This window comes from Lissotriton helveticus, chromosome 7 (assembly GCF_964261635.1).
Source record: "Lissotriton helveticus chromosome 7, aLisHel1.1, whole genome shotgun sequence".
In the NCBI taxonomy this organism is placed as follows: Eukaryota; Metazoa; Chordata; class Amphibia; order Caudata; family Salamandridae; genus Lissotriton; species Lissotriton helveticus.
The window spans coordinates 359,112,523-359,184,611 of record NC_136068.1 but is presented as its reverse complement, the minus strand read 5'-3'; positions in this window follow the sequence as shown (position 1 = coordinate 359,184,611).

Genomic DNA, 72,089 nt, shown 5'->3' with positions numbered 1-72,089 from the left:
CTTTCTGCAACTATTGAAAGTCATTTATATTTTTCCATAAGTTTATTCCTATGTCTTCTCATTTGTTAGAAATTATATTTTGCATAGCAGTGTGTCATTTCCTGATATGGTCTAGAACTTCGTTGCCTAGATTGTTCAAAGGCCCCTTCACCTTAAGTGAAGCGTGTTATTCATTATAAGCTCTCCTATAGTCACCCACACTTAGGGTATCCCTGTTTAGATAATACTGACTTGCATAGTATCTTTTTTCGTTACATTTGTATTAGTACCTTGATGATTACTCTGTCATTATTTCTTTATGCATATATAATTTACGTTATCTTGGTTATTGATTGCCTTGTTTTATTGTACCTCATGCAAGAAAATAATGAACTTTAGATAAACATTTTAAAACTTCCAGTTGTCCGTGGTCATTTAAACAGTATTTGAATGTTATTGGTTGGGTTTGTATTTTGCTGCCTTTCTTTTACAGCTAGCTCCCTGATTCATTGTGGTCATTAGGCACCCGCATCGGTGAATGGTAAGTCGGGTGCACCGAAAATTGGTAGCAGGGAACACACACACACCAACTTGGTAGAGCTCGTGAAGTCACCCGATCGATGTATATGGTGATTTGAAAAGTATATGGGCCCTGAAGCCGGAAACGGCGAAACTATTGGTCGGGTGGCCTTGCGCGCTCTATCATAACCACTGGCAGGGGGGTGTCCAAAGGGACTGGAGCTGGACTTTGAGCCTATGACAGCTGAATGGCTGCCTTCACTGTGGAGGACAAAGACTGGACAGTCCTGTGTAGCCCACCCACGTCTAAATGAATGCCCTTCATGAAGGCAACTACCTGTGCCAACTTCTTGTCATGGTCTAGGAAGGCATTAAGGAGAGTTGTCTGACCTACACACAGCCGGCTCAAAAGGTCCACAGCCTCAACACTGAGGGAAGCAGGGGAGACAGGGGCAGGGGCAGCGGTGCCTGGTGGGAAGGTCACTCTTCCCTTCTTACTGGTGCGAGCACATGCACACTAGTGGAAATTGTTGGGAGGGTGGGCACTGAACGCTGTGTGGTGGAAGAGGAGGCAGAGTTCCTGATCCCTGTGCCCGCCAACATAGATGTGTCACCACTGGCGTCAGATGACGTTGAGTTTGGTGTCTCTGGCTGTGATTCCTCAAGCAGACTCCTGTCCCCCGCTGAGGCACTGGTCACATCAGTGTCAGTGTGCTTGTGTGTAGCAGTCGTGCTTGATGCCTTACCACTGGTGTCCATTCCCTGTCCTTCTGTGCCCACAGTAGATGCTGCAAGAGACAGAAATGTAGGGTAAGTTCATTGGTATTAACACAAACATCATACACAAGCAAAACACTAAACAAGATGTTGATATCCCCATGTTGCACACCACCCTGTGCAGTAACATTGTGCAACCTCAATTCCAAACTCAAATTTTGTGTTATCATGCAAACTTGGCATAAGTGAGCCGTGTGATGACCACACAGCCAAATAGCCTGCCCATGGCTCCGTGTAACCAGACATACAGATCCCTCTGAGCATACTTAGGGCCATGAGGGGGAAAGATGTATCTCCCAACATGTTGCCACAGTCGCATCTGGAGGCAGCAGAAAGGGACAACACAGATACAGACTCCAAAATATCAGTCCACAATGGCCATGAGCTCATGCCATCCACCATGTCGTACTTTGGGGCACAGCTACAGTTGCATATTGGTGGCAGATGTGTAGTCCTCACAATTCTGACATCAGGCAATGCACATATTGATGTAAGCACACTCAGATGAGGCAACATGCAGACAATGCCAGAAGGCCACAACTCAGAATGCAATGTCAATGGCCATTACTTGACATGAGAAAGTACAGGTAGGGAAAATGCATGACAGCTGCACCTAACACAGGGGCCACTTACAAGCCATTGCATCACACTAGCAACATCACAGAGGTGAGCACTGGCTCAGGATTGGAACACATGCAGTCACTCACAAGCAAAGTCACCCTTCCCAGAATACTCACCCCCAATTTGCTGCTGATGGTCCTCCAAATGTGCTTCCAGCTCAGGCTGTGTCACAGCTAAGATGCAGGCCATTAGTGGCGTCATACTCCTGCGTGCCAACCTTCTAGTCCGAGAAAGCAGCCCCAGCGTCATCTTTGCTGCGTTTCTCACTCTTGTGACAGTGAGTGCGCCGTCGGTTGGAAACACCCAGAGCGCGTACCTTGTGTCCAATGGCCCTCCACACAGCCTTTCGCTGGTGGACTTTGAGCTGCAGGCATGGGAGAAAAGAGGGGGAAAAATCAGTGACACAGGGTTATGTACCACTATCTCTCAGTACAGGAGCATGATCCTAACTCAGCACTACTTCACAGATATGTCTAGTAGAGACAAGACAGAAAATAATCACAAGCTACGTGGCACGTAGCTTGTGATTATTTTCTATTTTGAGTTCACAAGGGGTGACAGCCCTTGTCAATCGCAGCACCCATAGAAAAAGTTTATTTACAAGGACTTAAAGTGACTAACAGGAGTGCACCCCATAAATAAATATTTTTTAGTAGAGACAATACAGCATTTTACATAGTACATAAGCATGGGAGAATCATACAAAAGTGCATGCAGGTATGAGGGTGGACACAGTACCTGCCCATCTCATACACATGCAGGATGCCAGCACAAAAAGCTATGTGTAGGGGGCCCACATCTGCTATCCAGTTTGTGGGTGAGCAAGACATACATTACATTGAAAATTATGTTTCAGGGCAGACTCACTGTGTCCAACACTGCACAGCCCTCAATGTCCCTGCCCTATGAATGGCTCACTGTGTCATGGAGGTCATATTTAGGGACATGATCTTACAATCTCACACCCTTTTCACAAGGTCTGTCGTGTGCAATCTACAGGGCTGAGATATCCCTTTGATGGATAGTCTAGCAGACAACCCATATGTTTCACTCTGTACATTCAGTGATGTGTCCTTGTCAGATTGGGCAGTGACTGTGCAGGCCATGTGGGCTCACACTGGGATCCAATGTGGGGCATCAGAAATGTCACATGCAGGGACATTATTAGAGCGTAAACAGTGCCTACACATGCAAATCAGTACATATGCTGATGAAAATGGAAGGGGCTCTGTACAAAAGTACAACAATCTGCTGTGTCATAGGTGAATTACCACCAAGAGTGTTACCCTCTGGCATTTAAGTCCTGTGCATAGTGCTGACCTATACATAGTGGCAATATTGAGTCAGACACATTTCCATCAGTACCCTCTGGATGTAAAGCCTTGGTAATTTCACAGTTGAGCCTGTGAAGAACATCATGGACCCATACATCCATTCACACATGCAATTTCTCTCCTGACTCTTGCTTAACCAACTTGCTGTGTCACTGTATGGCTGAAAAACAATGATTGTTATGTTAAGTTAGTGGGTTTTATAAAGCGTGACAGCCGCCCAGCAAAGAGGCATCCCAGCGCTGAACAGCAATGAAATGACCAAGATCAGAGAAGGCTCAGGAAGACCTATGGAGTGGGGAAGAGAAAGGCTTTTATGACTTTCCTGAATTCGAGGTAATTGTTAAGCCCCCGAATATGGGCTGGCAACTCTGTTCCGGGAAGAACTACCTCTGGCACAAACCCTCCTGATTCGGGGGACCACCACCAGGAGCAGAACTGGCTGGGAAGAATATAGGGTAGAAGCAAGTTGGTCAAAATATTCGGAGATGCTAGTTTCAGGACTTTAAAGACTATACAAAGAGCCTAAACTCAATCTGCCTAGCCACAGGCAGCCAGTGGAGACGGCGAATGGCGCTTGTCACTGAGCAGGCTCTACGCAGACCAAGGAGAGATCTTGCAGCCGCATTCTGAACTCTCTGTTGCCTATGTAGTTCTGTCTTGTTCGCTCCCAGATACAGTGAGCTGGCACAATAAAGTCTCCACATAATCAGGGCCTGGATGATGATCTGCCTGGTAGGGGCATCAAAGAAGCCCCGGATGGGTTTGGGGCCTCGCAACAATCCAAAGCCGGTTCCTGCCACCTTTTCAGTTTGAGTCTGGAAGTTAAGATAGGCATCCATCCAGACCCCTAAGTTCTTCTCTGCCTGCTTGGGGGTGGGGGCAGTGCCTATGCTCTTGGGCCACCAGAGCTCATTCCATAGGCCATGGTCCTTTCCCACCAACAACACCTCCGACGTGTTAGCATTCAGTTGGAGACAGTTGGCGGTCATCCACTTGGTGACTGCCGCAAGATCACCTTGGAATTTAAAAGCATCTTGCTTGGAGTCGCATGTCACATGTCCCTCCCATTCTGATGTGCAGCCAGGGAAACGTGTAAAATAGGCCACACCCTCTTTCCCCTGGAGTCAACATGCTAGGCAGTGTATGACACAACCCCACACTCTCAGGCACATACTTCAGCAGATCAACTTCATGCGTGCACTCCCTGCTCTCTCACTTCCACTATGAAACACTTACCATGACATCTAGAGCACCATATAGCCTCCCATACTGTGTGAGCATCTCGTCCACCAGGACCTCCAGCTCCTTGGTGGTGAAGGGACGGGCCCTGATCTTCTCAGTCCTCGCCATAACTGGGTCCAGAAGACAGGAGCAGCAGCAGTTGGTGGTGAGGGGTGTCAGGCAGCAGTGACTGGAGACAGGAGCAGCAGCAGTTGGTGTCAAGGTGTGTCAGGCAGCAGTGTCTACCGCGGTCGTGCATCTTTCAATTGTATCCAATGACCGGCCCAGCGGTGGCAGAGCACGCCTACCGCAATTTTCAAAATTGCATTTGGCTACCGCGATTGCGGTTCCCTTTGGCTGTAAGGGCGTGGGCATTGGCAGTGACAAACCGCAGGGCCCAGGCGGACGCTACCACGGAATGGCTGCTATCCAGAGGAGCCAGTGACGATGATTTGGGTTGCGGAGCATGTCAACTGCCATTTGACTATAAATATATATGTATCACTACCGTGAGTGTGGCTTTGATATTGGCAGTGACACACTGCAGGGGCCAGGTGGTCGCTATAGCGAAATGCCTTCTATCCATTGGAGCCAGTGACCCTGATTTGAGTGGCAGAGCATGCTAACCGCCATTTGACTATAAATATATATGTATCACTACCGTGAGTGTGGCTTTGGCATTGGCAGTGACACATCGCAGGGGCCAGGTGGTTGCTACCGCGATATGGCTGCTATTCATTGGAGAAAGTGACCGTGATTTGGGTGGTGGAGCATGCCGACCGCCAATTGACTATAAATATATATGTATCACTACCGCGAGTGTAGGTTTGGCAATGGTGGTGACTCACCGCAGGAGCCAGGTGGTTGCTACCGGGATATGGCTGCTATATATTGGTGCCTATGACTGTGATTTGGGTGGCGGAGCACGTTAACAGCACCTATGGACACATCATGCTGTGTCAATAGCAATGGCTAGTTCTCAACAATGTACAGTAGACACGTGATTCATGGCACAAGATAGTGCACACAATGCCAATGTAACATTTAGCACACTGCTGACTACACCTGCCATGTTGGTGTATATGATTGCAAACATTGGCTTGTATTCCCTAACATGTCGCTTGTGATCTTGCTGGGCATGTACACAGAACAGTGTTGTGATGGACTCTCCAATGGGTACACATGTCAGTGTGTGATTTGGCTGAGCAACTCACAGTGATAAATGTGACTACACAATGTGCATATTTCATTGTCTACTTTGCTTGGCTCATACACATACCTGATCTTAATACACAGACTGTTATCATTGTGTTGTTGATGTGTGCCCTGTTCTACTTACATAGGAAGGTGTGGCAGGTAGAGCAGCTGGGCTGGAGACAGTAGTGTTGCTGTTTCACACATATGCGGTATGAACTACTGTCAGTACTGGTTATTCAAGATGTGGCAATATACCTTTGGACATTCACATAGTCAGATGTTATTTTGGAGGAACTCACTGTGTGAACAGTGTACAAGTGTATGACTAGTGTAGCTGATGGTGTCCCTACATGTAAGTTGTGCTGTAGGCTAAGGTTTGCTACCAGTCATTGTTGGCACTGTGTCAGTCAAAACGTAAGATGTTGGACACATCACCTGGTGCATTGCAATGACATATGCCCCATTTCATCTCGCCTAGGAGGCGACAAAATGTGCATCGTCCCTTCACAGTGCCGACGGACATGGAGGATGAGGACGTCGTGTGGTGGAGCATACTTTTGGTCTCCTGAAGTCACGATTTTGCTGTCTGGACAAGACCGGAGGTGCACTGATGTACTCGCCCAAAAAGGTGTGTCAGATTGTAGTTGCATGCTGCATGCTCCACAACCTGGCCTTGCGCAAGGAGATCCCCCTGCTCCTGGACGATGATGAGCAGCCAAGGCCCCTACCTGCAAACCAACCCATGTCCAGTGACGAGGATAGCGGAGAGGAGGAAGGTGTTGACCTGCGTCAACAGCTCATCAACCGCTACTTCTCTTGAAGGTGAGCGTAAAAGTACAACAAGGCCATTGTCTGCTGATGTTGTTGTTGGGGAAAAGGTGTAGGTGAGCTTTGTGACTGCTGCCTGTTGTTGACTCTATGAATGGCTGCTAATGTTTTGGGGACAGGGTAGTTTAGCACAGACACATGATGTCTATGTCAATACTGTTGCTCATTCTAATGTGTGCAGATTGGAGTACCTTGATGACAAGTGTTGTGTGATAGCAGTAATGCCACCGCCTGACTAGTGAATACTGTTCTATTGTGTTTTCCTAGGTCCCTCAAGCCTCTCCTTGCCTACAAACAATCCGTGCTCCTGGTACATTGTAATCATGGTGAACATTGCATATCCTGTGATAAACACGGAGCAGACATAACAACATAAGTGTGTAAGGAGTGTTTATTTACAATGGGTACATGTGACAGGGGAGTGAATATTTACGAAAAGGTAAATAGTGAAGCAATGAGTTGTCAGTGATGGAAGATGAGACAATCGAGTAGTCACCACATTGATGTGGTGACCCAGTCCAACATACGGATGCCATTAACATGGCAGTGTGGGGAAGGACAGTCAACAAAGTCAATGGCAAGGTAAAGAGGGGTGCCTTCACGGCTGGCTCCTTGACTGGCGTTTGGCAGGTGCTTTGCCACGGGATCCTCCCTTGGATTTCTTTGGCGGCCCCTTGGTCGTTTGGCAGGAGGGGCCTCTGCTGCTGGGCCAGTGGGGTCTGAAGATTCCTCCCTCTCCGTAGCTGCAGGGGAGGATGTGGAACTGTCATCCTGCGGGCCATCGGATGAAGGTGGAGGTGTTGTTTGTGCCACAGGCCTGTCCCTCAGAACCGCCACTAGCTGGCCCAAGAGGTCTACGATTTGGCCCATGTGGGTGTCGATGGACCTCAGCAGCAGGTGGAGCTCACGTGAATCTTCCTGAGCCTGACCCGTTTGTCCCCGGGCCCGCTCATAGGCCCCAAAGACTATGGTGATGTTGTCCATGGCCCCAGTGTCCGGTTGGCTTTGACTACCTCTTACCCTCCCTCCTGCCCTGCTGTCACAGACCTGTTGCCTCACCACTGTAGGCACCGGCCTACTCTCTCTGCCCTCCTCAGTTGGTGGGGTGGGGTGTTCATCCTCTGGGGCAGGGAGAGTGTTGCAGGCAGCACTGGTGGTGGTGGAGGCTACACAGGTCATTCCAGCAGGGGTCAGCGTAGTTGTTGTTGTTGCTGATGTGGTTGCGGGGGCTACAATGGGGTCATGGGACCTGTTTCGCCCTGGCATGCCAGATGGGCCAGCTTCAAGCTCCTCATCCTCGAAATCCAAGGAGTCATCATCAGAGAGTCCATGTTCCGGGGGTGGAGACTGGCTCTGCAAGTTGGTGTTGTCATCCTCTGCAGTCAGTTCTTGGTCACCTGTGGGACAGAGGGGAAATGGTCATTCACATGCACCCCTCAAGCTTGGTGCTCGATGTATCTTATTTACAGGTTATGCAACACACAGTTTCCTAGTTCTCACATTGTATGTCTGCACTGTACTGTGCATCATGACCTGATTTAGAGGTACATACATTAATTTTTCAAGGTGTGACATGTCAATGGACACTATGCCCCACGTGCAGATTTTGTGATTACGAGGACATGTTGTCATCTAACAACTAGCGGCACTACCACTTTATGTGAAGCATCTTTGCTGATTACTCTACCTGGCAGGCATTACATCTGCGCATGAACTAGCCATAGTTATCTCATGCATACCTTTATCATGTCCTGTGCTTTGATTTATATGTGCTAAGACCATGCTTGCTTTGTTTTCATATGGTCCTTCAAGCTCTGCCCCCATGGAACTTACAGATGGCCTGATTTTCTTCTACATGGGATTTGGTGAGTCACACTTTTGTTTCTGTGACAGTTACATACGCTTAGCTGTCTGCACACTGTAATTTGATATTGTTTCTGTGTACATTTTGGTGGGATGTGAGGGCTGGTGTTGACATATGGCTCCATGCTTTTCTAGAGGAATGGTGGAGTGCATGCACTCTCTACTTATCTGTTCTGTTGTCACATTGGGGTGGACTTTCTGATACATCTCTCTGGGTGTGGTGGAGTGCTTCATCCTGCTCAGGGGTGGGTTAGGGATACCTGGTGGGAGTTGTAGTGCAGGCCTCCCACCCCCAAACAGCCCTGTCTGTTAAGATGGCTACCTACCTGTAAGTTTGGTTGGTGAGATACAATGGCTGCCACATGCTTTAAGAAGGATGTGGGAGTGCTCCATCCTGCTCAGGGGTGAGACAGGGGTGCCTAGTGGGAGTTGTTGTGCAGGCGTCCAACCCCCAAACAGCCCTCCCTGTGAAGATAGCTACCTACCTACCTGTACGTTTGGTTGGTGAGATACAATGGCTGCCACATGCTTTGGGCTGGGTGGGGGAGTGCTCCAACCTGCTCAGGGGTGGGACAGGGGTGCCTGGTGGGAGTTGTAGTGCAGGCCTCCCACCCCCAAACAACCCTCCCTATGAAGATGGCTACCTACCTTAAAGTTTTGTTGTTGTAATGCAATGCCTGCCACATGCTTCCTGGGGAGGGGGGTGCTACATCCTGCTCAGGGGTGGGACAGGGTGCCTGGTGGGAGTTGTTGTGCAGGCCTCTCACCCCGAAACACCCCTCCCTGGGAAGATGACTTTCTACCTGTTAGGTGAAGGCGAACAATGCAATGGCTGCCACATGCTTCTGGGTGGGGGAGTGTTTCATCTTGCTGAGCTGTGGGACAAGGGGGCCTGGTGTGAGTTGTAGTGCTGGCTTCCTGTACACATACAACCCTGGGAATGTAGCTGGCTACCTTTGGGGGAATCAGATGGGGTGAATGTTACATCTGTGAGACCTGTGAGGTGTAGCTTTGTATGTTTTTCAAGACAGTACATGGCAGTGTAATGGTATACATTTGTTAGTACTTGTCAGCCTGCACTCCCCCGGCTATTCCTGTGAGTGAGACTCTCTGGAAGCAATATGGCAAGCACCTTCTCCTCCCATGCAGTGAATGTTCTTTGTGGAATGGGAGGGCCACCGCCAGTCATCTGAGCCAGCTGACGGTTCTTGTTGTTCCTCTCTTTCACCTTGCTCTTGAGGTCATGCCATCGCTTCACAATCTCCTTCTTGCTCCACAGGGTGGTCCCTACTGCATTGACCTTGTTGACTATCCTTTCCCACATTTTTGCTCTTGTGACTAATGGTGTCTGTTGGACCAGGGTACCAAACAATTGTGGTGCTACTCTTATTATCTCCTTTACCATGACTGACAACTCACTCTCTGTGAATTTGGGCATTTTCTTTTGTGCCATGGTGTGTGATGTGCAAATGGTTGGAGGTGCAGTTGTGAGGGTGGTGGGGGTGGTGTAGGTGGTGGTGTGTGTGTGTTGTTGTGCTGGTGAGATGTGTGGTATGTTGCCTATCCAATGTGCTACAGGTTTTGTTTCCTTCAGTGCTGAAGTAGTCCAAAGGATTCTGGTCAGGGAAGGGGCTGGTTTTATACTCACCTATGTGGGTGTGTCAAAATGGAGTATTGCTGTCAGGTGTGTTGTGTGGGTTGTCCTGGGATTTGTATTTTTGAAGTTGCCATAGGGGTGTGTCATTGGGGTGTGTTTGGTGTTTTTAGGGGCAGAGCTAATTTGATGAGTGTACTTGGTGGCCTTGTTGTGTGTTTTTTTTGTCGACTGCCATATTTGTCACGGAGCTTCCGCGGAGGTGGCTCTGCAACAGCCCCTCCACCGGCTCTTCCATTCATCACTGTTAGCGTTTGCGGCGGTCGGAAACAGTGGATCGTCCCGCTGTCACCTCAATGGAATCGTAATTTTACTGGCGGTCACTCCGCTGGCCTTGCTGTGGTTTTGTGTGGTCCGATGCAAATCCGACTGCCGTGGTCGGATTTTCACCTGCTTCGCCCGCTACCAGTGGTCTTTCGTGGCATCCTTCCGTGGTCGTTGGAATTTTTGGGCGGTTGATCCTAATTGGACCGCCGGTTTTGCCACAGTACCAGCGGACATTTGATTTCAACTACCATGGCAGTGAGGTGGTTTTCCGACCGCCATCCCAATAGACCCCTAAGTTTGGGTTATATGATTATCTAGTTATGTGCTTGAATGTATGTAATGCCCCGGCAGCCTTTCAATTCTTCATAAATGAAGTCCTGAGGGAAATGTTGGATATATAAGCCATTGTATATATTGATGATATTCTATTTACTCCTCCTCTGTGGTAGAGCATGAAGAACATATTTGGGCTGTGCTTGAGAAACGTAGGGATGATCACCTTTATGTGAAACTAGATAAATGTGATTTAACACCTCTCAAGTCACCTTTTTAGAGTTCATATTATCTCCAGATCGGGTGAGCAGCCATAACATGCTGGCAGTTTCCTCGATCAGTGAAATAAGTACAATGCTTTTTAGGATTTGCCAACTTCTACAGGCATTTTACTGAGCACTTCGCAGCCTGCCTTCGCAATAACTAAATTCTTTAAAAAATGAGTACAAATCTTTTGGACCTCTGCAGCTGAGGAAGCATTTACAAAATAGAATTACCTCTTTAATCCTGCCCCCGTTTTGAAACACCCAGCCCCTTTCAACCCTTTATTGTTGAAGCTGATGCATCACAAATGGCTATTAGGGGGATACTTTCCCAAGTAGATACAACCACAGGATGTTTACATCCTATACCTTTTTATTCACACAAACTGAACACTATTGAATACATCTATTCTGTGAGAGACAAAGAACTTCTTGCAATAAAAAGAGCTTTTGAAGAGTGATGCCAGTATTAGGAGCATTACCCACTGTCACAGTGCTTATAAATCATTGGAATTTACAGTTTCGAAATCAGCCAGATCCTTGTCTATGAGACGACTATGATGGACCCAATACTTCAGTGACTTTACTTCAGAATAGAATTTCCAGCTGGGGAAAAACATGGGAAAGCTGATGACTTGTCCCAGCGAAGATATGAGATTGGAGAAACGTCATGTAAACATCCTCCTATAATAGCCAGGGAACGTATTATAGGGGCTATTTGTTCTAAAGAAATCTATATACAGGAGTTATTACAAGCTCAGAATTCCATGGAAGTAGATGAGTTGGAACTAAAACAAAAAGGTGTTAGAGTGCAAAACCTACTTTACATTCAAGGGGGTTTGGTTATTCCCACAATGGCCTTCCAACAACGAGCTTTAGAATGGTGTTGTGCTTATCTGCACACAGGACATCAAGGATACAAAAAGACACTAGAGTTACTAATACAACAGTTTTGGTGGCCCAATATGGCAACAGACACTAAGCAATACATTCTGAAATGCCATGTATGCGCACAAAGCAAAATTTCACATCAGACTTCTGCCGGTTCATTGACTCCCATGACCACTCCCCCTGGTCTATGGCATTCCATTCCCATGGATTTCATAGTGGAAGTGCCAACAATGACACAAGGATTTACAGTCATATTATTGGTGGTGGACGTGCTGACAAATTGTCCCACTTCATCCCTATGAAAGCACTCCCTACATCTAATGTATTTGTACAATAAATAGCAGTGGCGTCACTAGGGTTGGTGTCACCCAGTGCGGTGTCACCCCCTCATGACTTACCCCATGGACCTCCTCTGTGACAGAGCCAAGGCCGCCTCGTCCGGCACGCCTTCCAGGTGGTCATCCTGGCTCCTGCAGACCTCCAGTTTGTCCACGTCCTTGGTCAGGGTGTCCCTTCTGGATCCGCCGGCCTCTGGTCGCGCTGGTTGTTCTCCCACCGCTTTCTCCCCCGTAGCGTCCGCTACTGCGTCCTCCTTCGTGTTGTCCTTCTCTGCTCTCCTGCTTTCACCTCCTTGCATCCGAGTTCCCATCTGCAGTTCGGGGTCATCGGAATATAAAGTCCCTCCTCCCCCCTGCACCGGAAGTATTACACCCGCAACAGAGGAAGAGACCAGGAAGCACGACTCCTTGGTGCCCCGGGGCTCCAGCCACAAGCCCCTTAGGCTTTTTCCTTACAGTACTCCCCTACCAGTCTTGGCCGAGCGGGCCAAGAGTCCACCGTAAGGAATGACCCAGAAGGTAATACTGAAAGGACTGGAGGGCCCATATAATGGCAGAGGCGAGGCTGCAAAGTTTGGCCAGCAGCCAACACAGCGTAACCAGATCATAGCTGCCAAGGTTTCAGAATGCTATGTGTGACATTTTTATAATTTCAGGGTAGTTATGAGTGACATTTCAACAACTATGAGTAACACTTTCTAGCGAGCAAAATCTAGCAGTGAAGACAAGGGAAACATATATATCAGAAATTGCACCCATATGAGCAATGGAAAACTCAAAGGAGATCCTAAAACTGCAACAAAGGCCCAGAAATTGAAGGGCGCTAAGAGGAGACTTTTCCTTGCAATCCAGCTGCACAGACTAATGACACCAACTCAATTTACTAATCTGAAAGTAATCTAAGCTTTATGGGCAAAACAATATTTCATAGAGTAAACAGCTTCAGTTACAGTCCACTGCTGAACTCAGTCCAAGATCTTTATTAACGGTTCTTGCACACTCGCATTTTGTTAATACTCCACAGTCTTGCAGGGGACTAACTCATAGGGTCTTGAGGGTCACACAGACTCTGAGAATGCACCTCAATAATAAATATATTTGTAGTTAAAGTGAACGTTTAAAGGCTCAGGAGTCCCACCCTTAAAAACAGATTTGCATGTAGATACTAAAATAAGCTACTAACTGGGAGAAAATATCACTGGCCCAAACTGTAATGTTGACACCATATAGAATAAAATAGTGTTTTTTCAGTACAGACTCCATCTGTGAGAATATTAAAAGGAACTACACAAAGTTTGCATAACTTGTTCATTTGTCTTGAAAAAACGAATTAGCCAGACTTCACAATTCATGTTACTTCCGGAGAAGTGTTGTTAACAGATTAGTGCTTCCAAAAGAGGTGCACGTTCAGCAGATTGATTCACACAAAAATTAACTTGTAATGTGCTCCTTTTATCAGCACAGGAAACTTTCATTTTACTAGTAGCAACACTTGTTTTACATTTTGGTGCGTACCCCTCCACGAACAAAATGCAAGCACCTGACTCGATCACGCAATTGTTTCTGATAATATGAACAGCACTGTACTTACCAAACAGCACGTTCCGTGATGAAACACTGCCTTGGATCGGGGATGTGTTAACAGCACACCCATACGGCATGAATCTTCCCATGCCTAGTGACCCGTACGTGGAAGGAGGAGGCCGGGCAAGCACTGGCTCCAAACAGGGACAGCCACAGGCCCGGCGCGCACAAGATGAGAGCTGGAGGAATGGCGCTGCTTTGACGCATGCGTGCGTGATAAGGAGAAACCCCCGCCTGTGCCTCTGACCAATCAGACCATGCATGGCCACAGGCACTCAAGGCGAGACTCCAGGTTTCACAAGGGGCAATCACACAGACCGTTCTTAACTATAATGATTGCCAGCAGGAATTATTTAAAGTAAACTAATGCGTGACAGTCTGCATCGGTGAATACAATAATTAGAGCTTCACATGGCATCTGCGCTGGTCGCCGCTCATTGGTGTCACCCCATGTGCTGGTGTCACCCAGTGCGGTCCGCACCCCCGCACCCCCCTAGTGACGCCACTGATAAATAGTAAGGTTACAGGGGCTCCATTTTGTGATGGTGTCTGATTGGGGACCCAGTTTATTTCCATATTTTGGAAGGGGCTAGGCACTCTATTGCAAATAGACAATCGTTTCTTGTCTGGTCATCATCTGCAAACTGACGATCAGACTGAGAGAGTTAGCCAATGCCTTCAGCAGTATTTAAGGTGTCAGTTACTACATTCCTCATTAGACTGTGACACGTTTTTATGGGCTGCTAAATTCGATTTTAACAATGGCATACATTCCTCTATTGATTTCTCACCTTTCTATTGTAACTATGGATTCCATCCTCGCTTTTTGCTTTCACATCCTTCTGTTTCTACCCCTACTCCTGCTGCTCTGGAGCTGGTTAACCACATACATCATATACAGAAGACGGGGTTGATGAATCTAGAAAAAGCCAAGCCAGTGTATAAAGAGAATGCAGATCTCCATTGTCGCTCTTATCCTGAATATGTAATAGGAGACATGGTTTGGTTGTCCACTCATTACATCGCTGTGAAGGGGACTCATAACTTTAATCCACCCTTCATTGGCCTCTTTAGGATTATCAAGATAGTCAATTCTGTGGCCCTGAAATTAGAGCTCTCTTCTACCTTGAAAGTACATCTGTTTTCTTTCATGTATCCCTTCTAAAGGTTGTGGTACCAGGGACACAGTTGCCCACACAACCTACCCCTGTGATAGTGGGTGATGAGCCTGAATATGAAGTGAGGACCATTGTGGTTTCCAGGAGGGTGAGGCATAGAGTGCAGAACTTGATTATTTGGAAAAGTTATGATCATGAAGATCGTACCTGGGAACCTGCTGGCCATGTACACGCCCCTCGTCTGCTGCGTCTCTTTCACAGCATCATCCTTGGAAGCCCAAACTGGTGAGGAAAAATCTTAGTGAGGTGTACTGTCATGAATGCTCCACCTCCGCTGCAGGCTGCAGCAGGGGTGGAGCGTTGCAGGCTTAAAAGAGCCATAGAGCTACGGTTGAGCGCTTCACTCTCTAGTGATGTATGCTGCTCTTCCACGTCTGGGCAACTAACATTATCAGTTTCAGGTTGCTCCTGATTGCCGCAACTGCGTTTGGTCAGCGGTCTGTTGGATGCCTCTCTCTGGCTCATGCTGTCGTCCTCTTCTTCGTCAATCTGCATACTTCATTCCAGAAAGGAACTAAGAGAAGAGAAAAATCATCTAAAGCATCTGAAAGGCATTTGTATGGGGGTAATGCGCTTTGCGCTGGCATGCTAAACAAAATGCATACTATACTTATCTGATTGTTGTCCCTATTCTTTATTTTCACCGTGAGTAAAGCTGTAAAAGAAGAAACAGCACATTAAATGTTTCCTGAACTAAAGGAGATATGGTAATAGCCTGCACATGTTTTATTTTCTGTTCTTTTAAGTAAAAGGGACCTATATTCACTGTTCTATACTCACAGTTGACTAATGGATATATGAATGTTTGGGCTATATTTAACTCATTGCTAGTTCTCAATAGCAGTTGAGTGTTTTTGTTCCACGTAATTAAAATTGCATAGTTGCTCTGTAAATGGGAGAGTACAGAACCTGTCTCTATTCTATATATATATTTTTCATCTAGATTGCGACTAAGTTCCTGTATAGATTAGAATTGATTTATGGTGGAAGAGGGGAGTTAAACAGGGAGAGAAAGCTTTTACATCACAGATACAATTGCATAGAACTGTAGAGTCATATACTAAACTTCTACATACATTAATTCTCCTTCTCTGCTGTTTACATACAGGGAACACACACAAATGGGTTGAATCTTACCTGCTTTACTGGTTACTTCAAGGAACACTTCTTCATTTGTCTTCCCTTATTTTCCCTCTTCCCCCATTACATCAGTTTTGCTTTGACAAGGTTGGGCATGCTTGGTGAGTAGGAGAAGTTGGGACCTTTTTAGAAGCTTGCTTATTGTTCCTGTAGAAACAACAGGTGAGATTTAACACAGGGCATACAAAACATCTTTTATATTGTCACTGTTTTTTATAACCATGTACCCTACCCTTTGGGGCACCAAGAACTACTTTCAATTCTAAAGTCGATTTTGGATAAAGTCTGATTTTAAAACCAGCCTGCAAGGCAGGCCTGGCTTTAAAATGACAGTAGACAACAGAGCAGCGCAATCTTGAGTACATTAAGTACATGCCTCAACGTATACTAGGGACATACAGGTAGGTTTTCTTGGCCAATTAGAATTATACCAATTACCATATACCTTTAAAGGAAACAGCACTGGCTCTGGTCCTGGTTAGCACAGTCCAGGGCACTTTTAGAGTCAGTAACCATCAGTATCAGTCAAAAAATGGGGGAGATCAGGGACAAAAAAGGAATACTTTCCTACACTGCCCCAATTTTTGAATACAGACAATTTTTTTACCTATTGATTTCACTAATTGGTTCCCAGCCTGATTTTCCGTCCGAGTCTGACCTTGTTAGGCACAGTTATAATCGTAGTGTGAGGGGCCACAATGACGAAAAAGTGCTCTGGAGGTAAGACAGCCACAAAAGGAAGGCAGGCACATATCAAGTGCTATCAGAATGTGTGCAGCAGCCATGGCGTGTCTTTGCAGTGGAAAAAGTAGTATTAGTGGAGGATTCAAAGTTAGGTGGCAGGAGTCTTACAAAATGGAGTCTTAAAGAGTGCAGGGGTGTGAGTTCTACATTATTTGAGTGCAGCAATAAACGTTTTGCGATAGATTCTGTTGCTTTCAGAAACCTGGGGTTTGCATGTGAATTCATCCTCACTATGTGTGACCACAGGCCCCTGAGATGGTTAGAGTTTGAGTTAGGTATGCAGATGTATTGAGGAGGGCACTTTTGAATGTCAGCCAGGTTGTTTTAAAGATGCATCGGCTTCAATGGGAAGTCACTGGAGTGAGATGTAGACCAATGTAATGTGATGAAAATAGAGGGGCCTGATTTTCAGATGCATTGTGGAATGCACTGCAGCATTAAGGGGGCTAAGACTACTTTTTGGGACACCCAGAAGTAGAGTTTCTATAGTCAATCAATCAATCAGGACACTTGTAAAGCGCACTACATACCCGTGAGGGTCTCAAGGCGCTGAGGGGGGGGATGCTGCTATTGATCGAAGAGCCAGGTCTTGAGTAGTCTTCTGAAGGCCAGTAGGTCTTGGGTCCGCCGTAGGTTGGTGGGGAGGGCGTTCCAGGTCTTGGCGGCGAGGTGGGAGAGGGATCAGCCTCGGCTGTTGTTCTTCGGATGAGGGGGACAGCGGTGAGGGCAAGGTCTGCAGAGCGAAGCTTGCGGGTGGGTGTGTAGAAGCTGAGTCGTCTGTTGAGGTATGCTGAGCCGGTGTCGTGTAGGGCTTTGTGTGCATGAATGAGGACCTTGAAGGTTATCCTCTTCTTGACTGGGAGCCAGTGTAGGTCTCTCAGGTGGGGGGTGATGTGGCTGCGGCAGGGGATGTCGAGGATCAGACGTGCCGAGGCGTTTTGGATGCTTTGCAGCCGTCTTAGGAGTTTGGCCGATGCTCCTGTGTAGAGGCCGTTACCGTAGTCCAGCCTTCTGGTGACGAGGGCCTGGGTGACTGTTCTTCTTGTTTCAGTGGGGATCCATTTGAAGATCCTGCGTAGCATTCGAAGGGTGTTGAATCATGAGGAGGAGATGGCGTTGACCTGCTTAGTCATGGTGAGGGTGGAGTCGAGGATGACCCCCAGGTTGCGTGCGTGGTCTGTGGGAGTCAGAGCGGTTCCCAGTGCGGTCAGCCACCAGGAGTCATCCCAGGCCGATGGGGTGGACCCAAGGATGAGGACCTCCGTCTTATCTGAGTTCAGCTTCAGGCGACTGATCCTCATCCAGTCAGCGACGGCCTTCATTCCTTCATGGAGGTTAGTTTTGGCTGTGTGAGGATCTTTGGTGAGGGAGATGATCAGCTGGGTGTCGTCGGCGTAGGAGATGATGTTGAGGTCGTGTTGATGGGCGACATGGGCGAGGGGTGCCATGTAGATGTTGAACAGCGTCGGGCTGAGGGACGAGCCCTGGGGTACGCCCCAGATGATCTTGGTGGCATTGGAGTGGAAGGGGGGGAGGTGGACGCTCTGGGTTCTGCCGGAGAGGAAGGATGTGGTCCAATCCAGGGCCTTCCCTCGGATTCCAGCGTTGTGTAGGCATGTGCGTAGGGTGCGGTGGGAGACTGTGTCGAAGGCGGCTGATAGGTCCAGGAGGATGAGGGCTGCTGTTTCTCCGTTGTCTAGCAGGGTCCTGATGCCATCCGTGGCGGCGATGAGGGCGGTTTGGGTGCTGTGGTTGCTGCGGAAACCGGACTGGGATGGGTCCAGGATGTTGTTGTCTTCGAGGTAGCAGGTCAGCTGTTTGTTGACTATTTGCTCGGTGACCTTGGCCGGATATTGGAGCAGGGAGAAGTTCTTGAGGTCCTTGGGGTCCGCCTTTGGGTTCTTGAGTAAGGCTTTGATCTCGGCGTGCTTCCAGCTTTCCGGGAAGGTTGCTGTCTCGAAGGAGATGTTGATGGCCTTGCTGAGATGGGGTGTGATGGATGCGCTGGCTTTGTTGAAGATGTGGTGGGGGCATGGGTCTAGTGGTGAGCCGAAGCGGATGGTCTTCATGATATCGCTGGTGTCCTTGACGTTGACGCTTGTCCAGGAGAGTAGATGGTTGGTGCGTGTGGTGGTGGTGAGGGCGGTGGTAGTTGGGTGGTCGTGGCGTTGAAGCTGTCGTGGATGTTGGTGATCTTGCGGTGGAAGAAGGTAGCCAGAGAGTCACATAGGGCTTGTGACGGTGGGATGTTGTTGGCTTTGGAGCTGGGGTTGGAGTGTTCCTTCACTATGCTGAAGAGCTCCTTGCTATTGTGTGCGTTGTTGTCTAGGTGGTCCTTGAATAAGGCCCTCTTGGCGGCTCTAATGAGTTGGTGATGTCTGCGGGTGGCGTTCTTGTGGGCGATGTAGCTGTCCGGTGATCGTAGCCAGTTGTGCTCCAGTTTTCAGGATGTTCTTTTGGAGGCCTGGAGGTCTTTGGTGAACCAGGTGGCTTTCTTGCTGGTGTGGCTGTTGGAGGGTGTCTTGAGTGTGGCAAGGGTGTTGGCGCAGTCGTTAATCTATTGTCTGAGGTTGTGGACTGCGGTGTCGCGGTCGGTGGTGTCGGCGGGTGGGTTCTGAGCCAGGGCGGTGGTGAGCTGGTCATCGGTGACTTTGCTCCAGCATCGTCGAGGCAGTAGTTGGGTGTGGTGGTGCTTGGTGAGCTTCCTGAAGGTGAAGTGGATGCAGTAGTGGTCGGTCCAGTGGGGTTTGGTGGTGTGGTTGAAGGAGACGTGGGGGTTTGTGGGGAAGATGGGGTCAAGCGTGTGGCCGGCGATGTGGTGTTGTCACGAGCTGTCTGAATCCGAGGTTGGCGAGGTTGTCGAGCAGGGTGGTGGAGTTGGTGTCGTTGTTGTTTTCGAGATGAAAGTTCAGGTCTCCTAGGAAGATGTAGTCTGTGGATGCGAGGGTGTGCGTGCTGATGAAGTCTGTGATGGAGTCGCTGAACTGTGGTCAGGGTCCGGGGGGTCTGTAGATGAGGGTTCCTCTGAGGGTGGTGTTTGGATCGGTGTGGATCTGAAAATGCATGTGTTCGGCGGTGTTGAGGGTGTCGTCGGTGTTGGTCGATACTTTGAGGGTGTTCATGTGGACGATGGCGATTCCTCCTCCTGTTCCGTTGGTGCGGTCCCTGCGCGTGATCTTGTATCTTTCCGGGATGGCGATGGCGATGTCGGGTGTGGAGGCAAGGTTCAGCCAGGTCTCTGTCAGGAAGGCGACGTCAGGGGAGGTAGAGTCAAGGAGGTCCCAGAGCTCGACGGCGTGTTTGCGGGTGGAGCGGTTGTTGAGGAGGATGCATCTGAGGTAGTTGGGTTCCTTGGTGAGCGTTGTGGCTGGCCAAATGCTGGAGAAGTTGCAGTTCCAGCAGGTGAAGAGTCCTTGGGTGTGCTTTGGGTTTGCCCGGTAGCAGGTGTGTTCTCAACCGGGGTTGAGTGCTTGGAGGGTGCTGGTGTCGTAGTACAGACAGGTGTCATGGTGTTTCCGGGGGCCAGGGGTTCTGGCATTGGGTGCGGTCCAGGCGCGGACGGGCGCAGACGGGCTTGCCTTTGGCGTGCCCGCTGCGTGCGACCGCGTAGCGGCCGACATGTGTAGGGGAGGGACGATCGGCTGAGAGCCGGGAGCGGGGTGGGACGGGGATGGGAGGGGGCAGGAACGGCAGGGAAGTAGGCAGGGAGTGCAGGCGGATAGTAACAGCGAAAACACAGGCCGAATCAAATAAAAATAGCAGAGCAGACTGAGAGGAGAATAGGATAAGAAAAATAAATTAAATTAAAATGCAACTGGCACGGGCGGGAGCGGGCTGAGGGGAGACTCAAACCCTGAGGCAGATGGTTGTCTGGCAGAAGGCAAGCAGATCGCCGTAGCGCTATGGGGAGAGTGACGACCTTGGATCAAGGTCTGTGGTCCAGCCTAGAAAGGGTAAATGCTTGGGCAAACAGTTTGAAGCCTTGTTTGCGACTGGCATGTTTGATGGTTTACAGCAGTAGAGATTGGTGCTGAACTGTCATGCTCTTAATGTCAAGGTAGAAACTGAGTGATTTGGCTTTGTCAAATATAGTAGTGAAAATGTTAATAGTGATAAGGGACTGTAATGTCCTGTTTTTTCATATTTCTTCTATTTATATCTCTATTCTATCTCTCCCTTCTATTCTAGAATTCACCTTGAATTCATTCTCCTACTGTTCTTTCACTGCACTAGCCTGCTCTGCTGTGGGTCCGTTATTCTTTTTTTTAGACTTTAATAAAGTCTCTTTACTTAGAAGATTATTTGACTTCTGGCAATCCTTCCTCGGTACATATTTTGGTACCAGGAGTGGGGTAGAAGATATCGTCTCTTCTCACTCGCATTCTTCATTGTACTGCGAGGATTTCTGCCCAGCTGACGTTTGAAGCTCCCTGCCTGGATCGGCTCTTCAAACGCGTTTCTTTTGGAGACGTTGTTGACACATTCCTGAGCTTCTGACTAGCTGCCCAGATACTTTTTCTTTTTGGACCCACAGCGCACTTTCCTGCTAGCTGACAGTTTTCTTCAAAGCAGGTCTGTTTGGAACATTTATTTTATCGTGTCTGCAGCGCTCATTGTAATTGCGCTTTATACTTTCAAAGAAAAAAGAAAGGAATTCGCTGCAGGGGCGTAGCTAGAGCTTGTGGCGCCCGGGGCTATCCCTCAGATTGCCGCCCCTTGGGGGGGGGGGTGCTGGGGAAAAAGGACGGTGAGCACTTGAAAGATGTCCGAGAGACAAGTAGTATTGCTGCTAATAGTTACCTCGATCATGCAAGTTACATGCACATACATGACACGGTCAAAGGCTACACAGTTGAATACACCGGTGACTGGCATTACAAAAGGCAGACTAGGCAGAACAGCCAGGGCGAGTAACCACAAAACCCCACGCAGCATAATTGAAAAAGGCAGGGGAATAAAAGCACACAGGTAAAGATGATCAAGATATGCAAACCAACAGGCCCGCTCCAGCAAACGTTACGTTACAAGTCAGGAAGGCCAACCTCCCCATCCTTAAGCATGACAAAGAAGCACAACATTAGCACCAGGTAATCCGACTCGATCATCGAAACAAACATTTGATTACTTCATCGACGCACTGGAATAAATGACAGAAAGATAATCAAATATCTATAATACCTAGCAGTAGATGGGGTCAAAGGGGAATTCAAGAAGTTCCCAAAGGAGGAAGTAGCCACATACCAGATGACAAATGACGCACTCAGTTCGATCTGACAACCAATATGCACTATGAAAGGTACACTTATAGCAAAGCAAGCAAGACAACAGTCAGCCCAGGACAAATGATGCATGAATTCGCAAAGAGGATGGAAACCAATGCTAAGACACGCACCTGGTTCTCAAAATTCTAAATCTGCAGCTCTCTGAGCTCCGACCATTAAGCTACATCTCCTCCCAATGTATAAGGCTGTTAATCTTACCTCGTTTTCCCATTACTTGGATGTGTGTGACACTGTGGCATCCAGTGTCAACCGATCTGCCCATTTCAAGTCTGTTCAAGACTCCCACACACCAGTGGCATAAAGCAAAATGACCCCCGCCCCCACCCTGCAAAGTGGGCCCCGAAATCTCCAATATCTCACATATCTACATAGGCTTTTGACTAAATGGTTGCCCAACGCGCCGCTGTACCACACTCTTGAATTGTACATTTGCGTTCCCATAGCTATTCGTCTGATGTTCAACATTCCTGGCTTTAAACATCACACTGTCGCATATCTGTAATAATCTGAGGCCAGCAATTGGGAACAGAAAAGATGATTCACTCAAACGGATTGTGCTTAACAGAAACCAAATTTTAAAAACTCGCACTTTGATATAAACAACAGTAAAAGAAGAGGAAAGAAACTAGCAGGAGCCTGAATTCTAAATGAATACGAAGCTAGAAGGTGTGCTTTTGCTTTCCAATGTTGTACAAGCAATAGCTGAAGAACTTACAGTCTGTAGCGATGGCCAGGAAGAGCAAGAGGACAGTCTGCTCGGAGTTATTTATTTATGCGTTTTTATAAAGAGCGGACTTTACCCAAAGGCGTCAGAGCGCTTCACAATAGGAACAGTAATGATACATGAGGAGAAAATTACAAAAGCAGACGTTAAGTTACATGAGGTAAAAGTGATAATTGTGAGCAAAGCAAACAAAATACGTGAGGTAGCAAACAGTGCATTACAGGAGGAAAAAGTGACAAGTGTGGAGGTTACAAGAGAAAACAAAGTACAATTAGAGGTATTAGTGTGCCATTCTTACTGAAGTCTCGACGTTTTTCTCTACTTCAGCTTCCGCTGTGAGGTGCTCCTCTCCCTATTCCCGCTCGAGGAGTTCTCGCCTACCCAGCTTGGAAGCCGCCAGCGGTCAGCAATAAATAATCTTGAACTCTGCGTGAGGCTGGGGGGGGGGGACCAACGGTCGGAGCGAGCGCCACTAACGCGGCAGGCGGGACTTAGGCCGCGTTGCACTGCAGCCTGCACTCCTGACCTGCGGTAACTAAACTGCAGCAGCAGACAGGCACAGCCACACAGTGCAAACGCGGGACTTACAATTAAATTAGCAAAACTAAGTCCCGCGTTTGTGTGCACTGTGCATGCAGCCGCGGCAGCCTGCAGTTGCAGAAGCTGAAGCAGGTCACCCGGTCAGTGAGTTTGTCACGTCACAGAACTGCGGCCGCAACGGGCCTCAGTGCCGGCCCGCGCGGCCGCTGCCGCCTCAGAAATGGTGCCGCCTGGGACGGACCGCCCCCCCGCACCCCCCTAGCTACGCGGGTGATTCGCTGCAATTTTGTTTCACAACTAAGGATTTTTAACTTTGTGAACAACCTAATAATAACGGAAACGGTCTTATCAACACAGGCAAACTTCTACTGTCAGGCATTTTTCAAATGTGTCTTGTGAACACTTCTTCAGCGCGTGGGATTGTCTCCTTGTTGTTCCTGTATCCCAGCAACTGCAGCGCACCATATCACAGCACATTATTGGCATTATTTGCAAGTTCCTTTCACTCGTGTTCCAGATTCAACCAGCTTGATGGACAGCTTGTGTTCTTTTGGAATCTTTTAATGCATGATTATTAGAAAGAACTTCATTGAAGAGCACATTCCATAGAGTGTTTGATACGCAATTGAGTGGCAGCTTTCCTTGTATTCTTTTGGAACTTTTCATGTTCATTCCAGAATTATTGCAAGACTCTGATGTGGAATTTTATTTCTGTCTTCAAAAAAAGGGAGTTACCTTTACTTCAAGAATGTGCCTGATGACATCATAATCCTTACTACAAAAGACATTATTTTCTTCATTCCACATATCTGCCTGACTCTCAACATTCTTCATATTGTTCCTTCATTCTGTTTTTTCTGGAACTTCATGATTATATTTTGTGACATCATAAATTTATTCTAGTTTTACTATTTTTTACCATGTCCTCTTCAGAAAGTGCTCTACACCCTCCACCGTTCTTACAGAAACCAGGCAAGCCTGAAATTGTTTGGAAGCAATGTATCAACATTTTTGAGAACTATCTTGTTGCTATTGATGGAGTGGATTTTTCAGCTCAAAGGAAAAATGCTCTGCTTTACAATCATTTGGGTGTTGCGGCACAGAATTAAAAAATTTTTTTACCACCTTTTACTAGACCTTCTGGCGATAGCACATGGAATTTATATATTGAATCCAAAGCCAAACTTAAAAAACTATTTTCTGATGAGCCAAATGTCATGTTGGAAAGACATAGCATCTTTAAGAGAAAACAAGGGAGTGATGAATCTGTTGAAGAGTATATTGGCGCTCTCCGGGTTCTTGCTTCAACTTGTGAATTTGATAATTATACTGACACTTCTATAAGAGATCAGTTTGTTTTTAATTGTGTTTAAAAAAAATGCAAGAACGACTATTGACTTGTTGCAATCCCTCTCTTTCGGAGGTTATTGACATTGGGAAAAGCATTGAGCGATCAATAATTTCATCTCAAGCTTTAGCTGGGCATGAAGGCCATTCACCTATTTCATATATTTCTGAGAATGCTGAGTTTTCTATTTCAGCTATTAAGGTTAATAAGGATTCTAAACGTGCCTTTTACTTTAGGGGTGGTTCCAAAAATCACATTGCCAATTTTCCTTCATGTCCTGCCTTAGGTAAAAAATGTGATAAATGCAAAAGGTCAGGTCATTTCCAGGAATTTTGTAAATCTCATCGTTTTTTTCAAAATGCTAATCAAAATGTTAGAATACATAGTGTTGAAATGCAGTCTCCTTCACAGTCTTCTCCCAACCCAATTTCTGCTCATTCTGTTCCTGAGTGCACCAACAAGTTTTCCAATATGCTTTTGTCTATAGATGAACCATCCGATTGTGAAAAACCATTATGTCAAGTCCTCATCAACGACTAACCCTTGCAGGTTATGGCTGATTCGGGTGCTCCCATTACTGTATTGGCTGACACCACCTTTTTCAGTGTTTGGGGTCATTCAATACCCTTGCAAGCTCCTGATTTTTCTCCAATAGCTTTTGGAGAAAAGGACATTGATCTTCTTGGTTTCTTCATTGGGTCCCTTGAAATTCTTGGTAGATCCACTAAAACCAAGATTTATATTGCACTCAAAGGCAGAGATTTGGTTGGTTGGAGAGACTTGGTCAAACTAGGTATTTATTTGAAACCTGGTCACAAAAATTCAATTGTTCTAGGAGACCTTCCTATTCTGACTATTGACAATGATTCTTATCCTATTGGTTTACTTGAAAAATAATTTTCTTCTGTCTTTAGTGATAAGATTGGTACTATAAAAGGTTTTGAACATGTTATCAGGCTAAAATCTAATGCTACACCAGTCACTCACAAAGTCAGACCTGTTCCGATCAGTGTCAGGAATGATCTTAAAAAGCAATTAGAGAAACTCACTGTAGATGGTGTCATCACTCCAACTGATTCCTCTCAGTGGGTATCTCCCATTGTTCTTGCAAAGAAAAAAATGGAGATCTTCGACTTTGTGTGGACCTCAGGTCTCTTAACCGTAACATCATTGTTGACTGTCATCCCCTTCCACATATACAACAAATGCTTGCCAACATTGGTCATGCTAAATAATTTTCTAGCATCGATCTCCGTTCTGCATATCACAAGATATTTCTTAATAGTGATTCTCAAGAACTCACCACATTTGTTACTCCTTTTGGAACTTACACATTTTTGAGGCTGCCATTTGGCTTAGCTTCGGCAGCCTCGGTTTTTCAAAAAGTCATGGATGTTCTTTTTAGAGATATCGGAAATGTTCAGGCATATCAAGATGACATTCTTGTTTTCATAGAGTCAAAGGAAGAGCATTTGAACACTTTACATAGGGTTTTTTCTATTTTAAATTCAAGAGGAGTTACGGTTCAACCTGAGAAATGTACATTTTTAGTTGGGCAAATTGATTATCTAGGTCATACCATCACACCAGAAGGTATTAAACCAAAATTTTGCAATGTTGAGGCTATTCTTAAAGCTCCTCCTCCTTCTGATAAAGATACTCTCAGATCTTTTTTAGGTCTTTGAGAGTACTATGCTCGTTTTGTACCTGAGTATTCCACCTGTGTCCAACCTTTGAGAACTCTGCTCAAAAAATGTACTAGTTTTGTTTGGTCCAATGATGCTAGAACTGCTTTTAAAATATCAAAGAGTTGGTGGTCAATGCCCCTGCACTCAGTCCATTTGTTCATGGTCCTCATTGTACAGTTACTGTTGATGCCAGTTTAAATGGTCTTGGTGCAGTTTTCAGACAACAAAATTTGGGTAAAGATCACACAATTTCTTTTGCATCGAGATCTTTGTCTAATGCAGAGTCCAAATACTCGACAATTGAAAGAGAGGCTTTAGCCTGTGTTTGGGCTGTCTCTAAATTCAAAACTTATCTTTGGGGTAATTCCTTTACTTTATACACGGACCATAAGCCTCTTGTTTATCTTTTGCAAGGAGATGGTTTAGGCAAAGTTTCTGCTCGCCTTGTACGTATTCTATCCAAATTGCAAGAATACAAAATCTTAGCGCTATGTCTTTATGTTTGTAGAGCTCCCAGATGAAGGGCACCCCACCCGAAATGCATTGGAGCAAGTTGGAAATATTGTTATTACGAGAAATCGAAAAGTATTGACATATCGATTGGAATATTGGATTATTTTGTGGAAATAAAATTACAAATTACCAATAACATTTTATGGAGTCTTGTAGTCACAAGGACCCGAGGTGTGCCCACGACACAGGGATGACACCATAATCTTATGGTGACACATATCAAGAATACAATTTTACCATTAAGTATATTCAAGGTGGTAAGAATTTCAGGGCGGATTGCCTCTCTCGGCTTCCATTACCTTCAACTGATGATGTCATCGATGAGTTTGACCGTGTCGTAGCTTCCATTGATGCTTTTTCTTCATCTAATGGTGCTATATCTGAAAGAGATTGGCTTGAGGCTACTTCTACAGATCATGATTTAAAGAAAATTTCTAATTTTATTGTCAAGGGTTGGCCTCCCATTCGCAATGTTCCACATAATCTAAGACCTTTTGCTCAGATTTCTTCAGAATTATCCCTAGAAAAGGGCATCTGCACTAGGAATGGTTGTATTATTCCTACAAGTTCTTTTAGGAATAAACTCATATGGATTGCACATACGGGACATTTAGGGGTCACTGCTACTTGTAAGAAACTCAGGGAAAATTACTGGTGGCCTTCTTTAAACGCTCAGGTTTCTTCTTTTGTTGATTTGTGTCCTCAATGTGTTGTCTCTGACAAACATTGGAAGACGACAAAAAATCCACTACGTCCAGTTTCTTTACCTGAAGGTCCATGGATGAAAATTGCCTTGGATTTTGCTGGACCTTTTAATCTGTTACCCACCTCGTCAAGATTTTAATTGGTCTTGATTGATTATTTTTCCAAATGGATATATTTTTCTTTTGTTGAATCAGCCTCGACCAATTCTGTTTTGCAATTCCTCAAAAATGTTTTCTCCTCTGAAGGTCCTCCAAGATAGCTTGTTACGGACAACGGTACTCATTTTGTATCAAATGCCATGCAAGATTTCTTAAAATCCATGGATATTAAACATGTTCAAGTAGCTTTACACAGTCCTGCTGCTAATGGACTTGTTGAAAGAGCGGACCGTTTTCTTAAAGAAGGTGTCCAGACTGCTATATCCTCTGGCTTAGATGTGAATCTTTTTCTTAAAAACAAAGTCAATGCATATCACAACTCACCTCATTCTACAACTAACTTCACTCCTTTTGAGTTGTTAAGAGGCAGAAAATGTCGTTCTTTACTTCTTCCTTCTTGGTTAGAGCGGCATTCTTCTAATTCCTCTTCAAGAGATGTCACCAATACTGACAAAGATGCTATTTTACGCCATTCAATTGCTTTAGCACAAAGCAAACAAAAATATCACTTTGATAATCGCAAACATGTTCAATCAACAGAATTTAATTCTGGTTCGTATGTTCTTATCAAGAAACCTTTCCTTGTCAAGAAAGGAGAATCTTCTTTCTCTTCTCCTTACAAAATATCTAAGGTTGGACTCAGTTCTTGTTTACTTCATGATGGGAAATGGTGGAACAAGAACAGACTTGTTCCTATCTCTGATTAGCAAGTTGCAATTTATAACAAAACTGCTATTACTCATAATTTGGATGATTATATTTTGTTTGAAGGTTCTTGTTCTTCCTCAAATGTTGCATCATCTAATTTGCATGATAATGTTGTCACTTCCACATCTCCTACATCACAAGGTAATGTGGTTTCCAATACATCTTCTGAAAATGTTGTTGATACACCTTATATGGTTTCTGATTCACCTTCCAATTTACCTTCAAAAAGAATTTGTAAGTTACCTGTTCATTTTAAGGATTTTGTTTTATCTTAATTCTATTTACTTCCTATGATGTTGTATTTTATTATGTCATATAATTTGATTTAATTTTGAAATGCTTCATTTTATGTTTTCTTAAGGGGGAAGATGTGTAATGTCCTGTTCTTTTATATTTCTTCTATTTCTATATCTATTCTATCTCTCCCTTCCATTCTAGAATTCACCTTGAATTCATTCTCCTACTGTTCTTTCAGTGCACTAGCCTGCTCTGCTGTGGGTCCGTTATTCTTTGATTTTAAGACTTTAATAAAGTCTCTTTACTTAGAAGAATATTTGACTTCTGGCAATACTTCCTCGGTACAGGGACACTAGCAAAATCTGAAGAAGAAGACGAGTGGGACAGAAAAAGCAACTCTGGCTGCTATTTAGAAGTGGGCAGTACCAGAGCATCTACCGAAAATCTGCCAATGTAACGTACTCTCATCTCTTGGCTCCCTCTCCGCATTTATTGTTGGGGTAAGAATTTACTCTCAAATAGCAGAGCATGGGCCAGTCAGCCAGCCATTGGAAACATCTTACAGGTGGCACAGCCAATGGAGAACCACCACTTGCACTATTAAGGGCTCTGCTTCTGACGCTGATTTCCCCTGCTCTGTATGCCATGCATGGCAGTCCTAGGCAGAAAAAAGGGAAAATGTTTCTGATGTGCAGAACGAAAGCCCTCACTTGCTTTCTGAAAAATCAATTAAAGAAAGTCCCCTGAATCGCCATGATGTGGCAGCTCGTCCAGCTTTGTGTAATTTTAGTCAAGTGATTCTGACCTGTTGGCATAAGCACCTTCATAAAATAATTCCGTGCTGATAGCGAGGGGAACTCTAAATTTGGTGGGTGGATCACCGCAGGGCTAATTTGTTGACCCATCCACCAAATTATATTCTCCACCCCCCATTTTTTTGGGCAGTGTGTCTTGGGCTGTGTTTCGCCGTGCATTCACCGCATTTCTTGCATGCTTTTTAACTGCTTACATTTCAGAGCTAATGGGTGTCCCACTTTATTGAACATTAATAAACATGTTGTTCCATGAGGCATAGGTTGTTTCATAAAGCATTTGCAGAGTCAATTCAACAATTAAGAGTTCAGAATTCAGCAAGAACTGACCTTTTGTCTCGCATACACAGTACTTCATGGTCAGAAAGCATTCTGTGCAAATGTATCCGGCAAAAGCAGACCATGAATAACAGGCATTTGCTATTGATTATATGATGGGAAGTGCCCTTGCTTGTCCTTGCAAATGCAACCATTTTAAGCGGACGTTTTATTGTTGACAAGGACATGGATGTCTAACTCAAATTTTTTTATATAGGTCTTTCAATAGCCTCCTTGAGGTAAACAAATATGTCGTCAGGTCAGCTTTAGCGCTGGTGGCGCCCAGTGCGACAATAATTTTTGGTGCCCCCACAACCCATGACTGCTTCCTTGGATTCTCTCACTACCACCTGGCAAAAGGGCCCCTTATCTCTCAATCGTGTTCTTGCTAAACACAGCGCACCCCCCCCCCCCCAGGTCAGCGCTCCCTGCTCAGGCCAGCGCCCAGTGCGGCCGCACCGGTCGCAGTGCCCTAAAGCCGTATGTCATCTAGGGTATAGTCAAAGGACAATCTGCTAACCAAAAGGTAAATCTGGGGTTTGCAACTTGGTAACAGCATACATTATCTATGCTCTAAAGAGGGAGATAAAATGTAGACAGTCCATTGCTGGCTTTGGTAGAAACCTGTCCCTGTCATCTCTATGGACTTTGTAATATAAACATTAGTCAAAGAGCTGACTCACTCACTTTTTGATTAGGATTTGTGCACGCGAAGCAAGGGTTGAAGTATAGTATAGAAAGCGTAGCCATTCACACAGATTCTGTGGTGTAAAGCACCGAAATCTGACTCTTGCACGAATAATTGGACCAGATAGCCAAAATCACATATCCAGCATGCATCAAGGGCGCCAGACACAAGGGAAGCGACCACAAAGGTAACAAGCCCCTAAATCTCAAGAATAAACACAGCCTCAGGTCTACAGAGAACAAACTACAGAGAACAAACAAGGAGATGAGGCATAAATCCCACAGCTTAGAACCAGCTAGCGCCCAGTAGGCAGATAGGGACTCAAAAGAAGGTCTCAACACCCCCAGAGGGACTAGAGCAGTGGGCAACATACCAGACCAAAGGTATACCAAGGGGGAAATAAAACCATCTAGTCAAACCATAACCCCCCCTCCCAAGGATCGAAGGAAACGCTTTGATCAAGTAAAACGTGCCTCACTCATGCACATGGTAAAGTCCCAACAAGAAGACTATGGTACAGTCCACGGCCAGATAACCAAACAGGAAGGAGACAAACCCACCAAACAAAACCTGAGGAAGTGGCATGACCCAATTCCCACAGCACTCAGACAGCTGCGCAAAACATGGTACAGACACAGGAAGCAGCTCGAAGAAACAGATGGCCTTCACCCATAAACAACAAATACAAAAGGGAGAGAGAGGAGGCTACCCAAAGCAGAATAATAAAGGGATAAGGCAATCCAAGCAGCAGAGGGGTCAGCCTGGAGTAAAAATTCAATTTAATTTCACAGACGGTACAGTTAAAGGGGAGCATGGGTAATCAACCCCAAAACGTGAAGACCATAAAAGGATGGAGGTGAGATAGAAATCCTAGCAAGAACGCAGAACCAACCCTGCCATCAGTAAAGTAGGAGGTGCCAACGGCAAATAGAAACCACCATGGGAGGAACAGGAAGCACCACAAAAAGCACCAAGCCCAACAGGGTGCGAGACATGACCCCTGACAGAAAACCAACCCATGCTCTTATCCATATGACCAAAAAACCACCACTGGGTCTGGGCCCTCAACAGCAAGGCTAAGCCACAAAATATCAATGAACAAACAGAATGCCAGTACTGTCACCACTACTTATTTTTAGTTTGTCAGACCATAAGAATTGTGCAATATGGTCAAAAACACGTAAAAGTTATGAATGAATCCACTATTTTATTTTTGAATTTTTCAAAGCAAGGATATTGGTTATTATTTCACCAATTCATTATAAATTAAGCAACCTCTTCTCAATATACATATATTTACAAAATATTCACAAGAAAAACATTTACAATATTCACAATAACATTATTGTTAAAACAATCATACCCTCATACATTCACATCCATACATAACAAAAAGTGTTATCACAAAACCTGGAATTCCAAATATTCACAGTGCGTCATATACAGTAAATTTTCAATATTCACAAATTTTTTGGAGGATTTTCTTTCTATTACTCCTATGTTTTAGATGGCGAAAAAGATTGTCTACGCGTTTCGAACTCACACAAGTTGCGGAGTTCTCATCAGGACAAATAAGCTCTAAAGTCAAATAGAACGGTCTGCGGTTGCGTAGGTCACCCGTCGAAACACACCAGTAATCCAAATGACACATGGGGTTCGTAGTTCCCGTGTTGAACTCCCAGGATTCCTTCCCGGAACCGGAAGTGCGGCCGAGAGTGATTCCAGTTTGCGCGACTGTTGACACTAAGATACTACCACACACGGGAACTACGAACCCCATGTGACTCCCCCTGCGGGCAACGGGGACAGCAACTCCTCACCACGGAAGCGCGCGGACATTGACCATAGCGCTGAGCCTTGCAGCGCAACGGGGACATCCACCCATCCCCCGAACTAGGATTGGCCACACTCCAGGCTTCACAAGCAACCTCCAAACTAAAATGGTGTCATTTGGATTACTGGTGTGTTTCGACGGGTGACCTACGCAACCGCAGACCGTTCTATTTGACTTTAGAGGTTATTTGTCCTGATGAGAACTCCGCGACTTGTGTGAGTTCGAAACGCGTAGACAATCTTTTTCGCCATCTAAAACATAGGAGTAATAGAAAGAAAATCCTCCCAAAAATTTGTGAATATTGAAAATTTACTGTATATGGCGCACTGTGAATATTTGGAATTCCAGGTTTTGTGATAACACTTTTTGTTATGTATGGATGTGAATGTATGAGGGTATGATTGTTTAAACAATAATGTTATTGTGAATATTGTAAATGTTTTTCTTGTGAATATTTTGTAAATATATGTATATTGAGAAGAGGTTGCTTAATGTATAATGAATTGGTGAAATATTAACCAATATCCTTGCTTTGAAAAATTCAAAAATAAAATAGTGGATTCATTCATAACTTTTACGTGTTATTTGACCATATTGCACAATTCTTATGGTCTGACAAACTAAAAATAAGTAGTGGTGACAGTACTGGCATTCTTATCCATATGACAACACAATCTACCAGCCCCTGGTCCAAATTCCATCGTAGTAGAAAGCATAGGGAACAGCCGCCACCAAACGCAACTCAATTAAGAAAAAAAGAAGCAGTGGTAAAGTTAATATCTTTTGCCTGCACACCTTTTTAAATTTATATTGAATTGTTTGTGCTGAGTAATATAATATTCTAATGACAAAGAAGAAATCTTGCAAAAACAAGTATAGGATAGGGCAAAAAGATACTGTAAAAGTGAGAGAATTTTGAGTTTAAATATGTCAGCTCTATTAACAATATGCTCCACTTATGGTTCACTGGGTGAAGTCTCTTCTCCTGTAGATGCATGGAGTGCCAACCTGTCACTATGCGATCAAAAGGAAGACATTCTTTTCTAACTGAATTTTTTTGCTTGTGACAGAATTCCCAAAATGATTCTGCTAACCCTGTTACTTGTCTGTGCTTGGAGGGGATGTTAGTTAAAAATATTATTTTGGTTTGCTTTGTTTGGTTATTATATTGTGCTTAAAATGTGCTTTTTATTTGTGCTTAATGTTTTCCTTTGCTTGGGGACCCTCTTTAGGTTCTTGTCCATTGTTTCTTTTCTCTTGTTCTTAAACTTGAGCATATGGACTCAGTTACATAGGAAGTTGACATTACATATGCAGCAGGGGTTGATTGAATACCATGTTAGTTTGGTAACCCCCTGCATCCTAAATATACCAGGGTTTGTGTATGCAGAAGCTGATCTCAAACCTAATCTTAAAACTAGTCAGCACTGTACTTTTTTTTGTTTCACATTTTTCTATTTGGTTTTCACGTTACCACACAATGAGTACATCAACAATTGAGGTCACTGCATTTAACAAGCATGTAGATTTTTGACTATTAGTCAACGGGAAATCACCGTAACAATAGATAGAAATACTCTTACGCATGCTTTTACATTTCTGATACAACATACTAGTTGCCGTAGGATTTATCTCATATCCGACCTGAAGTAGGGTGAAAAGATCCGTACGAGTCATCGGCTGTGTACAGCAAAAATTGATTCAAAATCTTGCAAGTGTCTCTAGTGCGATCCCACGTGGTTCGCTATCGCTGAGTGTTATGATTGCAACGAAGTACCCAATGCACACAACAGAAAAAGTAGAGCAAACGTGTTTCACTGTAGGCACATGTGAACTTCAATACAGACCTGGCAGAAATAACAACAACGTCTCCATTGCCTGGAACACAGCGACTCGCAGGATCACTAGCGACATTTGCTGTTGAATGCAAGAAGTTTCGAAACACGAGGGATTACTCGCTCCCTGTGATTGTTCTTAACCTGCCTGCGGGATTACATGAAAAGAAATCACTCGCTGTGCGTCTGATTAATATTGAGCCGATGGGGCTCCACCGCAACTCTGAATCTGACGCTGGATGAACAACGTACAGGAACCCACACCCAAGGTTTTCCTGAATCTGATCCGTGTCTATATATACCAGACACAACACCATTCAAGTCTCGGGCCCTGCCGGGTCGGAATTATCACCGGCGGAGCGACTTACACATTTGTTTCTCTTACTACACAGCCCTGAGGAGTCCACTGCGACGAAACACGTGTCGGCTGGCTTGTCGAAGGAATTAAATGAAGACCTAAACTTTTCCACCAAACAAAAAGACGTTGTTGTTATTTCTGCCAGCTTTGTATTGACGTTCACACATGTCTACAGTGACACACGTTTGCTCTACTTTTTCTGTTGTGTGCATTGGGTACTTCGTTGCAATTTTTACAGTGTGTTGGTTTCCCATCACATATTCTGTGTGGTTATAGGGCTCATCCCCTCACCCAGTTGCACCACATCGTAACCCCTTATCCTCTGATACCTTTTGCGTCCACAGCTAGCAGAGCGCCCAGCAATTCCCCTCAATCTAAAAACCCTCTTACAAATATATTAGCCGCTGAGTGTTATGGATTCGTGTTTTCGACAAGATATCATCGATTTCTAGAAATTCAGTGTGAGGAGGAAACCATTAACGGTGGGGGTAAACTGGGGATGAACTGGGGGTTCCCGGTGCGGAGCCAGTGGGGGGTGGTAGTCTGGTGTGAGTATATCGCTTGGCAATATATCGGCCCCCGGGGCGAGGACAGTGGGAATCATGCTGTATATATTTTTCCGAGGTTCGCGCCTTCTCTGCTATAATGCCCGTCTCATGTGTCCCTGTCTGGGCCTATGTTCTCACCTGCCTGCGTCTGAGGGGATAGCTGCGCAGACCACGCAGGGGATGGTGTTGTTGAGGGTGGTTGTGCGGTTTCATGCGTGAAGCTGTGCATCAGTTGCGCCCATTATAGGGAGATGGGGTGCTTCCGTGTTGCAGCAGGGTGGTCTGCCGGGGACCAAGCTGGGAGCAGCACCTCAGCTTCATTGGGCTCAGTGCCACCACACCAAGTTAGGTCCAAGTCCATGAGTGCTGCAGAGGCAGCCACTTTGGTTGTTCAATCACCATCGACCAGTGATGTTGGCTCATGGCAAGAAAGTAGCATACAATCAACGCAGGTTGTAACTCAGCTGACGAGTGTTCAACAACCACAGCCGCAACGACAACCACAGGTGCAACTAGTACAAGCGCAAGTACATGGGCAAGGAGAGGCGCAAGTACATGCGCAAGGAGAGGAGCAAGGAGAGGCGCAAGGAGAGGCACAAGGAGAGGCACATGGAGAGGCTCAACTAGAGGCGCATGGAGCGGCACAACAGCCCACAATGCTTTTTCCTCCAGAAGTAGGGGCACAATGAGGAAATCGAGATTCAAGCGGAGGTATCATACAAGGAAGCCACTCCTCCTGAGGATGATCCATTGTCTTCCAGATCCCCAGCAAGAAAAAGGTCAAGGAGGGCTACTACAAGTTCTTCTTCAAGCACCCTTCCTTCTGATGATCTTGATTGATTGGAACCCACAAATGCATTCTGAGGGGGAGGCACGCCATGAGCCGACAAAGGTAGCTAAGCCTAAAAGGAAGGTTCCCGCAAGGCTTCCACTTATGGGTGATGACGACGAACAAGAAGTGGTGTCTTCTGCTGCTGATGAACAGTCCGACAACGACCCAGTCATCACAGTCGTCACTCCAGCCCCAGCGGGCATGCAGCATTTTTACCCTATCCCGAATGGCTGCTGAGCGGGATGTGGGCGGCGTGGCACTGGTACCAGCACCAACGCAGTTAACTACAACACCAAGACGACCTACAGCTTCCATATTTTTTAGTCAGAAGGGCCGGCAGGGACCTCCATCCAGCTCGACCTTCATTACCTCAAGTAGTGGTGCTGTAAGTGAACAACAGAGTCGAATTCAGCCACGCCCATCCTCCACTTCATCTGGCATTGAAACTGAAAGTAGCACCTCCACCACCAGCAGACATCTCCAGTCCCCAGTCTGGAACATTTTTAGTGTTAGCCAAAAGGCGGAAAACATGGTTGTTTGTTCGATTTGTAAAACATCAGTTAATCTGGGTAAGTTTTGTACCAACTATGGTACCGGAGGCCAGAGAGGTCATCTCAAAAAACACCACACTATCGAGTGGGAGGCGCACCTAAGGAAGATCCAGGAAGCCAAAAGAAAAACAAATCCAAATGTATCCATTGATATTGCATCTGATGATGACGAGGGGCTGATCGTGCAGGGGGGAAGTGAAGAAGCAACAGAAATTTTTTCTGGTACACCCAGTACCCCTGGCAGCAGCACTGCAGTGGTAGCACCCACACCCTCTACCCCTGCAACATGTATGAGGAACACTAAGAGTCTGGGAGAGACAACAATGCGAAAAAGTACATCAATGAGCCTAACTGGTTTGAAGAAGTCTGCATCATCATCATCATCACGTAAAACGGTCCAGACCACCATTAGCAGAATGTTTTGGTCGGATGCGCCATTTGAACGCAACCACCCAACGGCACGTCTGTATAACGCAAAGCTGGCTAAAATGCTAGCGCTGGACCTTCTCCCTTTTTCTTTCGTGGAAGGGGTGGGTTTTCTAGAATTTGTGGCAACAGTCTGCCCTAAATGGAAGGTTCCTAGCCGGTCCTATTTTGCCAGGGTTGCTTTTCCAGCACTACATCAAGATGTGCTGGAGGTGATTGGCGCAGCTATTCAGAAGAGTGCTGTTCACACTATCCACCTGACAACAGACATGTGGACCAGGTGCCAAGCCCTTGATTACATGTGCATCACTGCCCACTGGGTCTCTTTTGCAGGGGTTAAAGACAAGTTAAAAGCAGGTGTTGACACTGATACAGTTTTTCAAGCTACTCGGAAACATGCAACAGTAGCCATGTCTGCCATGGAGAAAACTCATACTGCACCTAACCTTTTGGAGGAGTTTGATAGGAAGGTCTATGAATGGCTGCATCCAAGAAATCGCATAGTTGGTTATGTTTCCACGGATAATGGCAGTAATATAATTAAGGCCATGCATGATAGTAACTACTTCAGAGTGCCGTGTTTGGCGCACAGTATTAACATCGTGTTGCAAGATTTCTTGAAAAAAGAAAACACAGTCAGCAAGTTACTGACCACCTGCCGAAGAATCTGCACACATTTCAGCCATTCTTTTAAGGCCGGGAAGCAGCTGAGGAGCATTCAACATGAACGTAGACTGCCAGTCGAAGGACTCATCCAGGAGGTGGCAACACGTTGGAACTCAACCTTTTACATGCTTGACTGTCTGTCTGAGCAGTGGGGGGTAATAAATGAGTATGTCTATAAACTGGGTTCTACTATGAAAGACATGAGACTAGAGTTGGAGGAATGGAAGCTAGTTGCAAACCGGACAGACATGCTTTGTCCTTTTGAGGTCTACACGCGTGAAGTGAGCAGGGAGGACTGTTCTTTGGGCAAAGCTCTCCCATTGTTGCGCATGCTAGAGCACCAACTGAAGGCGGTGTCTTCAACGTTCCGAGATGATGCTGAAAACCAAGACGCATATCAGTTGGCGGAGAGGTTATTAAGCCGCCTAGTTAACAATGAAAGGCTTAAAAACATACATACAGAACAACATTACATTTGTGCCACTATTCTGGATCCACGGTGCAAAAAGGCAGTGGCCAGCAAAGCATTCATTCCTTTTGATGAAGCAGATGTTTTAAAGTACAAACATTGGCTAGCTGTGTCAGCCACTAGGTTTGAAAAAGAGCGGCAGAAAATTGAAGGAGCCGGCAGAAGTACAACTGAATCAGCAGGCTATCCAGCATCAAGTTCCACTTCTGAATCTGTGGCCGAAGGGAGACACTTTCCCTCACAGCCGTTAACGACACCAGCAACCATTTCATCATCCTCACCTGCACCAGGCCCAGCCATAATATTGTCGGAAGCGGATTGGCTAACTCATCAAGGGTTTGCTCGTTCCAGTGATGCAAAGGCCACAGATGGCATGCAAAGTGGAGCAACCCTGGACAACCTTGAGTCGATGGTGCAGGACTATCTGGATGACCCAACAGAGGTCTTTGTTAATCAGAACCCATTGCTGTTGTATTGGTATAGGAAAAGGCCTCTATGGCGACTGATCACCAACCTGGCTCTAAATTATTTGTCCTGCCCACTTGCAAGCGTGTCTTCTGAACATGTTTTCAGTGCTGCTGGTGCCATTGTAACTGCAAAAAGGACCCGCCTCTTGCCCAAAAATGTGGAGAGGTTAACACTTCATACCACCAGATTACAAAATACGTGAATGCACGCAGGAAGAAGAGGACACCGACTTAGGTGACGGAAGTTCTTCTCTGTTAGCTGACCTACTCCCGTCTCAATTCATAGAGTTTGAGGACGAGCTCTATTTCCCTGACACCGAGGCCTGAAAATGACTTCCTTTTTTTTCGTCCTTATTCACTTTTATTCCTGTGTGTCTTTCTTTGTTTTGCAACTTTTACCTCAACAAAACTCTAATCACCTAATCACAACAAGTCCATCAGCAGCACTGTCTTCATCTTATTTCCTTATTGATTTGAAGGTGCCGCAGTCTGCATTCCTGAGGTTCACAAGTCCACAACTCAATCATGCTCCTCTATCCTTCTCCTCCAGACTACCCCTATCCATTTCCCTCAAGGCAGATGGCTGGATTACGCAAAATAAAGAAACTTTGTCTTCGTACTCGTAGACGAGTCCCCTCAAGTGGGACTGGAATTACTGACTACATGCTTGCTGATTGCTGACAGTTACTTCTGAAATTGACAGGAGAGGCTGCCCTGTGGTCACACACTTTCAGAAGAAGATGCAGACAAAAAGTGGAACAGGTAATGAATAATGAGAAGAAGATGGCATGCAGTGGACATCAATGGCTGTCTGGCTCTGATGAAAGCAATTGCTGTTTGTTTGTTGTGCATGAAATGAATCATATGTCTTCTGTTATTATTTAATCTTTTACGCACTAAATGGAACTCAAGTCTACTCTGCTTTTTTTTTACCTTGTTTAATTCAAATTGTACTTCAACTGCAGGGACCACTACGTTGCATTTTCCAATATGAAAAATGTCCTTGGACTTACTGTTTGTCAATATACCATGATGATTGATTAAATATTATATCTTTTTTCTTTACAGTCACTCACTGGGATGGATGGATCATCAGCGTCGGTTTAGGGAAGAACTATGGCCAATTTGTGAGTGTCAAACAGGTAAACCAGTCTACAACAACTACAACAGCAGAACTACATGTCTGTCTAGTCGTGGTATGGAGTGGTCGAGGCATTGTAGTGTTGTTATGCCAGGCAGATCAGATTACAGAGTACAGCAGTTCATGTAAAATTGGGGCTATGTGGCTTGCTGCATACAATCAGATATGCTTTGTCTGTCTGTGTCAAAGAGCCTAGGTATGCTACATCAGGTTGCTTCATTCAGTGGTGCCTGCCTTGACCGTCTGCATGGCCCTGCCGTAAGCATGGGCCAAAAATCTGTTACGCTCAAGAGTTTGCAAATTTGCGGCAATTTCGCGAGATTCTCCGATTGTGAATTTGCCGCCGAAAAACAGTAAATTTTGCGAGCGGAACTGATTTTTGGCCCATGCTTGTGGCAGAGCCAGTCAGACGGTCAAGGCAGGCACCACTAAGTGAAGCAACCTGGTGTAGCATACCTAGGCTCTTTTACCGAGACAGACAAAGCATATCTAGGGTTTAGGGTTCAGTGCGGTTTACTAGGGTTTTTGGGTTTAATTAATAATTTGGTAGGGTTCCCGGAGTCTAGGGCTCAGGGCCCGATGCAGGCTCGTTCATAATGATGTTGGCAAGGTTTTAGGGGGGTTTGGCGTTTTTTCAGAATTGGCCGAATTGTGGCCTTTTTTGGTGTTTTGCGGGCGCGTGTGTTTGGGTGAAATAGTCGTACACCTTACAGTGGATCAATTTTGTTCTGCCTTGCTGAGATTCTTGGGAATCACTGGAACAAGTGTCCTGGTAAGTTTCAAGAGGATCGAAGTAGTAGAAGTGCTGAAAACAACACTTTTTTGTCAAGGCGCGATTTGCGATTTCCCATGTTTTGGGGACAGCAGTATTGCATGTTTTTGGGGGGCTGCTTGGGGGGGTTCTAGATGTTTGGGGGTGGGTCGAGGGTCGGGGAGCACTGCTGGGAAGGTCTAATTTTGATTGCAAGTGGTTTGAAGAAAATCCATGGTGGAAAAGGGGGGTTTGGGCCTAGCTGCAGAGCGCGTTTGGCATGATTTAAAGGTAGGCCTCGCTGAGGATAGTACTCCTGCGTGTTTTGGGGGGGCTGTTTGGGGGTGTTCTCCATTTCTGGGGTGGGTCGAGGGGTCTGGGAGCACCTCTGGGAAGGTCTAATTTTGATTGCAAGTGGTTTGAAGAAAATCCATGGTGGAAAAGGGGGGGTTGGGCCTAGCTGCAGAGTGCGTTTTGGAGCGATTTAAACTTAGGCCTCTGGAGGATTCTAAGTGTTTCATTTCTGTGATGGCCTGTTTGGGGGGGTTCTACATTTTTGGGGCTGGGTCGAGGGGTCTGGGAGCACTGCTGGGAAGGTCTAATATTGAATGCAAGTGGTTTTGAGAAAATCCATTGAGAAAAAGTTTTTTTTTTGGCACTCCTGCATGTTTTTGGGGGGCTGTTTGGGGGTGTTCCCAATTTCTGGGGGTGGGTCGAGGGGTCTGGGAGCACTGCTGGAAAGGTCTAATTTTAATTGAAAGTGGTTTGAAGAAAATCCATTGTGGAAAAGGGGGGTTTGGGCCTAGCTGCAGAGCGCGTTTGGCACGATTTAAAGGTAGGCCTCGCTGAGGATAGCACTCCTGCGTGTTTTTGGGGGGCTGTTCTCCATTTCTGGGGGTGGGTCGAGGGGTCTGGGAGCACTGCTGGGAAGGTCTATTTTGATTGCAAGTGGTTTGAAGAAAATCAATGGTGGAAAAGGGGGGTTTGGGCCTAGCTGCAGAGTGTGTTTTGGAGCGATTTAAACGTAGGCTTCTGGAGATTCTAAGTGTTGTATTTCTGTGATGGCCTGTTTGGAGGGGTTCTACATTTTTGGGGCTGGGTCGAGGGGTCTGGGAGCACTGCTGGTAAGGTCTAATATTGAATGCAAGTGGTTTGGAGAAAATCCATGGTGGAAAAGGGGGGTTTGGGCCTAGCTGCAGAGCGCGTTTGGCACGATTTAAAGGTAGGCCTCGCTGAGGATAGCACTCCTACGTGTTTTGGGGGGCTGTTTGGGGGTTCTCCATTTCCGGGGGTGGGTCGAGGGGTCTGGGAGCACCTCTGGGAAGGTCTAATTTTGATTGCAAGTGGTTTGAAGAAAATCCATGGTGGAAAAGGGGGGTCTGGGCCTAGTTGCAGAGAGCGTTTTGGCACGATTTTCAAGTAGGCCTCAGCCAGGTCGCAGTACCGCATGTTTTTGGGGGGCTACTTGGGGGTGTTTCAGATTTTTGGGGGTGGTTTGGGGTGTCTGGGAGCACTGCTGGGAAGGTCTGATTTTGATTGCAAGTGGTTTGAAGAAAATCCATGGTGGAAAAGGGGGGTTTGGGCCTAGCTGCAGAGTGCGTTTTGGAGCGATTTAAACTTAGGCTTCTGGAGATTCTAAGTGTTGCATTTCTGTGGTGGCCTGTTTGGGGGGTTCTACATTTTTGGGGCTGGGCCGAGGGGTCTGGGAGCACTGCTGGGAAGGTCTAATATTGAATGCAAGTGGGTTTGAGAAAAACTATGGTGAAAAAGATTTTTTATTTTTGGCACTCCTGCCTGTTTTTGGGGGGATGTTTGGGGGTGTTCCCCATTTCTGGGGGTGGGTCGAGGGGTCTGGGAGCACTGCTGGGAAGGTCTAATTTTGATTGCAAGCGGTTTGAAGAAAATCCATGGTGGAAAAGGGCGGTTTGGGCCTAGCTGCAGAGCGCGTTTGGCACGATTTAAAGGTAGGCCTCGCTGAGGATAGCACTCCTGCGCGTTTTGGGGGGCTGTTTGGGGGTTCTCCATTTCTGGGGGTGGGTCGAGGGGTCTGGGAGCACCTCTGGGAAGGTCTAATTTTGATTGCAAGTGGTTTGAAGAAAATCCATGGTGGAAAAGGGGGGTTTGGGCCTAGCTGCAGAGTGCGTTTTGGAGCGATTTAAACTTAGGCCTCTGGAGATTCGAAGTGTTGCATTTCTGTGATGGCCTGTTTGGGAGATTTTACATTTTTGGGGCTGGGTCGAGGGGTCTGGAGCACTGCTGGGAAGGTCTAATATTGGATGCAAGTGGTTTGGAGAAAATCCATGGTTATAAAGTTTTTTTTTTGGCACTCCTGCATGTTTTGGGGGGCTGTTTGGGGGTGTTCCCCATTTCTGGGGGTGGGTCGAGGGGTCTGGGAGCACTGCTGGGAAGGTCTAATTTTGATTGCAAGCGGTTTGAAGAAAATCCATGGTGGAAAAGGGCGGTTTGGGCCTAGCTGCAGAGCGCGTTTGGCACGATTTAAAGGTAGGCCTCGCTGAGGATAGTACTCCTGCGCGTTTTGGGGGGCTGTTTGGGGGTTCCCCATTTCTTGGGGTGGGTCGAGGGGTGTGGGAGCACTGCTGGGAAGGTCTAATTTTGATTGCAAGCGGTTTGAAGAAAATCCATGGTGGAAAAGGGGGGTTTGGGCCTAGCTGCAGAGCGCGTTTGGCACGATTTAAAGGTAGGCCTCGCTGAGGATAGCACTCCTGCGTGTTTTTGGGGGGCTGTTTGGGGGTGTTCTTCATTTCTGGGGGTGGGTCGAGGGGTCTGGGAGCACCTCTGGGAAGGTCTAATTTTGATTGCAAGTGGTTTGAAGAAAATCCATGGTGGAAAAGGGGGGGTTGGGCCTAGCTGCAGAGTGCGTTTTGGAGCGATTTAAACTTAGGCCTCTGGAGATTCGAAGTGTTGCATTTCTGTGGTGGCCTGTTTGGGGGGTTCTACATTTTTGGGGCTGGGCCGAGGGGTCTGGGAGCACTGCTGGGAAGGTCTAATATTGAATGCAAGTGGGTTTGAGAAAAACTATGGTGAAAAAGATTTTTTATTTTTGGCACTCCTGCCTGTTTTTGGGGGGATGTTTGGGGGTGTTCCCCATTTCTGGGGGTGGGTTGAGGGGTCTGGGAGCACTGCTGGGAAGGTCTAATTTTGATTGCAAGCGGTTTGAAGAAAATCCATGGTGGAAAAGGGCGGTTTGGGCCTAGCTGCAGAGCGCGTTTGGCACGATTTAAAGGTAGGCCTCGCTGAGGATAGCACTCCTGCGCGTTTTGGGGGGCTGTTTGGGGGTTCTCCATTTCTGGGGGTGGGTCGTGTGGTCTGGGAGCACCTCTGGGAAGGTCTAATTTTGATTGCAAGTGGTTTGAAGAAAATCCATGGTGGAAAAGGGGGGTTTGGGCCTAGCTGCAGAGTGCGTTTTGGAGCGATTTAAACTTAGGCCTCTGGAGATTCGAAGTGTTGCATTTCTGTGATGGCCTGTTTGGGAGATTTTACATTTTTGGGGCTGGGTCGAGGGGTCTGGAGCACTGCTGGGAAGGTCTAATATTGAATGCAAGTGGTTTGGAGAAAATCCATGGTTATAAAGTTTTTTTTTGGCACTCCTGCATGTTTTGGGGGGCTGTTTGGGGGTGTTCCCCATTTCTGGGGGTGGGTCGAGGGGTCTGGGAGCACTGCTGGGAAGGTCTAATTTTGATTGCAAGCGGTTTGAAGAAAATCCATGGTGGAAAAGGGCGGTTTGGGCCTAGCTGCAGAGCGCGTTTGGCACGATTTAAAGGTAGGCCTCGCTGAGGATAGTACTCCTGCGCGTTTTGGGGGGCTGTTTGGGGGTTCCCCATTTCTTGGGGTGGGTCGAGGGGTGTGGGAGCACTGCTGGGAAGGTCTAATTTTGATTGCAAGCGGTTTGAAGAAAATCCATGGTGGAAAAGGGGGGTTTGGGCCTAGCTGCAGAGCGCGTTTGGCACGATTTAAAGGTAGGCCTCGCTGAGGATAGCACTCCTGCGTGTTTTTGGGGGGCTGTTTGGGGGTGTTCTTCATTTCTGGGGGTGGGTCGAGGGGTCTGGGAGCACCTCTGGGAAGGTCTAATTTTGATTGCAAGTGGTTTGAAGAAAATCCATGGTGGAAAAGGGGGGGTTGGGCCTAGCTGCAGAGTGCGTTTTGGAGCGATTTAAACTTAGGCCTCTGGAGATTCGAAGTGTTGCATTTCTGTGATGGCCTGTTTGGGAGGTTCTACATTTTTGGGGCTGGGTCGAGGGGTCTGTGAGCACTGCTGGGAAGGTCTAATATTGAATGCAAGTGGTTTGGAGAAAATCCATGGTTAAAAAGGTTTTTTTTTGGCACTCCTGCATGTTTTTGGGGGGCTGTTTGGGGGTGTTCCCCATTTCTGGGGGTGGGTTGAGGGGTCTGGGACACTGCTGGGAAGGTCTAATTTTGATTGCAAGTGGTTTGAAGAAAATCCGTGGTGGAAAAGGGGGGTTTGGGCCTAGCTGCAGAGCGCGTTTGGCACGATTTAAAGGTAGGCCTCGCTGAGGATAGCACTCCTGCGTGTTTTTGGGGGGCTGTTTGGGGGTGTTCTCCATTTCTGGGGGTGGGTCGAGGGGTCTGGGAGGACCTCTGAGAAGGTCTAATTTTGATTGCAAGTGGTTTGAAGAAAATCCATGGTGGAAAAGGGGGGGTTGGGCCTAGCTGCAGAGTGCGTTTTGGAGCGATTTAAACTTAGGCCTCTGGAGATTCGAAGTGTTGCATTTCTGTGATGGCCTGTTTGGGAGGTTCTACATTTTTGGGGCTGGGTCGAGGGGTCTGTGAGCACTGCTGGGAAGGTCTAATATTGAATGCAAGTGGTTTGGAGAAAATCCATGGTTAAAAAGGTTTTTTTTTGGCACTCCTGCATGTTTTTGGGGGGCTGTTTGGGGGTGTTCCCCATTTCTGGGGGTGGGTTGAGGGGTCTGGGACACTGCTGGGAAGGTCTAATTTTGATTGCAAGTGGTTTGAAGAAAATCCGTGGTGGAAAAGGGGGGTTTGGGCCTAGCTGCAGAGCGCGTTTGGCACGATTTAAAGGTAGGCCTCGCTGAGGATAGCACTCCTGCGTGTTTTTGGGGGGCTGTTTGGGGGTGTTCTCCATTTCTGGGGGTGGGTCGAGGGGTCTGGGAGGACCTCTGAGAAGGTCTAATTTTGATTGCAAGTGGTTTGAAGAAAATCCATGGTGGAAAAGGGGGGTTTGGGCCTAGCTGCAGAGTGCGTTTTGGAGCGAATTAAACTTAGGCCTCTGGAGATTCTAAGTGTTGCATTTCTGTGATGGCCTGTTCGGGGGGGTTCTACATTTTTGGGGCTGGGTCGAGGGGTCTCGGAGCACTGCTGGGAAAGTCTAATATTGAATGCAAGTGGTTTGGAGAAAATCCATGGTGAAAAAGTTTATTTTTTTTGGCACTCCTGCATGTTTTTGGGGGGCTGTTTGGGGGTGTTCCCCTTTTCTGGGGGTGGGTCGAGGGGTCTGGGAGCACTGCTGGGAAGGTCTAATTTTGATTGCGAGTCGTTTGAAGAAATTCCATGGTGGAAAAGGGGTGTTTGGGCCTAGCTGCAGAGCGCGTTTGGCACGATTTAAAGGTAGGCCTTGCTGAGGATAGCACTCCTGTGTGTTTTTGGGGGGCTGTTTGGGGGTGTTCTCCATTTCTGGGGGTGGGTCGAGGGGTCTGGGAGCACCTCTGGGAAGGTCGAATTTTGATTGCTAGTGGTTTGAATAAAATCCATGGTGGAAAAGGGGGGTCTGGGCCCAGTTGCAGAGAGCGTTTTGGCACGATTTTCAAGTAGGCCTCAGCCAGGTCGCAGTACCGCATGTTTTTGGCTGGCTACTTGGGGGTGTTTTAGATTTTTGGGGGTGGTTTGGGGTGTCTGGGAAGGTCTAATTTTGTTCTAAAATCGCAGTTTACACTTTACACCTAGCTTGGGGGGAAAGATCCGCAAATTTCGCCCACACTTATTTATCCTTGAAAAGGAGACACAGAGTACGCACTTTCAAAATGATGCTTGTATGTATTGTAATACTGTCGACTCTGAAACTGAAATTGTTATTTTGCACTACACAGTGTATCTTATATTTTTTCTCCGTTGTGTTTTAATATGACTTCCTGTTTTTCCATCAACAATTACAGACCGGCTTTGGTGCAATGGGAAAAAGGATGAACTCAGGCTTACCATTAGCGAGCGCAATTCAGCATCCGCCAGGCAGACAGTGGACAAGGTGTCTTCTGGTCCCCAACATTGATCGACGGAGCGTCAGATGGAATGGAGGAGTACCGCGAAAAAGAGGAATGGCTGGATGCATGCAACTACCCAAATTCAACATTACAACTACAACAACATACAGTTACAGTATCCATCTTCATTTCTACTTATCTTTTAAGTAATGTTATTGCTGTGAACTTCTATGAGTGTGACTGTGCATTTGTTTGCTCTCTGCTTCAATTCATCCCTCCAGCCATTGTATACTTTTTTCTTTGCTATTTTTTAAACTAATTTAATGTACTAAGTGGTTCTTCTCTTTGAGGGCAGATAGGCAAGTGAAATTGCGTAATTACTGCAGCTCTGTACTGTCACATTGTTTCTTCATAGTTAGTACATTGTAGAAAGTACTACTTACTTTTCAGGAACCTATCCATTTAGCAAACAACTCCATGCATACAGTAGTGCATGCACTTCCTTTATGTCCCTTAAAAGATGTATGGATAGCTTCGTATCCAAAGATTTGTTTATCTTCATTTGTTGTTTGTCCATGCTGTGCTTTTTTTTCCTCTCTATACAAAACTTTCCCCACAAACCCCATTCCCATCCAAGTTTCAAACCCTAACCCTCTTCCCCCGGGCTGTGTGGTTTTCATTGAGGTGTGAGTAAATTACAACAATAATTCCACTCACTTGCTGGGGAGGATAAGGTGCAAGCAACCTCCTCAAATCAAATTTAAGGCAGCTAGATGAATCATAGGATATTGTAATTCTGGCTAAAAAAACAACGAGTATTTTAAAATAAATTCTTAATTTCATGCCCACCATCGATTGGATCCATTGTCAACATCATCCTCCTACATGTCAAGAAGACTTGTTACGCTGCTGTGTCACTGTTCTTGTTGTATCCATAATCATCCATGCAATTCTTTTTCCCCCATACTTATCTTCAGCATTGCTTAGGCTACTGTTCCTTTTAATACTCCTCTCGGGCAACTCAATGTCTCATTTTTTAACTTTGTTTTTCATATGCTGCTACTGCTAGTGTGGGACCACTCCTACTAACACCACAACAACGGAATTTCGGTCCGGGGTGGCGTGATCGCCATTTGCCATGCAGCCAGTGCTGTGCCTAGCTCTATTCTCAAACACGAATCACAGGTAAGATAAGCATTTTGGGGAGGTAGACTAATGGGATAGGACTCGGAGGAGAGACTGACAGTAGTACTAGTAAAGTACTAGTAGGACAATTGCATTCACTAACTCTGTTAGTGGCACTTTTGAACATTTGTGGACGTTTTAGATAATTCATGCTGGTAAGTTTGAGGAAACCAAACGTGCCGTAACCCCGTCCACCACCCCACAAAATAACGTCAACGCTTACACTATGTTGAAGTATGTAAAATAAATAATTATATTTACCCTAACAAAAATAAACTAGTCCCACCCCTCCCTAACCCAAACAATTGTCCATTTCAAATAGTCCTCTGAAAAGTCCCAAATAGTCCCCAACTCCCGATTCCCACCCCCCCAACAGTCTTTAAAAAAGGGGCAAGGGACACAGTCACTTCCGGCGGTGTCTGGACAGGCGGTCCCGCTGCTCCTTGCGGAGGTCCCGGAGCTGTTGCTTAAGATTGTCCACCTTACGCTCCAGGTAGTCCATTCTGAGGCGTAGACAGCGCAGGTGTGCCATCCAGGCTCTGGGGGAGCCAGCTGCTGGTGTTGTTGCAGCTGAGCGGCGGCGGGAGGCTGTCCGAGCACGGCGCCGTGCTGGAGGCTGCTGGCTGGTGGACACGGGGGCACTGCAGGAGGTTGTTGACGCCCCCTCCTCCTGTTCCCGAGCCCACAGCTGGCGATATTCCACTCAAATGGCCCCCAGCTTCCGGGCCCTGGCCCGGACAGCCATCTCCTGTCTGGTGAGCTTTTTTGCAGCATCTATATGAAGAAAGAAAGAAAAATAATGTAACCAATACTCTTTAACAATAACACAAAATAATTCAACAGAAAGTTGTCTCACAGTAACACTAGCAATTTGCAAGCACAGTATAACATTTTGGCATGTATCTTTCCGTAACAGTGGGAGTTTCAGGAATTCTACTACCAGGCAGCACTATGGACTCAATACATAGCCAGAGAGTCAGAGAGTACACCTGTATTCTTCTTTTTTTCTCTAATTTTCCGAAAGAAATTACTTGTACGTGAACTTGTGGTAGCCGGCATAATGCCAGCTCAGTCAGCTTGCACCCAAGAAAAAGAGACACAAGCCATGATGACGCAGACTTGCATGCATTACTTTAAGCAGTACATGCAGGTGGGGATAGGGAAGCTCTTACTTTTGTATAGGGGTGGCACTGGCCATACTCGGTTACATCAAGGGCTACTGCTCTATGTAATTTATATTTCGCACTGCCCCCCCTGGGCCTTCAGAACTACAAAAGGAAAATGACGATTATTCATTTCTGATCATGTATCCAGCCGATCACATGATCTCTTTCCTTATATGATGGATGACTTTAGGTGCTTTGTTGTGATGGATTGAGTGAACAACAGCGATAGTCCACTCATGATTAACACAGCAGAAAGAAAATTATGAACATAGGGAGTAAGTGTGGTAACCATAATTGCCGGAGGAAGGGACTTGACTTGGTATAATTGTCAACTATACAATACGTACACAATATATGCTGTGATTGCAAAGTAAACTACTGTACTGTTACTTTAGGCAAGGGAGAGTTTCTGAACAATCACAACTTGTAGTATTTGGATTTCCTCTGCTTTGCTACTCTGTAACGGACATGCTGTTCGAACAAAGTAACACTCTTCATGCACTGAGCGTCTGCTCTACATACACCTCTGCTATGTATGAGGAAGAAGATACCATCCAGGCTTCCAAAGTAAACGTCTATCATTCTTCTTAATGTCTCAAGTGTAACAACTTTACTTTTTACATTTTACTGATTCCTTCCTATCAGCCACCTCTGCCTGCATTCAAAAACACGTATCATTCTTTAAAGTCATAAATGTTACGACTTGCTCGTCCTTCCATTGACCCTAAAACACGTATCATTCTTTAAAGTCATAAATGTTACGACTTGCTCGTCCTTCCATTGACCCTAAGTTCTTTCCCTTTTCATTCATCACATCCCTCAAGTTCATCTGATATGACTTGGCTTCACAATAAAAGTTTCCCAGCTGATTTGAAGTCAAATAGAGGGGGCCATTGCTTACTCGAGAAATACCGCCGCTAATGCTATTGCTAAGTCACGGGTGACTGTCTTCTCCGTGGTTGGCTAAAATGTAGTTCTAAATCAGTAACTGTTCTTAACAGTACAGTGTACTTGTAGTTGTACTGTCTACTGTACAGTACATCATACACTCCTTTGCGAGCCTACTCTAAAATGTCAATAAGTAAGGAGTATAATAATAACTTACCACCGTCCGCCGCTGCTGCTGAGCCTTCCCCCTCAGCTCCTCCAGGTGGCACTTGTGGCGCCGCCGCATCTGCCCCAGGAGTGGACCCTTCCGCGCTGCTGGCCCAGACACTGGTGGTGGGAACTAGTGCCGCATCCGATGTTGTGACGCCTAGAAAATACAAGTCATATTTTTAGATGCCATCCACCACCCCCTATTTCGTCTCGTAGTGGAAGAGAAAATGTTAAAAATTTTTAATTATTGGGACTGAAAAGAAGTCACTCCCCGGGGCCCCCACCCCTCCCTCTCTCTCCAGCGGCCATGCTGCCTCGGCTTGTGTGTAAGACTTCTGGGGGGAACTTGAGGTTACAGCACAGAGAACAAAGCAGTGTTTGGCGGAGCGGATTCCCCAGCCCTAGTGCTGTCTGGGGCTCAGACTGGCCTACATGCCAGACAGCACCCTGCGCTTCGTGTTTAAAGAGAGAGCAGAATAAACCAGTACACAGTCAATGAATGCACGCAGCTGGCAGGCAATGAGTTACCTGTCTTTCCCACGGCGCTCTGCCCCAGCACTACCAGGCGCAGGGTGCGCGCGGGGGCCAGGCTGACGGAGCGCCGCAGCGGCCTGGGCAGAGGGAAGGGCGAGCTCATGGTGCCCGGGCTCAGTCAGCTGATCCATCCTCAGTGCCCCAACGTCTCCGCTGCCTGCTGCTCCCTGGACCCCGCTCCCTCGGTCTCTCCTCAGACTCCGATGCGGCGAGCACGCTGGCTCTGGCGCAGCTCCATGTCCCCAGCCTCGGCGCCTGCACCCTTCTTCTGCCCGGATCTCTGCTCTTGGCTCGGGGGCAGGTGAGATCCCAGCCCTGGATGGCGGCACAACCTCCCAGGCAGACAGGCACGCGGGACTGACTGCTTTCCAAACCCCAGAGGAGTCCTCGGTGCAGTGAACTGCCTGTGAGACCAGTCACCGAAGCGAGCGGCATCCGTCCCCGCTCAGAGCGCCCACCCCTGCCGCCCACCCCGATGCTCAGAGCAGCCACCACAGGCCCCTGCGCCCACCCCGTGGCTCAGAATGCCCACCCCAGCCCCTTGCTGCCCACCCCGTGGCTCAGAGCGCCCACGCCTGCCGCCCACCCCAATGCTCAGAGCGGCCACCACAGCCCCCTGCGCCCACCCGTGGCTCAGAGCGCCCACCCCAGCCCCCTGCTGCCCACCCCGCGGCTCAGAGCGCCCACCCCAGCCCCCTGCCGCCCACCTGAGCCCCCTGCCGCCCACCCCGCGGCTCAGAGCGCCCACCCCAGCCCCATGCCTCCCACACCCCGGCTCCTGCCCACAGTCTCGGCAACAATTACTGCAACACGTTTGGACTTGGACATATTTCGAAGTTCCTGCTTCTCTCCTTCATATTCAGCCCATGCCCTTAACCGCCACAGATACACATACTGCCCTATCAGAGTTTTCAAAGGCAGCAGTTTATTCATTACGTACTACTTTTCAAACGTGTATTTGTGCAGTAAAAATATTTCCACAGCACTTTCACAAGTTCAATGTGCGTGGGAATCAAAGGGGCCGAATTCCATACTATATTTTTTATTGCTGAATACGTTACTGTACTTTTGTCTTAAAACTACATTTTCAACTACAATGTTTCAGGGGCTTGTGCAGTATGCAGGTTGGCTTCCAAGCAGGGCTGAGTTTGCTTTACCACATTCCGAGGCCGGTGAAATGGTTACCTTTCAGCATATACATACAAGGTGCAAGAGCGTGGAGTATTCTGCACGCTAAAGCCACCTGTGGCGCCGATAAACCGTTTTAAAAAGTCTATTTTCTTACGGGTCAGATGCCATGAGGTTTTATTAGCAGAAAAACGCCTTCCTTTCAAACTTTTTAGAAGTCGGACTTTTCCTCACAGTTATACTCCCTTGTGGTTTTACCTTGCTTCCCCCACTTTGGCTATGTGAAAACAAATGTTTATACTGGGCGTTCTGGTTTATACAATCCCAAAATAGTCGAGCGCTGTTGCAGTAAACACTTGAAAAAAGCTTCGGTTTTGGCTCTTGAATAACAAAGCCAACTCTTTCCTACATTTTCCAGCACACCTGTGGTTTCTGTGACAGAGTTAGTGATATTCCAACTTTGTCACCACCCGACCCTATCAGTTGTAAAGAAGATGTGTTGATAATATCGAAATAGGACTCAGTTTACCGACCTCAGGAAAATGTAAGTTTGAGTTGGTCTTGTCAGAATTTGAGCTTGTGATCTGCAGGTGGCATCTGAAAGCTTTTACCTTAGTGAGCCATTTGAGAGGAAAACAGTGTATTTATGAGGGAGGCGTGCAGTGCTTAATTTGAGCCGGTGTTTCCGAACACTTAATTGTCAGCTTCCCTGCCCCCTGGCTGTGCTTGCTCCACTGCCCCCTGGCTGTGCTTGCTCCCCTGCCCCCTGGCTGTGCTTGCTTTCCTGCCACCGCTTGCTCCCCTGGATATGCTTGCTCCCATGCCCCCTTGCTGTGCTTGCTTCCCTGCCCCCTGGCTGTGCTTGCTTCCCTGCCCCCTGGCTGTGCTTGCTCCCCTGCCCCCCGGCTGTGCTTGCTCCCCTGCTCCCTGGCTGTGCTTGCTCCCCTTCCCCCTGGCTGTGCTTGCTCCCCTGCTCCTGGCTGTGCTTGCTCTCCTGCTCCCTGGCTGTGCTTGCTCTCCTGCCCCCTGGCTGTGCGTGCTCTCCTGCCCCCTGGCTGTGCGTGCTCTCCTGCCCCCTGGCTGTGCATGCTCCCCTGCCCCCTGGCTGTGCTTGCTTCCCTGCCCCCTGGCTGTGCTTGCTTCCCTGCCCCCTGGCTGTGCTTGCTTCCCTGCCCCCTGGCTGGGCTTGCTCTCCTGTGTGTGTATGTGGCTCTGGGTGTCTGTGTGGCTCTGGGTGTCTGTGTGGCTCTGCGTGTCTGTGTGGCTCTGGGTGACTGTGTGGCTCTGAGTGTGTGGCTCTGGGTGTGTGTGGCTCTGGGTGTGTGTGTGTGGCTCTGTGTGTGTGTGTGGCTCTGTGTGTGTGTGTGGCTCTGTGTGTGTGTGTGTGGCTCTGTGTGTGTGTGTGTGTGTGGCTCTGTGTGTGTGTGTGTGTGGCTCTGTGTGTGTGTGTGTGGTTCTGTGTGTGTGGCTCTGTGTGTGTCTGTTGCTCTGTGTGTGTGTCTGTGGCTCTGTGTGGGTGGCTCTGTATGTGTGGCTCTGTGTGGGTGTAAATGCAATAGGTCATGCATTTGCGAGCTATTAAGCTATTGGCATTTTAAATGACAATGCCATTTATTTAACAATTAAGCTATTGGCAATGTAAATGACAATGCCATTTATTTAAGATTTAAAAAAAAAAATGTCATGAGCAATTCCAATAGCTCTACCTTTAATAATGCCGAGACCATTGTATTGTAAATGCTTGTTATAATTACAGACAGAACCAACTAATCCTCATCACCACCAGGAGGACTTGAAGTTCCAACAAGGTGAGGGCTCCCGAGTCCCGCACAGTTACTTCTGACTGAGGTATGTGGAAAGTCGAACTGCACCTATCATCAACAATGTCCTATTTCTCTTGTCCATACTTCTGTATGTGCAGAATAGTCCCTGAAACACTAGCGGTATGGTATGTGCTACTATCAAATCAAAAAGTACTAAGCTTATTCTTGGTGGACACTGACATTTTGTTGTTGGAAATTGTCAAAGCACTAACATTAAGAAGACTGGAATAAACAGCAAGGGCAACCCAGAGGACTGCACTGAGTGCCTCTAGAGCTATTGCTGGATCAGAGTTTTGTTTAACACTGTTTGCCGACTGGGCAAGCTTAGCTACCTACACAGACCTACTCATAATAATAGTAAATAATAGTAGCACAGAGAGTGATGGTCTAGAGGCAGGTTTAGAATGTAGAAACAGTCTACAAGAAGATCAAAGACTATTTTGTAAAAAATAGAATTAGGAAACAGTTTGGAATGAATAGGAGCTGTAAAAGTGAGGGAAGTATAATTATATTAACAACAGAACAACTTACTGGGGCCAGAAGAAGAGCCTGCAGAGGACCGTTCCTGTCCACTCTGTTCCACCGGAGTCTGGGGTGTTGCTGTCTTCTTGCCCCTGGGAGGTGCTGATGATCATGAAATAAACACAAACATGGATGATTGTTTTTTTGAAATATTTGATTTCTTTGACCACAATCTAAAATTATCTCGGGGAAATAAATGAGCAACAATTGCACTACATGTATTGACCTATCTGATCTGGTCAACTAGGAGGATACTAGTACAGTATTGCTGGATTCGCAGAGCGTCTACTTGCAAAGTTATGTAAATCCCTAACTAAACCAACAACGAAAAGGTTCTACTACGACTGCCAGCACTCAGCAGCACGCGACGTGACAGACACAGTCCGTCATCGTGATTGCAGACCACTAAAAAATGTCCTACTACTAATAACAAGTCAAAATATACTCAACCTATCAATCCATCACTATCTCTTCTTCTTAGTGGCAGCAGGAGTACAAAGGAAGGACTAGACTTGAGTCTCTAGTCTCTCTAGCATTGCGCAGTTCTGTAAAGTACTACACTCATACATATTCAGGCCAAATGAGCACAAAGTTGCAAACAAGTAAGCATAGTAGCAACGCCACTGAGGAGGCGAGCACCTGCAATCACAGAAGCTATTTAAACATTATTTTACATGCAATGTAATCGGATAGGCAGCATTCTTGCTCTTCGGGAAAAACATGTATTAGCAATATAACACAGAGCAGAAGAAAACAAAGTCGTTATTAAATAGCTACTCACCAAGGCCAGGGATCTCCACGCCTAGCAGGTCGAGCAGGTCCTGCTCCCGGTCGAGTACGTCGGCCCACCGGTGCGTCGCTTGGTCAAAGGTGCGCCAGACCCCCGACTCCCTCCGCATGGCCCGGCGCACCTTATCCCACCGCTGGCGACGTTCCCGGAGGCCATACCCTTGACCGGGCCTGCCCCCTGCTGCCACGGTCTTAGGGAGGTGGCGCAGAACAAAAAATATAAGAGCGGCCACCTCCACCGCGGTGAAAATCTCCCTGGCCACTACATCCTCCCCCCTCAATTGCCCGCATGGGAGCCGGGTACGGGGTGCGGGACCCTTCCCCTTGCTTTTCCCGGCTCCCTTTGCCATGGTCCTGGACAGCTGAAAAAAAGAATAGGGAAAAAGTAAAGAAAAGAAAAGAGTTAATAAAAGTAGCTTTAAAAGTAACCAAAAGTAGAAAAAAACACAAAATATAGATGTAGAAACAGAGAGGGATAGATAATGAGTAAAAAAGATTTTAAAAAAGTTCAAAGAAACAAAGGATTGGAAAGATTAGGGAAGGACTGAAAAAGCATGCCCAGAACCATAGCAGTGAATGAAAAACAAGATGGCCGCACCCATTGAGGACCGCATGGGTACGTTTGTGTGATATTTCCCCCGCGAGCACGCAAAAACGCACGCAAACACGTAATCGCGCCCCGCACACAACGCAAGCTTGCAAATAGCGCCCGGAAACGGAAATACGCAACGCGCACAAGATGGCCGCGCCCATGTACGACTGCATGGGTAACTTCGCGGTCGGTGCGCTGCAAGCGGCCCGCAAATACGCAAAAAACCCCACGAACACTCAAAAAAAAACACGAATCCGCGATTCTTGCGGATCGCGAATTCGCGCATTTCGCCCATACCTACTTGCACCCCTTACTAAGATATAGGCTACCTATATCTACCTTTAAATACAGACAAATATAAACCTATAAGTCACTCCTATGGCAGGCCTTGACAATCCTGTTTGGTTTTGTGTGAGAGGGTGCCCAAGCATGAGCTGAGCCCCTCTTCAGCTTTCAGAATCACTTCTCTGTACCTGCTGTAAATGCTAACTTTGGAATGGCTGCATCAAAATATGTCAAGTTTGGTGTCAAACACTTTGGAATCCTACCCCCACCGCCAGTTCTGGTGGCGGGGGTAGAATTCCACCCTTCTAGAGGGAGAAGACATGTATACACTTACCTGACCGGTAATAGTTTAAAAGAGCCCCAGCATCACAAAATGGATGCTGCTGCCACAGACATGAGTATGACCTCCTGCTGCTGGATGAAACTCCAGCAGGGGAGGCCTGGACAATAGATTTTCTGTCACAGGGAGGTGTAACCACCTCCCCAGACAGGCTTTAGTGTATTGGGGCTGGACAGGTGCATTCAGTGAATGCTTTTCAGACAGTGCTGGGGGCACACTTGGTGTCCCTGTGCATTCCCCAGTTCAAACCGGTTGCAGGGGCACTCAGCCCCTGCTCTGGTGTGAAAGTGGACAAAGGGGAAGGGGTGAAACCACCCCGTCCCCAGGGTCTCCCATAGGTGGCACCTTAGAGTAAGTCCAACCCCTAAACTTAGTATAAGTATAGGAACCCAGTCCTTAGGACTTCAGATTACTCTGGACGAAACTCTGCAACATATATCCTGGAACTTCGACATTCTATTTCGACTAGAAGATGGAAGGATCTCCCTTGGGGTCAAGAGGCGACTCCCCTGTTCAAACAGGCACCAAAGAAGCATCTAGCCGGTCTGCATTTCCAATCTTCCCGCTGGATCCTGAAAGGAATTGCGACCCAGGACATGGACTTCCAGAGATCTCCGAGGCTGACACAGGATCACAGCAAAGCTGAGACCCGTAGCCATCACGAGAGATGTGGGACCGCTTCTAGCATTTCTGCTTGAGGCCCCTTCGCGATCCCTGGTCCGTCAACTGGTGGGTCCCCACGAAGGTAACTTTTTTGTTTCTTGGGTTTCCCTGGTGGCTCCAAATCTGCCCTGACTCCCCTCCAAAGGGTGAGTCCCTCAGACCTTGCTGGTCTGCTCCAAAGCCAATCTATGCATTCTGCATGGGTTGCTGATGCCAAGGCTTGTTGGGTCCAATCCACATACCGACACCGCAGCACTCAACATCCGCTGTGGGACAGCTCGAATCCAGCACCTCGTTGTCATCGACGCCTCCTGGTCCTCGTGGCTGAAGAGTCAAGCTTCACCTTCTGCACCTGAAATCACCCGACGTCGGAGGGCATCTTCTTGTTACCTCTATGGTCACTGAAGAGGGACCCAGACTCTGTCCCCTCTGCTTTCAGGTTCTTCAGATATCTGATCCACCCTTGGATTCATCCGGACACTTTTCACCTGGTCGCCTGCAGCACTTCTTTGCAGCTCTCCATAGGAAACGATGACGAAACCCGACACGAAAACACACCCATGCACCCGGCTTCCCTGGGTGAGGTAACACGAGTACTTCGGTGCTCCCGTGGGACTTGACTCTCGAACTGTCCAGTTCTCAAGGGTTTGTTCCTAGTCCACTTCTAAGTGTCCCTAATCTTTAAAAATCTAATCACAACTTTCTCCATAGAAGTCAATGGTGATTTGCGGCTGTGTTTAGACACCGCACGTGTCACCCGTGGAATCCTGCGTCCCTACCTTGGGTGGTTCCTGGTTGCCCCAGTGGTTCTACACACCCTAGGCCTTGTATCTTTGACAGTAGTGGTACTTATACCACTTTTTAGGTCTCGCTAGAGCCCAGCGCATGCGCTGGTCTAGCGTGACATATAGTAAGCCGCTTTTGGAAGTGCTTCCAGAGCGGCAACCAGCTTACCTTCATGCGCACAATCAGGCATGTGATGTGCACAACAGAGCCAGGATGTCTCTGATTAACTTTTGCCGCTGGAGAATATTGCGTAATTGGTCTCCGCAATTCCGCGCGCTTTGGCACACTTTGTGGGGCACCTCTCATTTTGCGTTTATTTTTTTAAGCAGCCAATGCTTGTTTTTTTTATTGTCGCGTGAGCCAGGATGTCTCTGATTAACCTTTGCCGCCGTAGAATATTGCTTAATTGTTCTCGGCAACTTCCGCGCGCTTTGGCACACTTTGCGGGGCAACTCTCATCCCCAGCACTCACCATTGCCTTTTGTTATGTGCTGAAATGCTTCCACTATTATCAACCCATCAGAGACCGCGGTGACTGAAGTTTTCCCGCATCCAGAGAACCGATGACCCAGAGCAATCGCGCTCCTCGTGGCTACAAGCCCTTTTGTGAGTGCTAACATACCCTGCTGCCTCATTTGCCTACTGCTGACCCGCATTAGGTGACTGCCCATCGCACACATTGGTGCTTGATTGAATACTTATCATCCACCCATACCTGATTAGGACTGGGTTGGAAATATCACCGGTCCCCAGATACCGTGATCACGCGAAATACGACAGCCCTGAAGAGTCACGGGTTCACCCCCCGAATTGACGAAACACGTGTCGGCTGGTTTCTTGTTCGAAAAGTCTTCCTTATAATCAGGAGAATCACTCACCAAACTATTAAAAACACATAAAAAAAAAACATTTGTTTGCAATTTTATCCATCACGACTAATATGATTACTACAAATCAACAAACACCGGTTGGGTGCGCTTGACTTTGCCTCACTGAAGCCGATCACTTTACTGCACTTTCATGTAAAATATGTGTGAATCACCTCGCTGCAGTGACATCTGTAATAATATAATACAATCAATCTCGGGCGGCCTCGCGCGCTGTTACGGGGCTCGTTTGTGCGACTGGCTGCTTCTCTACTCGCTTAAATATTTTCTGCTGATGATCCGCAGGTGTGTTATTCCTGGCCAGGTGGATCTGGTAGGTGGGAAGGGACATTTTAAACCGGAAAAAATAACCGAAATGGCGCTCTCCTGTTAAACCTTTAAAACAAGCCCGATTGTTAAAAACAACGCAGCGCCTGATGTCTGAATTATACAGGGTCTATGTTTTTAGGTTTGGCCTTAGCCAAGACCTTGTTTCATTAGAGCGCACTTTCACAATCAGGAAGTTGCCTTTTGTAATTGTTTTTTTGAGGTAAATAAGCCTTACGTTTCTTGGCGTGTAGGAGAGCTTTTGTTGATATACAAATCTCACTGATTGCCTTTCGTGCTCAGCTGACTTTATATTTTTCATTGATGTCCGTTGCAGTCTCCACCCTTGGTTTCTATTGTTTAGGTGACTGGATAGGGCTATTGTTATTCTTGTACATATTAATCCAGTATACGTTTTTAAAGATACATATCCATTTTACAAAAACAGTAATCTTCGATTCTGTGTGGCTCAGCTGTCTTTTTGACCTCAGTAACCCTAGTGTTAATGAGTTTCTATCCGATATCCCAAAGCCACATCCTTTATAGCACATTATAGAAAGTGGTAATGCTGATGGTTAAAAAGACTGTGCTTGTTTACATTTATTTATTGAATGTTCATGTCAATAACATAACAAAAGGCAGTAAAGGTGGCCGCAAAAATAATGAGCGTACATTGCAATTACACATAAAATACACAGTATTGTAGAATAAGCCATGATGCCAAGACTCTAATTGGGTCCAAAATGTGTGACTTAGTGGCATTGCCAATGCTTGTTTACTGTGGCAGTAGGCAAACTGGACACTTTATAGTATGTTTTTCTTTCTTTCTGCAGTTTCAATGAGAAGTGCAGATAGTGAAATCAAGTTTTTAAGGGGCATAACGGGACTCCCAGCGCCCACTCCCCTAGTTCCCGTTTTTTATGACTTGGGATGCCGACGACTGGAGGATTTAGCTCGATATAGACCAGTGGCATACTGGAGGAGATTGTGGGTTACCCCAGAGCTCTCCCGTATGCTCGGGCATTTCTTGAAGTCAGAGACGCTGATAGGGGACATAAAATCCCATGCATGAGGGAGGCAAGGGCAATGTACACTGTCATGGGCTTGGGCTCTTTGTGGGAAGATCCTATAGCAAATTCTTTCCCGCCCAGGAAAGTTCTCAGAGAGTTATATTGGAGCTTGGTTTCATCGAGAGGGTTCAGGAACTGTACGGGCCCTTCACTTACAGCTGAATTTCTGGAACTAAAACATGAAGTGGCCCTGTAAGGATACTGGGACTTTATTATGGTTCCTGGAGACAGGAAGAGGTACCACCAATTTAGGGTAGGGACGATCCCTGTAAACTCTTTTACTTCCAAATGGAATGTCAATTATAATCCCAGTTGTCCCTTTTGCCCTACACACCGGGAAAGTATAGCCCACATTTTGTTCATCTGCCCAGAATACAAATCCCCAAGGTAGATGTGGTTGAAGCCCATCTGTTCCCAGATGGGCATCACCACTGGCTGTGAAGCATTGAGAATTCTTAAAACTAATAGCTCTGAGCCTGTGGCTATAGCCGCTGCTAAATGTTTACACTGGATGTGGATAATACGCACACGCATATTAAGTTTAAAATGAGACTCTGTGTTTTAGAAATATTTTAAGACTTTGCTGTTATAATTTCCTTCTCGGATATCAATTGTATATGGACCTTGGCTTTTAATCTTTTTAACCTGTTGTAACAGTTATTATGGATGTTTTATAAAAATTATATACATATTTAAATTATAATTTTAATGGATGGACTAAGTTAAATACCACACCCCCTGATGCATTTCTATGGAATTGAATTGGACAAATGGAATGTTATGTTTCCTTTTTTTTTCTTTTAATAATGTGCATCTTTTATGATATCAATATCGAAATAAAGATTTTATGATGATGATGATGAAATACTTTTTTGTTCTTTTAAGCAGTCTTGAAGGTGTACAGTCAAACGCCTATCGCTCAGGGTGATTTTTCAACACAAGTTGGGCACTACATCCCACAAAAACAGCGCATAAACGCTAGCTTGGGGCATAGACGGCATTAACAGCACCTGGGCACACCGCCCCTCCGAGATCGCTGTTTATTTATCTATTTTTAATTAGCGATTTGCTTATAATTACAGCCGATGTGGAGGCTCGAACCCTGTTAAAGGCATCTGTTCGTGCACTTCTCCCTCCTGTGTTATGTTTATATTGTGGCTCCGGCACGATTCTCTGCATCATTTGTTTCAGATGCTACACTTGCCCGTCCAAACTGTGTGTTTTTTTATTGTTTTATTGGTCTCTCCCCACCGCCCCTCAGAGATCGCTGTTTATTTATTTATTTTTACTTAATAGTGTGTGATTTGCTAATAATTACAGCCAATGCCGAGGCTCCAAACCTGTTACGGGCGTCCGTTTTAGCACTTCCCTCTCCCGTGTTATGTTTAATTTGTGGCTACGGCACTATTCTCTGCATCATTTGTTTCAGATGCTACACTTGCCCATCCCAACCGTGTTTCTTTTTTATTTTTTATTTATCTCTCCCCACCGCCCCTCTGGGATCGCTGTTTAATTATTTATTTTTTAATTACTAGATAGTGATTTGCTAATAATTACAGTCGGCACTGAGGCTCACATTCTGTTAAGGGCGTCTGTCCATTTTCCCCTACAGTGTTATGTTTACTTTGTGGATCTGTCACAATTCTCTGCATAACTTGCTTCAGATGCTTCACTTGCCCGTCCCAACCGTGTGTTTTTGTGTTGCATAAAATTGAGCTGCCTCCGCTTTTCATCCTTCTGTTGGCAGAAAACCAACCATCAAAGAGTTGGGAAATAAAAACACTTTTGATTTAGAGAGCTTCTGGAAGACAGCTTCGATAACAGCAAGCACTATTAACAAACATTTGTAAAGCAATAAGTCTCTCATTTGCAAGAGTTTAAGGTATTGGTAGTGTAAATGACAATGTCTTTTATTTATGTTTTAAAAACACATAAATAAAAAGGCATTTACAATGCCAATAGCTCAAACTCTCGCAAATGCGAGACCTATTGCATTGCAAATGCTTGTTTAGTATATGGTTTGTGACGTCAAAAGGGCTAAACGTATACTGTGCTAATTTACTGTGTGCAAATAAGTTTACTGTATGTACTTTTGCCTCTAGCCTCATAAAGAGACTAGAGGGATGTGTTTAGATTAAATACATATATTTTATATATATACCTGTTGTGGTTCTCCTTTCATTAGGTCATTCACGAGATGATAGACTGGTAAAACAAGCTGCTTTACATTCCTTCAAGACTTAGCCTGATGGCTGCTCTCCACAGCTACCACTAGGATAGTTTTCTATATAGGTTGTCTTTAAACCTATACCATCAATAAAGGGTGTTTGGACTGGTGCAAGGTACCCACTAGAATAGTGGACAGCATATGCCAGGCCAACTTCTCACACTTGGGTGCGCTTCGGGGTGGCCCGGTGGCATGTGTGTTCTCATCCGAGGTTAAGTGCATGGAGGGTGCTGGCATCGTAGCGGAGTCGGGCGTTGTGGCGTTCGAGGCACGGACGGGCACAGACGGGCTTGCCTTAGGCACGCCTTTGGTGTGCCAGCTGCGTGTTATATACGGGGGTGGGAGGGAGGAGCAGCTGGGAGGCGGGAGGCAAATGCACGGCGAGGGGGGCGGGCCGCAGGGGATGCAGCAAAGGACAGCTCAACAGCACAATTACAATGACAACCACAGTGCAGGTACAACATCAGAAAAACGAGCAGGACCTAAGGCGGGCTGCGAACCTGGCAGCAGCAGGGCTGGGAGCATGGGCGCAGTCAGGTGGAGCTGCACGGCATGGGGAGCGACCTTCCTGGATCCAGGGTCAAGGGTCATTATCCATGTGATAATTTGATGCATCTTCTCACTCCCTAATATAATCTTTGATACACCCACTCTAAATTACAGACTGCCATTCTCAAAACCATAGACACTCCAACAGCAAAAACTACATAAACACTCACTGATTCTTAGGTTTACACACACATCCACTCACTCACCCATACAGTCACTCATACTTATGGTCACTCAGTACAGGACTATCAGATGCACTCATACACCTATATAAATACTCACACACCACCACTCATCCATAGAGGTACTCACACACCTAGTCAGTCATACAAATAATTAATCACACTGCCATTTACTCACCTATACAGTTATACACACACCAGCTCAATCACTCGTACAAATGCTAACACATTCTTACGCTCTTATACAATCACTGATACAAGCACACACTCATCCATACAGCCACTCTCACAATCACACACTCTCACTTATAGCCATTTATATACTCCAACACACATATATACTACCTTTCACATATGTAATTACTCACACATGTACCACTGAGATATACATTCACTCACTAACACACTCATACACACACTCACCCACCCATACAGTCCATCAAAGATGCACTCTTGAAACCATGCACCCAGTGAATCACCCACTCACATATCTATGCACAGAGTCACACACACCCCACCCATGTAACCACTCAGGCACCCATACAGATACTCAGAAAACCAATCAATAACCCATATAGACACTCATGCAGCTATTCACAAACCCATGTAGCCACTTACACACCAACAGACAGGCAAATACAGACATTCACACAGTTTAGTCACTAACCCATGCATTCAGTAAGATACGTTCAAGCACTCACTTATAGAGTCAGTCACACACCTACTAAATCATCCATTCAGACACTTATATACCCACTCATTCTTCAATACGCCTTTCCCTATATATATATTAAACATATTTAAACTTTACAGAAACACACAGTCACTGGATGATGCCATCAGTGATGTCATTTGAGATGTCATCAGTGATGTCATCAGTGACTTCACTGACCATATCAAGAGTGATGTAATATGTGACGTCATCAGCAGTGCACTGCGGGGGTGCGAGTTATAGTTAGCCGAACTAACTATAACGGGGGAATTTCTCTGATTTTGTAGGAGACATGGTCAGTGACATCACTGATGACATTACTTATGACATCTCAAATTACATCACTGATGACATCATCCAGTGACTGTGTGTTTCTGTAAAGTTTAAATCTGTTTTATATATATATATGCCAAGCTGTATTGAAGAATGAGTGGGTGTATAAGTGTCTGTATAAAGGATTTGGTAGGTATGTGACTGACTGTATAAATGAGTGATTACATGTGTTTTACTAAAGGCATGGTTCAGTGACTAAACGGTGTGAATGTATGTATCAGTCTGTCTGTTGTTGTGTAACCTGCTGCTCAGTAGCTACACAAGTGTCTCTATGGGTTATTGATCGGTTGCCTGAGTATTTGTATGGGAGAGTGAGTGAGTGTGTGGGTGGGTGAGAGGTGTCTGACTATGCACAGATGTGTGAGTGGTTGATTCACTGGGTGTATGGGTTCAAAAGTGCATGTGGAAAAAGCTGTATGGGTGGGTGAGTGTGTGTATGAGTCTGTTGGTAACTTAATGGATGTCTCAGTAGTACATGAGCAAGTAACTACATATATAAAATACAGTATATGTGAGAGTTGAAGTATATAAATACCTATACTTGAGAGTCAGTGATTGTGAGAGTGGCTGTATAGATGAGTGTGTACTTGTATCAGTGACTACATAAGAGACTAAGTATGCGTTAGTATCTGTATAAATGCGTACGGTGGTATGTGTAGAACTGTATGGTTGAGTAATTGGGAGTGTGATTGATTCTTTGCATGACTTACTAGGTATGGGTGAGTGGCAGTGTGTGAGTATCTGTATAGATGTATGAGTGCATATGATAGTTTTGTATTCATGACTGACTGCATGTATAAGGGACTGTTTGGGTGAATGAGTGGATGTGTGTCTAGACCTAAGAATCAGTGAGTGCGTATGTAGTAACTGGTATTGGTGTGTCGATGATATTTTAGAGTGTGGTATCAAAGGTTATATTAAAGTGTGAGGAGGTGCATCATATTTTCATGTGGATGAAGTCATCAGTGATGTCATTTGAGATGTCATCAGTGATGTCACTGACCATGCCATGAATGATGTAATATGTGACATCATCAGCAGTGCATTGCGGGTGCACGAGTTATAGTTAGCTGAACTAACTATAACAGGGGAATTTCTATGGTTTCGTGCGAGTGAAATGTCCAACTAACTATAACATGTCTGAAACTTATGTTTTTTTTCAGTGAATTTCTAAGGTTTTTAAAGGCTAATTTCTGACTATAAAGTGTCTGAAACCTATGTTTTTTTTCAGTGAATTGCAAAGGTTTTTTAAATGCTAATTTCTAACTATAACGTGTCTGAAACCTATGTTTTTTTTTAAGGAATTTCAAAGTATTTTTAAATGCCAACACATGCCACACATGCAGAGGCTCATGGAGGACATGCTGTGGATGGAGGTGTAAAGGATGGCACCTCCGCTGAACATGAAATGTAGCTGGGATCTACCATGCCCTTCAGATCCTCATCATGGCATTGCTGCCACAAGGCATGGCACAGATGAATGCTGCTGCCCCCACACCCTTCACATCTCTGCCCCCTGGTGTGTTAGCGCCTCACAGTGCGTCAGGCATATGCATTGCGTCCCCTGAAGTGTCATAAGAATACAGTGCGGAAGACAGTCCATCACCATCCACTGATGTGTCAGTGGCACACAGTGTGGAAAACAATCCACCTTTGTCCACTCATGTCTCAGTGGCACACAGTCCCGCAGCTGGTACAGAAAAACCCACAGATGGGGCAGTGAGCACATATGAGGATGAGAACGAGGATCTGGATGGGTTTGAGATCAGAAGGTGGCACTCCCATTCATTTCCGCCACCTGGCCTGTTTATCTTTGGTGCCAGACATGGCCCCATGACCTTCCATTGTCCCATGTTACACTCTGATGCACTCTCCTTGGTCCGGGACATGGCCTGCCATATCCTCTTCAATGACCAATGACAAGGCGACTTCACTAGGGACTGTACCCTTCCAGTTCCGCGGTACCTGTCATCCCCGGATGGACTCTGGTTCGCCCTCCATGAGCCCATATTGTGAAGTGTGCTTGTCCTGTCCCTCTACCGCTCCTGCTGCTAAACTCCGCTGGATGTGCAATAAACATCCAGTGACGCACTGCTGTGTTATGTTTTACCTATTTATGTATGAATATGTGGAAGAATGTAGAGACAGTGATTCACCTTACGTCAATGATGCTCATCTAATGGGATGCCAGTCACAGTATGCTACATAGTCTATTGTGTTTCTGGTGTCGTAAACACTACAATTGGGACACACGCATTAGTCACTTCCTTGTCCGGACATGTACTGAACCACGCCCAGAGCCTCAGAGTCATTGTGGCTATCCCTGCCCTGTTGCATCGTACACCACACCACGCACGCCATGCCACTCCGATTACGTTCCGACATTGGTCCCACATAGCTAGTTGTCGCAGGCATACTCGCTGTTGGTGTGCAGGTCAGTGGTATAGTTGTCAACATGTCACGGCCACTCCCTGAGGGCAGGTTTGCACACACACCACACCCATCCGGCACATGCGTCACAGGCCATGTGACCATGCAAATATAATGGATAGACAACGTCAATTCCATTATTGCCCGTTGTGACTGGATGGGACGCTCCACAGGTCTGAATCATAAAGAGTCCATGAAAAGTTGCGCAGAGGGTTAGTCGCACCCTGAGCTGTATGGCCGTCATGGGCCTACCACCACGTGGCGCGGACTTGAGTTGCCCAGGGTTAGTGCCACCAGAAGATGATGTGGCCGTCAGCGGCCTACTACCACGTGGCACCTACTTGCATTGCACATGGTTACCGGCACCAGAATCTGATGTGGTCTACGCCATTGATGACTCAGAACTCAGTGACATGTGTGGGATCTGCTGGGCCGCGGAGCGCGTCCACATAATGTGCACCAAGCAATGGTGGCGGGACCGGGCCCTGGGGCTTTCATGGGCACGTGGAGTGTCCACTGGTAGACATCCGGTGGTAGCAGGTAATTATTTGGTCATGGATGAGCAGGGGCGGTGGTGTCTCTCTCTCTCTCTCTCTCTCTCTCACTTCCCTCTCTTCACTCTCTGTCTCACTCTCTTCCTTCCTTTCCTTCTATCACTCTTAATCTCTCTCCCTTTCTCACTCCCTTCCTTTCCTTCCCTCTCTGGCTTTTATTTCCTTCTCTCTTTCTCTGTGTCTCACTCCTTTAATATGCGCATTACAAACGCCCTTATTTTGTGCTTTATTTTACAGGCTGTGTCGTCGACATTGATGGACCCGACAGGAGTCTTCCGCCTTGTTGTTTTGAGTTTGTTAAATTTCAAAAAAGTTTTTGGTTGTTACTTAAGGGCTGTGTGACTCTTTCTCGTTCTTATTACTGTTATTTGGTGGTGTCCACCATGGTGTTAAATTTTGGGGCTGTTATCGCCGGAATACTGGTGATGTTTGCAGTTTGCACCAGCTTCTGAATAGTGTGTTAGATTTATCTCAATATTAGTTGCATTAAAGTGTTGATAATATGATGCAGAGTAGGCGTTCCTGTGCAAAAACACACGAGGTGCACCTTTGCGATTTATTCTAAATACTAAAATCCTGTATTGAATTGCACTGTGGTAGTAGATGCATTTACAGTGTACACACAAAATCAATGAAAAAATCTCATTGTTTTTATATTGATTGGGAATAGTGGGTCAGGTGCTCGATCTTGATGGGATACACTGACCAGTTCGTTTTTTTTTCTGTACACGAAAACCACATCACAACTTTCACAACGAAAGGCAAAAACTGCGATGCGAAACAAATTCCGGCGATAAGCCGTGTTAGCACCAGGGATTTTACACCTGCTTTCTGCTGGTGTTAAGCAGGATGACTACCTGTAGCATGAAAGGGAACACAGCCAAGAGCCACACCGAAACACCCCCACAGGTGACATAGAGTTAATGAGCATGATACACATATACCCATGAGGGCCACAACACTCATGTGAACAACCCCAGGACCGCCAATGTCCCCCAAACCAGCATCTGAGCAAGTGTGTCCATGTGGTCATTGTGTTAGCATGATGGGCATGGGCCCTACAACATCACAGTGTGCTGTCTTCAGCGGACGTTACCATGTCACCTCAGCTTTGGCAGTGAGCCTGAACATGTAGCTACACTCGCATCCTCCTGCATGCACAAGCGGCGTGTGCTGGTCCGGCGTACACAGGTCAGCGCAGGGGTGTGCCTATCCGGCAAGGGGAACGGGGTGTCTCGGACATGTCCATGTGCAGGAAGGGCCGTAAGTGTGTCTCTGTGTTCGGGTGTGGCCACCACAAAGGCAGCAGCAGTCGATGTTGTAAAGTGGCATGCACCACCTCCAAAGGGCAGTGTCACGTTGTGGTTGGAATGCTGCAGGACATGCACGAATAGGCATTACAATGCTGTGCCGTAGGAGTGCACGGGATACAACAGCGCAGCGCACAAAATGTGGGGGCTCGAGGGAGGAGCAGCTGTTTGGCAACATAACACACAGTGAACCCGCCCATGTGCCAAGTGCTGGGCATCTCATCCATGATAACCAGGGTAGCAGACATCCCACAACACCCACAACCGACCTCTGTACACATACTGCATGAATGTAGCTGGTGATGTTACTGTAGGGCTGAAAGGTTGTTTGGCTGAGCTATCTTGCGCTAGCACATCTGCTGCTCCAAGAAGGAACTTGCAAGTGACCAGCCCCCCCTGACAGATACAATAATATTTGCATCCGCCTCCCACACAACGCACTACCTGATTTGAGAACGAGTACACATTCCACACTCAAAAGTCGTTTGTCGAAGTGAACGTGCATGACATGGCCTTTACACGTACTCCCACCACACCCCTGCCCTGCACCTATTGCACACAGACCCGGCTCATTGCACTAAGCTGTGCCATTTCATCCACAAGACTGGCACATGGCAAGCCAGTACTGCTACAAGCATAGTCACTTACCCCATGGCAGGGCATCCCGAACACATGGTCGACTCCATTCACGTCCACCTATACCTTGCACGTCTGCTGCATGTCCTGGGTGCACTGCCTTTGGCAGTGCTGCGGATCACTTACCGGCTGAGCTTCTGCATTGCAGACGTCACCTGCCTTCAACCTATGTTGCAATGTCGCACGTGCCTATCCGAGTGGTGCATAGACGTGTGCCTCTCCAATGTGTGGGTAGCTGACATGGATTTTGATGGGTGTGTGCGCCCCCTGTTGGCCCACGACCAGGAGTGTCATGGTGATGCCCATTTATGGCATGCATAGATGTTTGGCATGCATGTTGGGAACTGGGCATGGGAGATTGCACGTGTCGTAGTATGCAGTTAGCAAATTGACCCACTCCCCGATTCTGCTTTGGTGCACATTGGGTACAGTGCTTGGAGTCAGCAAACTTCCCCGGTCAGCTGATGGATTATGTCGATGACATGCCAAATATTGTGGCCAACCATTACTCATTAGAGATAGTGGCTTACGCAGTTGCACTCACATTCATGGACGAGTGACAAGGTACCTACAACCACGACTTGATGTCCCACATTGCACGTGTCCCGCCGCATCATTGCACGTTGTGCATCTGGTCACATGTCCCAAAACGACAGTGGACATGGCTGCATTGACGTCGACTCGTGTCCGTGGCGCGGACATCCAACGCTGCTTGACACTGACATGTGTTGTTGATGGACTACCCCGAGGTGAACATTGGCGTTTTCCTACGTTCCTTATTCAAGCATGCTGCTGCATTTGTCTGCATATCGTGGCACTACTCTTGGCCATACTGACAAGCACTTTTTTTTAATGTTTCCACATTTTCACTTGTCTCCAAATGTGTTGTGTCTTCATTTGTATGCCAATGTGTGTCACATACTCTCTGGCTGTCTGCCATACATGAATTGCTATCCCATCCGGACTGTGGGTTTGTACTTATGCATTCTCATGTGCCTGTTTTGTACTGACGCTTTTGGTCGTTTATCCACCACAGGTGAGTGCATTTGTGTTCTGTGTTCGATTGTGCGAATGTTTGTGTTTGGACAACATTGTGTTGGATGCTGTTGTGCTCTGCTTCCTATGTGTGTGTGCTGCATTGTGTGTGAGATGTCCCTTCATGTGAGGTTTTGTTCACCCTTCTCCCTTTCAGACAGTGTGGTTTTCACTTCTGTGCTTGTTCAGTGGAGTGATGTTGGAGGGTTGTGTGACTTTTGCTCCTTGTTGGTGTGTTTCATTTTGGCCATAGTTTGTCTGTAGTTGTGCTGTACTTAATTGTGCATGTGTGCCATTGTGCCCATATCCCCCATCCCCCCACTCCCTTCTTGATCCTCTTCCTGGTGCTGTTGTGTCTGTAATTTTGTTGCTCCACACATGAATACATGTAAAGAACAAATTAGAATAGTTCCTTGATTCTTTTAGATTGCAAAACTTCTCTCTATTGGTTATTTTTTAATTTTCCATATAAACAGGTTTTTTAATATACAAGGACACACAGAAGTAAGAAGTGCAAAGTATTCTGTCAACACACTTTCTAGAACATTCTACAATACGTGCAGGTTAAAAGTTAATCAATTTGTTTAAACCTAACGATATTTTTTTGCAACATTTTCTCGAACATTTAACGGCACGTGCAGGATAAAAGTTCACAATTGTTTTAAGTTCGAACAGTGCCTTCCAAATGCAAGTAGCAGGTGTGGTTGAGTTGAGCACATTTTATCCTATGATATGTACTCTACGTTTAAACTGCTTTTTCCTAACCAATCACAAAGATGCTTTTCCACAAAACAAATGTACACCCTACTTTTAAAAAACAATGCTTTTCATCTCCATCTTCTTCAGTTATCATTTTGTATGGGGAAAAAAAGTAGTTCCCCATCTTTTATCTCTTATTCTACAAACGGACTGCATGAGCTACAGACATCTATCCATACCTCCCAGCCATACCTTCAAATTGCAAGTGTGGATTGTAGGACATAGCTATGTTTTCTGGTGCAAGAGGTATGCAGAACAGAAACAAATTGACTTAGACCTAGGTTTACAAAATGTGGGCATTAAATGGTTTGGACAGAGAGGATTGAAGTGGCACCAATTCTTGCCTTTGGTTAAAACCTGTTTGTATCGCCAACCCCCTGACCTCATGATTGTGCACTGTGGTGGACATGACATAGGGACATTGACTGGCGTAGGTTTGGAAATGCTTATGAAGGACAGCTTTAGACAACTGATGTTGCTTTTCCCTCAAACTGTCTTTGTATATTCCAATATATGCCAAAGACAGAAGTGGAAATGGTCAAACCCATTTTGTCCTCAGATTGAAAAATCTAGGAAGAATGTTAACAAAGCTGTGTCTGCATACCTCAGAGACCACAGAATAGGGTCGATCTACAACAACAACATATGTTTTGATATGGCTCATTTCTACAGAAGTGATGAAGTACACTTCACAGATCAGGGAAATCGAGTTTTTCTGAATAACCTGAAGCTGTGCATTCACACTTATATGTAGCTCCAACTAATAAACACAAGGGCTCTTTTTAGAGCCGCCTAATAATCCCAATATAGGTTCGCAGACTGACAGCTGCGATCCGGCTACAACAGGGAGACCTGCGGGCCGTCTGGCAGGCTTACAGAGGGAGAGCTGCAGCCCGTGGTCTCACCTCGCACAAGGAGAGCTACGGGCTGTTCGCTCGCAAACCCACAGCAGCGTGCTGGCTCGCAGAGGGAGAGCTCGGGTCTAACTCGCAAAGTGACAGCAACGGGCCAACTGCCCTGCTAGCAGACACACCTATGACCTAACGGACTGCGACCTCTAACCCTGCTTGCAGGCAGGTCACTCCCAACGCTGCTGCATGGCTCTGCCTGCATTGTTTTTGCCTAATCTTGTATTTTTCCTCTGTGCCTAACTTGCTTTCTTGCCCAGGCTTTTTTTTATTCCCCTGTGCCTAACTTGCTTTCTTGACCAGACTTGTTTTTATTCCTCTGTGCCTGTACTTGCTTTCTTGCCCAGACTTGTTTTTATTCCTCTGTGCCTGTACTTGCTTTCTTGCCCAGACTTGTTTTTATTCCTCTGTTCTTGTTTTCTTGCCTAAACTTGTTTTTCCTTCCTGTGCCCAGTTCTCCCGTGGCCCCCGCCCGTCCCCCCCACTGCGTCCCTGTGGCCCCGCCCCCTGCAATCCCATTTGCCACCCAGCTCCCACCTCCCAGTTGCTCCTCCCTCCCACATCCCCTCATATGGAGAACGAGCAGCGGACACGCGCAGAGGGAGTGCCGCTGGCCCGCCAAAGGCGGGCCTAAGGCAAGCCCGTCTGCGCCCGTTCACGACTGGACCGCGCCCAGTGCCAGGACCCCTGGACCCCGTGAACCCCACACTGCCCGACACCGCTACGATGCCAGAACCCTCCACGCACTCAACACCGGACGATCACACACCTGCTTCCTGGCCACCCCGAAGCGCACCCACGGAGCTTTCACCT